Source organism: Benincasa hispida, chromosome 7 (genome assembly GCF_009727055.1).
Source record: "Benincasa hispida cultivar B227 chromosome 7, ASM972705v1, whole genome shotgun sequence".
Classification (NCBI taxonomy): domain Eukaryota; kingdom Viridiplantae; phylum Streptophyta; class Magnoliopsida; order Cucurbitales; family Cucurbitaceae; genus Benincasa; species Benincasa hispida.
In genome coordinates, this window is record NC_052355.1 from 32,784,984 (window position 1) to 32,857,072 (window position 72,089).

Sequence of the window (72,089 nt, forward strand, 5' to 3'; positions counted from 1 at the left end):
GCGTACGCCTTTTTGTGCAAGTGAGTGTAGCACTAGCGTCACAACGCTGCAACTTGCACTATAAAAATTAATTTTTCCAGGATTTTTTTAAAGAGGGAGAGACCATTTTTTCATACGATTTTGAGAGCGTTCTTCTATATTTTTCATCATTCTCTCTATAAATTTCTTCAATCCTTGTATAAACTCTTGCAAGAATTAATGGATTTGTTCAAGATCCTACCACTTCATGGCTAGATAATCTTCTTTCTTGGGGAAATTGTTAAGTTAGTAAATTCTTGAGGTTTTTTCTTGTATTTTCATTTTATGTAGATGATTGTTCTTGAATGTTCTTGGTTTTAATTACAATAAAATCTGATGGAAATGAGTTGACACCTTAAATTTGAAGCTTTTGTATGCAAAATTTATAAGGCACTATTGTATAATTGTAAATAAGTTGCAAGAACTAGAGATCTTGAATGAAAATTTGGACTTTCTTTCCTATTTTCTTGAAAGCATGACTAGTTTAGAACATTCAAATAAATCATTCTTGAAAATGACTCTATAGTATTTCAAGCATGTCATAACCTAGAAAACCTTAATATTTGTGCAATTTAGGAATTTGATATGGAATGTCTTAAGGAAGCATCTTAGAACTAAATTAGGGTTAATTGACAATTTTAGGTTAATTAACTAATTGATACATTAGGGCATGTCTTTAATGGTTTATGGAATGAATTGCATAAGTACAATTAAGCCAATGATTGAATTAGGCTAACCAGCATATTTTTCAAGATCTTTTACATTGAAATCTTAGCAAGAATTCTTTTATGCTCTTTATTATTAGTTTCTTACAAAATTCATATCACTTCTCGTTTTAGTTTTACTTTGTTTTTGAAAATCTAACAACTCCCCCCCCCCTCCACCCACATTTTGGAATTCAAGAGTCAAGTTTACTAGTTAAAAGAGGTTCCCTGATGATCGATCTCGTGATTCCACTATTACTGCGTGTTAGTATTGGTAGATGTGCATGTTTTACAAATTTTATTTGTTTTAGGTTAAGCTTGAAATTAACAACATCATTTTGGCTCGATCACCTATACAAATTAAAGGACAATCCCTCGTAAATAAGAGTTTATAATAGACTCAGGATTAAGACTAAGTTGTCTAGGCCATCCCATTAAAATAGAAACCTAACTAGTAAACATAGTAACATTTAGTGGTTACTATTTCACGATCCAATCTTATACAAACTCATTGCATAGGATACCCCTACTCGCATGTCGCCTACACGAACGCGTTGGATTATTGCGTTTGTATCAAATTAAAAGTGGGTCGTATCCATAGTGTCACCAGGATAAGGTAAAGGAATTCGAAAAAGACAACAGAAAAGGTTGTCCCATCTCTCATCAACAAGCCTATTGTGCCGATGTCTGCCCTTTAGAGAAAGACGAAGGGGCTGTCATCCGATTGTTCCAGAAGAGTCTTACGGGCCCTGCACTGAAATGGTTTATGTCACTAGATCATTTTAAGTTAGCCTCGTTTGAGCAATTATCTCAAATGTTCATCGATCAGTACTTCTACAACTTAGATGTCAAACCAAAAAGATCTGATCTCGAGGCTCTAAGTCAGAAAGGTGATGAAAGTTTCAGTGCCGTAGGCAGGTGGAGGGCTGTCGCTGCCCAAATGCGAAAAAAACTCTTTGAAGAAGATTCCATCAACTAGTTAGAAGAAGGCTCTTTGGTTCATTCTTCGATTGCTGGCTATCTGATGTCACAAACCCAGACCACATTCCACCAACCTTATCCCTATACTATATACCTTTTAAGTTGTATCTTGAACATTAATCCCTGTATATCTCCGCATACAATTCAAGACTCATAAGACAACCTAAGATATTAGTGAAGAAAATCGGACACGAGGATTTCCATGAGCAGCGGAATGATCGTTCCAAATTTCAATCGTATATGAACATTATAATTACAATCAAGAAATAGAAAGAACCGGCTATGTGCAAAATCGAAATTACAACATGCTCTACTAAACGATCAAGGGAAAGAACATATATACCTTTGAAGACTCATCTTCAAGACCTTTGATCACAAACGCTCGAACAATCAACAACACTGCAACACTCGAACACTCGTACACCACGACTGCTACATTGCACGATCACAGCGAACTCGAACAAAACGATCACCAAGGTCACGAACACTCCGAACACGATGAACGACATCCACAGAACCTCGACTATTGTCAAGTTGAGTATGACACCACCACAATGGCTACCTTGGTATTCTCAGTGTGAGAATCCAAAGTGTGGGTTTTGGGTGGACTTGGTTAGAGGCAGAGACCGGAGGAAGAACAATCGTGTAAATGATTAAGCAAGAGGGAGATGACAGTGTCTATCGTATAGACGATGCTCAATCGTTTAACATATGTTATGCGATCGTTTAGCTAAAGCTGCACGATCGTTTAGCTCATCGGCCAGCTGTGTGTCTATCGTGTAGAAACACTCCACGATCGTCTAGTCTCTCTAAGCTGTCCTTTAGTAAATCTTATTTACTTGACAACCTTTCTGTGAGTAATTTCCGAGAATGGAATTCTCAATTCAACAACTACTAAAATTAGGAAAACATTTTTCCTTTTATCTCACGGTTACCATGAAACCACCAATAACCTCCCACTCAATTGGTTGTTAGAGAAAAGAGATAATTATCCAATAATTAATATTATTATAAATATAAATGATAACCAACTTCCCATACTATATTTATAACCTATAATTTTAATATCTCATCTCATGAAACATACAAACCATAGCTCTTTTTCTATTCCATGGTACTTAATGTAAATCTCATTTACATTAACCATCTACTTGATGTATCTCATACATCATACTGATTATATTATATATAATCGAATTACCTCTTGTCAATTTGAACATTTCAAATCAACACCAAGAACTGATCCTCAACTTGAATCCATTGAGTTATCAAGGGGACCTTATGAACCTATAGCTTGAAACTCCAACGGTACGTGAATAACTGACTAAACTCTTTAGTCACGGGATCCACCATTCGTTAACAGCCAGACACTCCACTAAAGACCGACAACTGAACTCTCCTTACTATAGATATATGTCCATCTAAACCAATCGACAGTGCGATAACCCTTCACATATCGCTCGTAAGTACAGCTCGGCCAATAACCATTATGCCCCTGTAGTTATATCTAATTCCTTAAGTACCACTGATTCCTCTAATGAACATAAGTCATAGTCCTACTATGACTGAGTCCTCTCTTCCAAAGAGAAGTTGTGGCTACTATGTTCAAGCCCTGGAATCAACCCTTAAGGGAGCAATCTATCTACTTATCCCTGCTTCGAAGAAAAATGAATTCCATCTTGTGTAACTGAGTTTCCAACTCCCAAATCAGACAAGTCCCTAAAAAGGTAGGCATGTTGAGTTGGAAATTTGGCCACTCTCACCCGTACGAATCAAAGGATCGCCCTCAAAGGCAGGAGTTCCTAAAACACTCAAAATTGAGGTCATGTCACCTATGGTCGTTTAGGTGAGATGTAAGTCTCCAGTATCTACGCCATTATACACAGAGATGAATCATCTCGTGTTCCGGTCTTATACAAACTCTTTGTATAGGACACCCTCGCTCGCATGTCTCCACATGAATGGTCAGGATCTACCATCTATAGTAGTTTACAACAATTGCAAACCTCTACAAAACGGGCCGTATCCGTAATGTCACCAGAATCAGGTATCCCTCCTTAATCCTTATACTACAAATCTATTTAGGTTATCACTTAAGGCATGATCCTCTTGTATATCTCACATACATGCTTAAGTTTACATACAATAACCATGAACTTTATTTATTGGATATGAGTAAATGCTAGAATGAAATAACTCTTATTTTATTCATAATAATGTATATATTAAAAAAACCGAGACTCCGGGAGAATTAGGACATCAATCCCAACAATCTTCCACTTGTCCTAATACCTCGGGATACTAATGTGATTCTTCTTAGTGAACAAGGAGAGGATTAGGAAATGTGATTCTTCTCTGAGAAAACCTCACACACAAAACCTTTCTGTCTCACTTAGTGAACATGGAGAGTTTCTCCTTTCAAAAAGCCAAATCTCATAAACTACCCACTCATGTGGGTGGAGGAAAAAAAAAAGAGAGGAGGGTATTGTAATTCCCTCCCCAATTCAAACAAATTAATTTTAATAAAAAATAATAAAATTAATTTATCTAAAAACATTTAATATATATGATAACTAACTTATCATAATATATATATATATTAAACTACATGTTATATCAAATATAACTTATAGCCTATAGTTTTAATATTATATCATATACAATATAACATATAGTTTCTTTTCTCTCTCATATGACATTTAATATAAATCACATTTATATTAAATTTTACAATTATGAACCTAAGTCATATAATTAATATTTGAATATTATTCAAATATTTATTGCCTCTCACAAATGCTATAATGTATCAAATATATTATAATAATTATATTATATGTAATTAAAATAACTTAATTCTATCATATATAATTAAATCCCTCGATTAATTTGAATAATTCAAATTAATCCAAAAACTGATTCTCATTTAATCCTATTGAGCTACCAAGGGGACCTTATTGACCTATAGTTTGTAGCTCCAACAATACATAAATAATTAATCAAACTCTTTAATTAAATTATTCACCATCCGTTAACTGTCAGTCACTCCACTAAAGACTGACAGTTGCACTCTTCGCACTACAGATATATTTCTGTGTCCATTGGATATAACCATCAATAGTTCGATGACTCTTCACAAATTGTTCGTAAGTACAACTAGGCCAAAATTACCGTTTTGCCTCTTTAGTTACATCTAGCTCCTTAAGTACCACTGATCCCTCTAATGAACAATAGATCATAGTTCAACTATGACTAAACCTCTCACGGGCCAGAAGAGAGTGTGGCGCTACATTGTTCAAGCCTTGGAATCAGCCCTCAAGTGAGCAATTTTTCTACTTACCTCGACCTTGGGGAAAGAGTAAATTTCTTCTTATGTAGTTGTGTTCCTAGCTTCCCAATAAGATAAATCCCTAAAATGATAGGCTTATTAAGTCGACGATCTGACAACTTTCACCCATACAAATCAAACGACCGCCTTCATAGGCAGGAATTCACAACTCACTCAGGATTCAGGTCATGTTACCTATGGTCATCCTGGTGAAATGTAAGTCTCTATTATGAATGACGTTATATAATGAGACTTAAACATTTCGTGTTTCGGTCTTATACAAACTTCTTTGTATAGAATATCTTTGCTCACATGTCTATATATGAATGATCATGATCAGATCATTTGTAGCACTTTACGACAATTGTAACACCTACAAAGCAGGCCATACTCGTAGTGTCACTAGGATAAGGTACCCAGCCTTATCCATCTATTACAGTCCATTTAGGTTATCACTTAAACATGATCCACCTGTATGTCTCTACATACATATTTAAGCTACAAGATAACATTGGATGTTAGTTTATTAGTTTGTGGTTAATGCAACTAAAAAATGGAATAAAATATCATATATTTTATTAAATAAACAATGAGTTTGTTCAAAACATTTACAAACTATAGAACCCTATGCATAATCTAAGAGTATCGTCTTTCTTCTTAACAAACAAGACTGGCGCTCCCCAAGGCGACACACTAGGTCTAATGTACCCCTTATCTACAAGTTCCTGTAACTGAACTTTTAACTCCTTCAGTTCCGTTGGTGCCATCCTATATGGTGCCTGGGATATAGATGTTGTGCCCGGAACGAATTCAATAGTGAACTCTATTTCCCTATCAAGTGGTAAGCCTGATAACTCTTCAGGGAACACATCTAAAAATTCTTGTACCACAGGTACATCCTCAGGTTTCAGGTTCTTATCCTGTGAAACTACTACATAGGCTAAAGAGGATTCACATCCTTTACTCAACAACTTCCTAGCCTTCACTGTTGATATTAAACTTCCTGGAAGTATTCTTTTACTTCCCACCAGGGTTATTTCTTTTTCACCTGGTTTCCTAAACAATATTTCTCTCTTAAAACAATCCATAGTGGCATAGTGTTTACTTAGGAAATCCATACCTAGAATAACATCAAACTCTAGTAATTCTAATGGAATCAAGTCAACCCAAAAACTTTGATTTCCAAGAGTTACTTCACAATTCCTGTAATACTCATGTACAACTAGAGTATCTCCTACAGACGTAGAGATAAACAAATCCTCATTCATACGTTCAGGCACTCTATCTATATGTAATGCACACATGCTAGATATGTATGAGTGCATAGCACCAGGATCAAATAATGCATAAGCGGATTGATTACATAAAGTTATCATACCAGTTACGACATCTGGAGCCTCTTCCGCTTCCTGGTGTGTCATAGCGTATACTCTACCCTGCTGCTACTGCGATTACTGTTGGGGTCATCCAGCTACCCCTTTCTGCTTAGTACACCGAATCTCTCACCTCTAGTTCCGGTCGTTCTAGGTTGATTTACAGTCTGGAGCCTCTTCCGCTTCCTGGTCTTTGCTCATTTTGTGCTCTATGACCTAGCTGAGGACAATCTCTCCTGAAATGCCCAGCTTGTCCGCACTGGAAACACACATTCCTATTACCATAACATACTTCTGTATGAGGCCTACCACAGTTTACACAAAGTGATTTCCTCCCCGTACTAGCTACTGACTCGCTAGCGTGACCTAATACCAATCTACCACTCGATCCAGCTGCAGGTCTTGAAGTCTTACGACTTGAACTTTGTTGGCTCATGCCTCCAAAGCTCCTTATACTCGACTGTCCAGAGAACGGAGGTCTAAATCTCTTACTTCTCGTTTCTCCAGGCATTCTAAACTATCCTTCACCTGACTGAAGTACATCTACCCTCGCTACACTGTGTTCTACTCGGATAACGGTCTCAACTAACTGAGTGAAATTCACTCAATTGGATGTAGAGGTAACAGGTGTACGTATTTTCTTCTTAGGCCACTCTCAAATCTCCTACACCTCTTCTTCTCTTCCGCGATGATCGGGAGGGCATACTGAGATAACTCTGTAAATCTTTGTTCATACTCAGCAACCGTCATTACTCCTTGAGTTAGCCTAAGGTATTCCTCCCTCTTCGCTTCTTTAAAAGAACTAGGGTAGTATTTATCTTTGAATACTTGTCGAACTCATACCAAGTCATAGTTTCTGAACTATCCCTTCTAGCCTCTATTACCTTCCACCATTTCTCAGCCCTTTTTTGCAGTAAGAATGCTGCTAACTCGACCTTACGGTCCTCAGAGCACCTCATAACCTTAAAAGACTTCTCAATCAAGTCCAACCAGATCTCTACATCTACTGGATCTGTGGCTCCATCGAACGTCGTGGCTCATAAAGCTTTCAGCCTCTCGACGCCAAATTTCTTTTCTGGATCGTTTTGAATCGATCCTACACTCGCCGCCAATCTTTGAGTGATTCTATCAAATACTCAATCCTCCATCTGGGGTTCTACACCTACCCTTGGTGTACTTGACTCGTTTGCAGAAGTTGCTTCCTGCTCTACTGAGTCTCTAACTCTTTTCCCCTTTGGATCTGGGTCTCATCTGACCTCAGGATCTCAGCTGGTAGGGTCAATATTCCTCTCTTCAATCTGCTTGCTCCGCTTTCCACTTCTTCTCAGCATATTTGCCTAATTATTAGGTAAACATATTAGGGTCTTATCTATGGGACTTAATCTAATGCATGAATTCTCTCTTTCACCCAAAACCTTGTGCTTTAATACTAAGCTAGTTCGAAATTTTCCCAATTTTACGTATACCTTTGCTCTGATACCAAGCTGGTATCAGCTAACTCTTTAACCTTCCCAAAAACTTATACGGGATACTAAGCTGGTATAAACTAATTCCTCAATTGTCCCAAAAACTTATGCTCTGATACCAAGCTATCACACCCCACCCCAGACCACCCTCTTAGCCTAGAGAAGGGCATGACTACAGCAGTTATCAACACTTGGGCTGACACTTACTGCCTAAAAACTCTTGCGAAATAACTCTGATACCAAATATAAATTATATGCAACGGGACGTCTTTAGGCATTGACTTAGAACATAAGATGTTTAGAGTCATTACAACACTAGATTTACAAGTCCCAAAACCCACAAACCCTAGTCCCTATATGAACAACAGTAACATGTGTACAATATTAACCGTAACCACCTAGCAAACGGTTACAAGTCTTTTAGTCCTTTAGTGGCAGAGCAGACGCAGAGCTATTTTCAGAGGATTTGACCGCTACCTGTGGGGGGGAAATAAAACATTTGAAAATGGGGTGAGCTTACGCCCAGTGAGTGACCCAGAAAACATAGTTGATTCTCATGCAAAATCTCAATAAAGAGTTTAACTGAAACATAAGCTTCAACAGTATGTGTACTGCAGCATAAACATTTTCCAAGCATAAAACATATAAAGTTGTTTTAATCATAAAACAGTAAAATCATTTCTCAATTCAAAGTACCCCACTGTGGGTAAAATAATCTCAACACCAACTACTAGTCCAGAGGGAACCCTTTTACTCAATCTCTGACTCTATTTACCTGTGGCCACACTAAGTACCGTCACACATTAGGTACTTCTGCTCAGATACCTTCTCAATGTCCTTTAGTATCGAGCTATTAGGATACCTTCTCAAACGTCCTTTATTATCCTGTTGGCTTGATACATTCTCTTATATCCTTCAGTACCAATAGATACCTTTTCAAATGTCCTTCACTATCTAGTTGGGCGGATACCTTCTCAAATGTCCTTCGGTATCGCGTTTTAGTAAAACTAATCATAAATGACTTTCTCTTTAAAGAATGTAAAGTATAACACATATAAAAACATGGCTTTAAAGATGCTAACGCATGCTAAACATATTTAACACATATAAATCGTTTTTTAACAACTTCTTATACATGCATGCGTTTAAAACATAATTCATAACTTGCTTGGAAATCACTTTATAAAACTAGTAGGCATGAGAATATTCTTTAAAACATGCTTTCTATAACACGTTGTAATCAAACATGTTAAGCAAAATATTTTAGTCAAAACATTTTAGCCACTAAGCTCGATTTCTTAGGAGCTTTTCACTCTAGTAGCTCCTCGGGCTCCTTTTCACCCCTAGAATCCAGATTCAACTTACAGCTTAGATTACTCATAGTTCCGTACTTTATTTAGAAATACTTTATTCTACAAACTTATTTTAAAATGTCTCAGGAATCTTACCCTAAAATTTCAGCTCATAATTCCTCGTGGTTTGGCCGTAATCTCAGAATCTTCAAGACTGACTCAGACTAATCTGATAGTCTGAACCTTCTACCTTCTTCTCAATCTTCAGCCCGGTTCCTTTGAGATTTTTCTCCAGCCCTACTCTGAAGACTAGACTTCCAGAGCTTTCAGATGGCTTTGGAATCACTCCAAACGCACGAGTAGATTGGGAGATCTCATCGTCCAAAGTTGATGCGTTTTCCTGAACCCTCACTGTCCAATGCACTCTACTCTCCCTCTCTTTTTACGTAATTTCTGATTTTGTGATTTGAGAATGAAGTCCCAAAGGCTCTATTTATAGGCGTCCAAACTTCCCCTGGTATTGACACCACCTACTTGGCTGCATGGCCAAAGTGTCTTCTTCATATGCGTCCACCACAATTCCTTAGCCCTTAAGAATTACTTGGATAAATTTTTTTGCCTTTTTTGTTTGAGTATTAGCAGTTTTAAACATCTCATGATTTAAAAGTGTTTTTGCTTCAATTAGCCTTAACACATACAAGTAGTTTTCTAATTTAGATGAACAAATAGAGGTTTTTCATAATGAACGCTTCATTAAAGAAAAAGAAACTGAATACATTTGTACACGAAGGAATCGAATCCCGAGCAGAAGCATGAGGACACTTTGCATTCGGTTTTTCCATTTTAAATAAACAAAAGACAACATACTAAAAAGGAGTAAAATAGGATAAACATCATACTAAACATGCTTTATAAATGAGAAACAAAGGGATGAAAGATTCTTACCTTTGTAGGTTTTCAAGCTTCTCGAAATTCCTCTTGTTCTTCACACGAGTGTCTTATCAACGATCACCAACACTACCACAAGAATAACCTTATTATTCTCTAGGATTTCAGGAGTTGGATGAATGGTCTCTTGTGGAACTTTTATCAAAGAGTACCTCTGAGCGGAAGCAAGATCGTTCAACTTATTGTGACAAAATTACCACATTCACAATCAAACAGACTAGTTATGCAATAACAACAAATTACAGGCATGCTTTGTAACTTTAAGCAACAAAGAGAACGAAATACATACCAGTTAAAAAACCCTTCTTTGCCTCAAAACTCGTTATCGTCCAAGGACTGCACCTCTCGCTCTTGCTGAGATCGTCCAAGCAATCATCCACTAAATCACTGTTGTCTACCCACGAACTCGGCAGGAAGGAAGACACCATCAGTTGGAACCCTCGGTATTCCCGGTGTGAGAATCCAAGAGGTGTGAGTTCTGTTGGATTTAGTAAAGGGAAGGAGGAAAGCACAATTTTTTACCACGACCAAGCAAGTGAGAGATATTGGGTGTCTATCGTATAGACGATGCTTAATCGTTTAGGTAGAGGTAGACGATCATTTAGTAAAAAAGGCGTGATTGTATATACGATCGTTTAGTAAACGCTTGGGCGCCAATTACATAGGAAAAAGCTAAACGATCGTTTAGCAAATCCTAAGCGATCGTTTAGTAAACTGTGCGCATGTATACGATCGTCTAGAAATGTTGAGCTGTCATGTATACTCTCGGTTTGCTATGCATAGATAGTATACACAATTCGATGAGTGAATGTCTGATCCTTACAAAATGAAAACAATTTTCATTTTATTCTTCAGTTACGTAAACTGAAAGCAACCTCCCACTATCTCATACGGTTACGGAGAAAAAGCCGACACAATTATCTTATAATTTTTAATTTGAAAAATAAATATAATCTTATTATCTTTATAACCTATGGTTTAATATCACATCATATGCAATACATTAACCATAGTCCTTTTCTCCTCCACTAGATATAAATCATATTTATATCATTTTCCTCCAATGAATATATCTCATACATCATGTCAACTATAACATATATAATCAAATTCTCTCTTGTCAATTTAAACACTTCAAACTGACCCAAAAACTGATTCTCAACTTAAATTCATTGAGCTACCAAGGGGACCTTATGGACCTATGGCTCGAAACTCCAACGGTACGTGAATAGCTGACTAAACTCTTTAGCCACGAGATCCACCATCCGTTAACTGCCAGGTATTCCTCTAAAGACTAATAGCTACACTTTTGTCACCACAGATATATTTCTGTGTCCATCGGATATAATCAATCAACATTACGATAATCTTTCACAAATGCTCGTAAGTACGGTTAGGCCAATTTATTGTTTTGCCCCTGTAGTAACATCTAACTGCTTAAGTACCATTGATCCCTCTCATGAACAATACAACATAGTCCTCTATGTGTGGACACCTCTGGGGTCATGAAAATGTGTGTGGCACCACATCGTTCAAGCCCCGGGATCAACCCTTAAGGGACCAATCTATCTACTTACCCCTACTTCGGGGAATGAGTAAATTTCATCTTGTGTAGCTGAGTTCCCAGCTCCCAAATCAGAGAAATCCTCAAAGTAGTAGGTTTGAGTCGGTGATCTGACCACTCGCACCCATGCAAATCAAAGGACCACCCTCAAAGGTAGGATTTCCCAACTCACTCAGGATTGAGGTCATGTTACCTATGGTCATCCTAGTGAAGTGAAGTTTTTGTCATGAACGACGTTATATAATGAGACTATAACACTTCGTGGTCCGGTCTTATACAAACTCCTTTGTATAGGATGCCCCCGCTCGCATGTCTCTACATGAATGATCAGGATCAGACCATATGTAGTAAGTCACAACACTTGTAACTATTCTACAAAGTGGGCCACATCCGTAGCGTTACCAGGATAAGGTTTCCCTCCTATATCCATATACTACAGATCATTTTCGTCATCACTTAAGGCATGATCCACATGTATGTCTCCACATACATGCTTAAGTTACAAACAAAAACCATGGATCTTAGTTTATTGGTTTGTGGTAAAGCAAATAAAACATCCAATGTTCCATAGACAAAAGTGAAGAAAATATCATATATTATTACATCACAAGCGTTTGTTCAAAACTATGTTTACAAACTACAGAAATCAACGAGAGTTTAGGGCATCATCCCCAACATCTCCAACCCTTGAAAGAGGAAGGGGTAGAGAGATTGTAGAGAGAATGTAGAGAGGAATTCATTTTTTGGAGGCTAAAGTATGATTTTTACAAAATCAATTCTTGCCCTAAATGAGCTTATAAGATGAATTTATATGGAGAAGGGTTACCCTTCTCCAAGTATTTCTCTTTTCACCTTTGATGTCAATTAATTAAATAACCCTTATTTAATTAATTAGCACGTTAATTAAATAATCATATATTAAATCTAATTTAATATATAGTTAATTAATTAAAATATAAACATCACATATTTATATGCTTCTACCTCTCTAACAAAATAATTAATTAAATCTTCATGAATCTAATTCAGATGAATTAAATATTTGAATCTCATTCAAATATTTCTCTCTAGCATAATTTGAATTATAGAACACATCTATAATTAATTATATATTAATTACATTAATATACAATTTCTTCAATTGATTTGAACAATTCAAATCATTCCTTATTAATATTCTTTAGTGAGCTAACAAGGGGACCTGGTGGACTTACAGATCAGAAGCTCTAACGATGTGAGATTAATTAACTAAACTCATTAACCAAATTAATCGATATTCATTAATTGTGGGTAGACTCCATTAAAGACTCACAACTACACCTTTCTCATTATAAATATATTTTTATATCCACGGATATAGACCAGTAACAGCAAGTTAGTTATTCAAAAGTGTTCGTAATACCTACTGGATAAAATTATCGTTTTATCCCTAGGTTACCTTTGTATCCTTAAGTATCAGTGCTCCTCTAATGAACAATCTGTTTATGGTCAAACCATTAAACAAAAATTCTTCTCGAGCTAGTGAGAGGGTAGAGCCTTTTGTTCACGTTCCAGAGATACCACTTAAGGGAATACTCATCTACTATCCTAAAGTCGGGAAGGAGTGAATTCCATCTTGTATTATTATATTTCCAGCTCCCCACTCGGTCTTGTCCCCAAAATGATAGGTTTATTGTATTGGCAAACTGGTCACTCTCACCCATACAAATCAAAGGACAATCCCTCATAAATAGAAGTTCGTAATACACTCAAGATAAAAACTAAGTTGTCTAGGTCTTCCTATTAAGATAGGAATCTAACTAGTCAACAGTGTTACATCTAGTGGTTATTATTTCGCAGTCCGGTCTTGTACAAACTCATTGCATAGGATACCTCTACTCGTATGTCATCTACACGAACACGTTGAATCATTGCGTTTGTATCAAATACAAAGGTGGTTATATCCATAGTGCACCAGGATAAGGTACCCAACTTTATCCCTATACTATAAATTCTTTAGGATGTATCTTGAACGTTGATCCTTTATGTCTCCACATATTGTTCAAGACTCATAAGACAGTCTTGGATGTTAGTTTATTGGATTTAGGGTTATTAGGACAAAATAGAATACAACACAATCAATAATATTGATTGAAATAACATCGATAACTCTTTATTGATGACGGTCAATTATTTACTATCTACGAGATTTATAGCATAAAATCCAACAGTTCAATTAAGCAAGAAATAGATACAAAGTTCCTTTTAATACAAGTTTTCTAAAAACAAGTATCTATTTCCAAAAAATAACTTTACAGCTCCCACTGTACGAGCTGAAATGGTGTCTCCCATTCCAACCTTGAGCGTCATTTCACCCTCTTCGAGCTACTGGAAGGAACTAAGTCTCTGTAAAGAAGAACAAATATAATTAGTGGCTCTTGAATCAAGTATCCAGACATTCTGGTCATTTTCCACTAAACAAGTTTCTAGAACCAGTATTATTTACCTTCCTTTTCTTTCTTCTTCTTAGTGAGGTACTTGGGGTAATTGTATTTCCAGTGACCATCTATATTGTAGTTGAAGTACTTACCTTTATCGGCCACCTTGGTCTTGTCCTTTCCTTTTTCGATAGCGGGAACCTTTCCCTTCTCTCTTTTCTTCTTCTGGATCTCTTTAGAACTAGATGATGAGGGAACAGACTTAATTCCAAAGGATGAACCCTTATGGGACTTTTTGGAATAGGCAATATTTGCCTCTCCTTCTATTGGTCCCTTACTTTTCATAAAAGACTGTAACTCATTTCGGATGGTAGTTATTTGTCGCAAAATTGGAGGGAACTATTGGGTTTTATGCCCTAAAACTCGTAGATAATAAATGTAATCAATTGACTGCCATCAATAAAGAGTTATTGATTGTGTTGTATTCTATTTTGTCTTAATAATCCTAAATCCAATAAACTAACATCCAAGACTATCTTATGAGTCTTAAACAGTATGTGGAGACATACAAGGATCAATGTTCAAGATACAACCTAAAAGGTCTATAATATAGAGATAAGGTTGGGTACCTTATCCTGGTGATATTATGGATACAATCCACTTTGTATTTGATACAAACGCAATGATCTAACGTGTTCTTGTAAGTGACATGCAAGAGGGGGTATCTTATGCAATGAGTTTGCATATGGCCGAACCACAAAATAGTAAGCGCTAGATGTAACACCGTTGACTAGTTAGGTTTCTATTTCAATAGGATGATCTAGGCAACTTAGTCTTAATCCTGAGTGTATTATGAACTTCTATTCATGAGGGATTGTCATTTGATTTGCATAGGTGAGAGTGCCCAGTTTGTTGACTCAATAAACCTACCATTTTGGGATAAGACGGAGTGGGGAGCTAGGAACATAATAATACAAGATGGAATTTACTTTTTCCCGCCTTAAGGGTAACTAGATGAGTGTTCTCTTAAGTGGTATCTCTGGGACTTGAACAAATGGCCCTACCTTTTGACTGGCTCGAGAGGAGTTTCTATTTAATGGTTGAACCATAAATAGGTTGTTCATTAGAAGAGCACTGATACTTAAGGATACATCACTAATGTGAGTAAATTTTAATTAAATAATTAACTCTATCACTAAATTGTTTAATATGGTTAGTTTTACATAACAATTTAAATTTAAAGATAAATTACTCAAATTTTGGTCTTAAAAAACTAATAACTTTTTTAGTAGAAAAAAATATGTATAAATCACATTATTCACATATATAATCTAAATTTAAATATTCAATTTAAATATATTAATTATCTTGACCAATGAATAATCAAACTTGAAATCTGAATGTAATATTTATATAATAATAATAATAATAACAACAAGATAACATTAAATAATTATACTAAAAAAATAAACAGAGTCTAATGGGACGAGGGCGATGGTGGGGACAAGGACGGGAAATTAGCTCACGATGAATTTTTTCCCCCCATTTTCCGCCTAATTGGGGAATCCTCGCCTCGTTCACATGGGAAAGAGGGCGTGGGGCTCCGTTTACATGGGAAAATTGGACATCTCTAGTGATAACTCGTAAATAATTATGATATATAGTGCAATTAATGATTATTAAAAAAAATAAAATCTTGAAATAATTAATATTAAATACAGTTTGAATTTGTTAAATTTTTTAATTATAAAATAATACAAAAATTTAATCTGAGAGAGAATGTAACACAAGTTTAAAATTGTCCAAAAAATATGCAAAATTCTAGTGATGAAATATAATTAAAGTTTAGGATATTTGTGAAATATTTCTTGTGAATTAGGTTATTCCTTTTAGTTTTCTAATTGTGTTGCTCATGTTTTGATTTCTCATGCTTGTAATCTTCGACATTTGGGTGTATGGCTTGAGGATCACCCTTCATCGTCAGCCTTTGCGCTTCACCATGATTCCCTGTATCTTTAATTTTCTATTCCTTTGAATTGATTGTACTAAAAAAAATTAAAATTTTAGGAATCTTAATACACCTTTATTAATTTAGAGAAAATTATAATACTTTCTCTATTTTTAATATTAATTTTATGATTAATGTTAGAAGTTTAGTCTTCATGGGTTGGGCTAGTTTGGTTTTGATGAACCCAACCCAACATGAGTTATTTAGGTTACTTAATCATAGAGATAACTACATATATAGCCTTTAGAGGATACCTACTTTTATACATATTTATAGTCACCATTTTTTCAGGGATTTTCACAAAAATTTAAGCACAATTACAATTTGACACTTCTATCAAATTTATCATTTAAACAAATAAAAAAATTTAATTAGGAAAATTTCCATTTCTTCTCTCCATTTGCAAGATTTTCAACCAAATATTTGGGGAAAACTCCATTTGAACAATTTGGGAGCAAAAATGGTTCACCATGATTTTTTAAACTCAGATAAAACACTTTTTTTTAGAGATAAAATAACCTAATTCAACTAATATCTTATATATATTAAGGATAAGAAGTACGTAGTTTGAATTCTCTTAGATGTGTTTGGGACAAAATTTATCCTAAGACTATAATAATCACCTCTTACTACATTAAATACTATTTTGTATTCCTCAATTAGCTCCAATCAACACTATTTCAAAACTCTCATTTGCTATAGTATTTATTATTGCTACAGGTTTGGTATGTTTTGGTGTAAATAAATGAGTTAGTAGTTGCAAGTTTGTTTTACTTGGGGATTTTCATTAGTTGGCTGAAGAAGACACTTTGACTAGCATTTATGTATATGATTGTGCATATATACAGTAATAAGCACGTAACCTATATGAGCAATTAGACTCATTTGATATGTAACAAGTTTTTAAAAACTATATATATATTTTTTCAGTTTTTTGAAACTTAACTTAAAGTTTAAAAGCATTTGTCAATAGTTCATTTATAAGGACAACAACCCTCAAACTATCTCCACAATGATATGATATTATCAACTTCGGACATAAATCCTCATAGCTTTGTTTTTTGTTTCACCCCAAAAAGTTTCATATCAATGGAGATAGTCATTCTCACTTATATACCCATGATTCTCCTTTTATCTAACCAATATGGGACTTTGGTCACAATCCCAACATTCATAATTGGAAAAACAACATATATAAAGTAGTGTTTATAAGTCATAGTTTTTAAAAGTAAAAACTAAAAATCAAGATCTCGTTTCGTAACTTTTTTTTATAGCTAATTTTTGAATACTAGAGGGCATTTGGAGCAAAGATTTGGTTATCATAGTCCTAGGTTATAATAGTTTGTATTTAGGGTTTAGATTATTTTAGTTTGGGTTATAACAATTTATGTGTTTGATGTAAACTATTTTAATTTGAAAAGAAAATAGTAAACATTGTAACAAGGAATAAAAAAAATGATGAATGTTGTAACACCTTGGAAGTTTTCTTGTAAATATTTATTATTTATGTTGGATTTGTTTGGAAGAATTCGAATTTGGGATTTAAATAATTGGCTAAATTAATTTTTAATTTATTTATTTTGAATTAATTGGGATTCGATTTAGCTTATGTTAAATTGAAATATTTTATAAAGATTATTCGATTTGTTTGTGAGGATGAAAGATTTAAATTTAGCTTGGAAGAGAATTTTGGAAAGGATTTAAAAGATTGGATTTCAATTTATTTGGATTGAATTTAAGTAGAGATTTTGGATTTAAAGGAAATTTGGAAATTTAAGGGTGAGATATAAATTTAAAATTTAGATTTTGGATCTAATAAAAGAAATTGGAAAATTTTGGAAATTGTAGGAGGGAAAAGGAAAATAAGGACTTAGAATTTATATATATATATATATATATATATATAATATATATATATATATATATATTATATAATATATATATATATATATATATATATTTTCTCCGTTATTTTTCCTTCTTTTTTAAAAAAAATATAATTTTAAATCACTAATATGAGTAAACTTTAATTAAATAATTAACTTTATCGCTAAAATGTTTATATTATAATTAGTTTTATATGACATTTGAATTTAAAGATAAATTATTCAAATTTTGCCTAAAAAAATAATTATTTGTTTTAATAAGAAATAAATATATAAATCAAATTATTATATATATAATCTAAATTTAAATATTCAATTTAAACATATTCATTATCTTTACCAATAATAATCAAATTTGAAATTTAATGTAATATTTATAAATAATAATAATAACATAACATTAGATAACTATACTAAATAAATAAGTAAAAGTTAATCGGGACGGAGATGGGTAACGGGGCGGGTCGGGGTCGGGGAATACATTCCCCGTCCCTATCCCCGTTTAGCTCACATAATTTTTTTCCCCCACTCCCTCCCTCATTTCCCACCTAATCGGGGAATCTCCGCCCCATTCGGGGCGGAGCCTCGTGAGGGTCCCGTCCCCATGGAGAAATTGGACATCTCTACGGTTCACCATTGGGGTGCCCTCGTTGTTGCATGGGTTGCCACCACTCAGATCGACGTCGTTCGCATCCTCAAGCCGCCAATGCCAGATCTGGTCTAGTCTCCGTCTAGCAACCAAATCTACGCCCAGTCGTTTGGATTTGTATTACTCGACGCTACCACACATTGATTAGGACCCTGTCGATCAGTCCAAGGCCACTAACCTTGTTCCATTGCTGGATTTGGTCAGATTTGTTGGTTCAAGATAAGTGTTTGGGTAAGATCTAATTGATTTTGACGGGTATCTTGAGGATTTTTTTTATGCCCACTAACTATTGGTCCCAATCTATCGATGCCCATATTTTTTTTTGATGTTAGGTTGCTATTTTAGGACGTTTTTGAGCCGCTGACCAGCCACGTTGAGGATCAAATTTTGGGAATTTGGGGGAGTTATTGGGTAAGTTTTAGGTGTTTCAATAAAATTTTTGGGATTCTTGGTACAAATCTTGAATACCCACAAAGTTGTGGGTTGAGTGTTAGTTTTAATTTTTTATTGGGAGGTTTAAAGTGTTGTCTATTGGAATTAAAAACTTATGGGGTCAATTCGTGTTTGGGTTGATAACTTTGGAAGTGGATCCTAAGTTTGGAATTTAATTCGATTGTGGTTTTGATAGGGACTTGAAAGGAAGATTATTTCGCTTGTTTTTTTTATTTATTTAAATTGAGGTAAGTGACTTTCTACTGATTTGCCTTCGAACCAGTCGTCCCTATCATTTAGACTATTTACTTAAGACTACTTGGACTGTTTCTTGAGACTGTTAAGACTGATTTGAAAGATTACTCTAGACTGTTTGGACTAATAAATTATGACTTATTAAACTGCATGATTTAATGGCATTAACTGATTGGATTGGACTGTTTTGACCATGTTGAATGTCAACATTTACCCCTAAGATAAACGACTGTAAAATATAATACAGGAATTATATGAAAACTGATTCATGCTAAGTTATAGGGTTTTTGTTAGTTTTTCTTATCTAAGCAGGTGTACACATTTGACTATATATGTGCACATTTATGACTGAATGTGGACCTTTGGGTTACATACTATGATGATGCATGTTTCTTTGGGTTCATGTTTATAACTAACTCGTGTAACTTCACGTTACATACTACGACTGATGCATGTTTCTTCGAGTTTATGTTTACGATCAATTTGTATACCTTCAGGTTATACATTATGATTGATGCGCGTTCCTTCGGGTTCACGTTTATGACTGATAGGTTACCCCTTTGGGATTATTACGACTGAAGTGATATGGGTGAACACCGGTGCCTAGATAAACTAGCTAACATGTAACCTAGAGGACCTAGTAGCGGGTCACTTACTATAGTTGTACTCATCTTTTTTTTTTTCATGTTTTTCAAGCAACAACAAGAACGGACTGGCAAGGAACAAAAGGGACCCGAGACAGAGCCATACGGGGACGATAGAAAACGCCTCCGCATAGTTCATGTTTTGTTTCATATACTTTAGTCAGATGTCTTATCTTTATTTTATCAGAGTTTGACATTTTTTTTTTTATGAACTGGTTTTTTTATTATTATTACTATTTTGATTTTTCTTTATAAACGTTTTATTTGGGATTCCAACTAAATGTTTTGGTTATCAGATTTATTATTAAATTAATATTTCAGTTTAGAATGGTTGTTTATGATTTTGTGTTGGGTTTTATGTCCTAAAACTTGTGGTTTGTAAACAATAAACTTATTATGTTAATCAATATAGATGTTATTGAAGTTAGATTCAATAAAATTATTATTGAATGCATGAATTGCTCGTTTCGTTTTAGAAATAACCTAAATCCAATAAACTAAGATCCATGACTATTACATGAGTACTTGTCCTTTATGTAGAGACATAAGAGTGGATCAAGTTCGAGTAAATAGCCAAAATGGTCTATAGTATACAGATAAGGTTGGATACCTTATTCTGGGGACACTATCGGATGCGGCCCACTTTGTAGATTTACAATTATTGTAAAGTGCTACAACAAAGTGATCCTGATTCGTTTATGTGGAGATATGCAAGTGGGGGCGTTTTATGCAAAGAGTTTGTATAAGGTTGGACCAAGAAATAAGTCACTTTTACTTTATGACGTTGTTTACTGTTTAAGATTGACTATTTCAAAGCGATGACCTAGGTAACTTGACCTTAATCCTGAGCTAACTATAAACTCCTATTTATTTGGGATTATCCTTAGATTTTCATAGGTGAGGGTGGCTCAATAGCACCAACTCAATAAGCCTCCCATTTCAGGGGTAAATAGTTGGGGACATAGGGTGCAAGATGGAATTCACTCCTACCCACTTTTAGGGACAGTAGAAAGGTTGTTCCCTTAAGTCTTGACTTCGGGTCTTGAACAAGGGGACCCACTCTCTCATTGGTCCGAGAGGGACTCAGTTTAGTGATTGGATCACAAACCAATTGTTCATTAGAGGATCAATAGGAGTTATATTTTAGTTTTTAAATTACAAAAAGTAAAAAAAAAAAAAAAATTGTTGTAAAATTAAGTGGAAAAACTAGGCAAAAGGAGAACAAGGACATCTAAGGAACAAAATGTAATCTCGGGGGTAAAACAACTTATGACCCAGCCGTTATTACGAATAACCTGTGAAGGGTTGACTTACTGATTATGATTATATTAAGTGGACACAAATATATCTACAATGAAAGGAGTGCAACTACTGGGGTTTTAGTGGAGTTACCTGATAGTTAACGAATGTTGGTTAATTCGGGCTAAAGATCATAGCTGGTTAATATCAGATTGTTGGAACCCAAGATTTGTAGGTCCATTAGGTCCCCTACTTGTTCACAAACAGATTAAACCTTATAATAGCGTGATGAGATAATTTGAAATGTTCAAATTCAAATTGAGGAAATTATTAATTATATACAATATAATTACACGTTTAATTGATGAAATTAAACGAAATTGGATAATTTGATAATATTTAAATTTGATTTCAATATTAATTGCATGAATAGAGATTGATCATGGAATTGGTGCTTTAATAATTTAATATTGGATATTAAACTATTTTAATTAATTAATTAAATTTTATTTAAAATTAATTATTTGAATGAGTTTTGTTTAAAATTGAAAATTGAATTTTATGAAAATTAAAAAAATAATATCAGTTTTGTTTTAATTCAAATTTTAGAAATTTAATTTTAAAAATTGAAATTTTGATTTTGAAATAAAAATGATTCAATTTCATCGTAGTGTGATTTTCCATCTTTAAACACTCATTTTCCATTCAAATTGAGTGGTATTGGTGTCACCTCTTCATGCAATATAGTTGCATGAACGTGTTGAATAAATACAAGGATTATTCAGCTGAGATGGGTGGGAGAGGCAATGTAATTTTTTGCTTAAAAATTCAATTGAAGAAGGGTTATTCAATTTCGGCAGAAAATAAACTCTCCCCACCAAAATTCCCTTGAGGACAACTCATTTTAGGTTCCATCACCTAACTTAAGGTCCAAGAGAATAGTTTAGAAGATCAAATGGTGGTCTACTACACTTTTGGAATCAAGATTGAAGCTGAATTTGTGGATTGGAGAAGGTCTTCATCAAATCTTAATTTTTTTCTTATGAACATGCTTTCTTAATTGCTAAAATTGATGAATTAGAGTGTCTAATAATTTTGTTTGCTTCCGCTAATTGCATGCTAACTCCAATATTTCACTAAATTTACGTTATGATGGTCAAAATGTTTGAATGAGAATGTGCAATGCCTTTGTCTGAGTACTCGAAAATTTAGGTCGTTACAAATTTAAGACAATAAAAACTATAGTAAATGAGAGTTTTAAAATAGCGTTGACGGTACCCAATTGGGGTATAAAATAGTATTTACTGTAGCAAGATGTGGTTATTATAATTTTATGATAATCTTTGTCCCAAACACACCCTAAGTTTATAAACACTCATTATACATCTAAATTTTTTGCATGTTATCTACTTTTTACCAAGATTTTCAAAGACTAAGCCAAATTTTGAAAACTAAAAAAAAAATTATTTCCAAAAACTTGGAATTTGGCTAAGAATTCATCTTTTGTACTTACGAAATATGAAACCATTGTAAGGACATATTTGGGAGTGATGCTAAACTGGTTAAAATTATTTTTGTCGTTTTCAAAATCACTATGAAACGTATTTTTAATCTTTTAAAATCGATTTTGATAATATGAAATTGCATTTAAAAGTATAAAATTTAATTATTTTTTTTTTTAAAGTGTGTTTTTTATTGATTTTTAAAAAGTGAATTTGACCATTTTAAAACTACTTCCAAACATCTACTAAAAAATCGAGAGGAAATAAGTTTAATTTTTAAAAATTAAAAAAAAATGAAATGGTTACTAAACGGATTCGAAATGATTATCAAATCATGGTTAAACTTTTAATTTGTACTATTAAAGTATTCATTTTATTAATTACTTAAATGATAGATAAAATATACTAATTGAATATTTGATTCATTAAGCACGGCAACACGACTCAATGCCATGAGGGTAAACCCAGCATGTCTATCTTTTTATTATTTCATTTGCTTTCATTTATCTGTCTGATCTACTTTTTTGGTTTGATCATAACTCTGTAGTTCTATCAATTCTTTTCATCGATATTTATAATTGTTGTTACCAAATTTTAGAGAGAAGATTGACAACGTGATCTAAAAAATCTACACATTAGTGTGACGTTACAGGCTCCAATATTTTAATCATAAAATTGTGTAATTGTGTAGCAAGTAGAGAGTTTGAGTATTAAATAGACTTACTTCCTTTATAGTCATCGTAATGTATTTATAGTAAAATTCTAGTCTAAGATGTCCATCTATGAATTTATGAGTCATATTAAGTTAAGTCCTAAGCTAAATAGGTTATGGCATGCATTTAGTATGTCCTGTTTATCAAATTTTGAAGCTTAGCCTCAACCTCATCCTTAGCCGAGGCCGAGGAGGATAGTTTAGACTCTTTGTCCAAACTATCCTCTTCCTAAGACCCAAGTAGCTAGGTCGTGTACTATGCTCCATTCACCAAACGAGGTCAAGGCCTACTGGGCTACTTTGGCTCAAAGCCAAATTAGTCCTTTTCTTTAAGTCTATCTAATTTTCTTGACCCAGTTGTTTGTATGTTTACTATCATTTTTTGCTCCGGTAACTTCTTCTTCGTTATATAAGCTTCTATTTTTTAGTCCAAAAAATCACCTAGGACAATAATAATTAATAATATTAGCGATTTATTAAATTTAAAGTTCCCATGGGAAATTGAATAACATAATGTAATCATAAAAATTCAATATCTTAATTCATAATTTAGCCTTACATATATAAAAGGTGGAACTATCCTTTTTTTAATAATAAAAAAAATCAACCTCGTGTGAGGCACGAGACAAATTGACATTTGACTTTTGGTTGAAAGCTACAAATTGGCTATTATTATCATAATTTATCTAATTGAGTTTAGCAAACAAACAGCTATCTTTTTCCTGCCTTTCACGATCATTTTCAATCTTAATTTAAAATATCAGTTGTGTTGTTAAGACTTTCGTCACTAATTTGACCACTAGCACATAATTATACATATAACTTTTGTTTTATTATATCTCTTCTATTATTTATATACATTAGTATTAAATAAAATTGTATGTGTCATGTGAAAATTTAAATGATAAATTTGATAACTAATCTATCATAGTATTCATAATTTTATAATAATTAACATAATTTTGATAAATTAGCTTGGTTTTGATTTTACATTTGGAACTAACACCAACATAGTTTTCTTTTAGTATAATTGGAATAGAGAAATTTGAACTATAAATCTTTTGGTCGCTAACACATTTGTATACTAGTTGAACTATGTTCGCGGCCTTAACAACATGAACATTGTTCAACGGCTATAATAATTTATGCAATAATCTTTTATTCCAAAATAATAATAAATTTTTATTGTAATTGAAATCTTGGTTATCTAACATATGAAGAACTTGTTACACAAGATATTACAGCATTTCCAGAAACATCATAAATAAATGAAGAAAATTAAAGAACCACAACAAAACACAAAGTTTAGTAACCCAGTTCGATATAATACCACCTACATCTGGGGAGCCTGTGTGCCTGTGGAAAGATATTTTCACTAATAGAAAGTTAAACAACTACAACGATGTACTTATCTGTAAATAGACCGCAATTACAGTGATACTTGAATAACCCAACTTAGAGAACGATCACTCAGACTTCCCCTAAGTGTGAGACTCCCTCTCAATGAAATATAGGCTCCCCCTAAGTGTGAGATCCTCTCATCTTCGATATACTTAAGAGTATGTTGGATTATATTTTCAAGTGTTTAATTTAAAAAATAAGTCATTTTAGAAAAAAATTGAGTGTTTGACAACCACTCAAAATAGTTTTTCAAGTGTATTTTAATCAATTTTTGTCAAAAATGTTTAAATAAAAATGAGTTTTTTGAAAAACACTTTTTTCTTAAGTCAATCCAAACGGGCCCTTAGGCTCCCCCTAATTATAAGAATATTAGTTAATGACTACTTAAGTTCTCCCTGAGTGTGAGACTCCTTCTCAAACCTAATCTTTCCACCTTCTTGTGAATGCACCTTCACTTGAAGAACTTAGGCTCTCCTTAAATTTGAAAACTCATTCACGAGTAATGATGTCTTAGGCTCCCCCTAAGGTAGACAATCCTTGCTCGAATGTTGAAGTCTTAGACTCTCCCTAAGACCGAGACAATCTTCTTTTAGCAAAAGCTTCAATGATGAATTACAACAACTACTTCAAGATCAATAATAATTCAGAATCGAAGTTATAACATTCAACCACCACAAAATCAAAAGGTCTCCACATAACGATGTAAAAGTGACAACCCTAAAAAGAACACAACTTGCTCTTAAATATGCACAACGGAAAATAGGAAAATAACCCAATTTAAATTTTGCAAAGCTTAAACAAGGAAAGCATCTAGAAAAAATAACTTTACAGACTTTTTCAAATTAGAAAAATATAAATTATAGAGTGTGACATCTTCTGTGACAACTTCTGTGACATCATTTAAGCAATCCAAGAAACAAACTCCAGCAACCTTAAACAAATATATAGCCAATTCCAAAGATCTAATAAACTCCCGCCGTTGTTATTATTATTTTAAATCAGAACAACCACGATAGAAACTCAACAAATTAAACACTAAAGAGACAACCAAGAAAACAACTCAAAGGACAAAAGCCAAACAATCCACCAAATATCTAACAGTAACTGATTCAACCCTCGTAAAAACAAGCTCATTTTTCTATTGCTTCATTTTATTGTCATTGTAAATAAATTAGTTTGGGATGTGGCTTTCTGATCGATTGAGTTTATTGTTTTCTACCACATTGTCAATCAAATAGGTCCATGAGTAAATTTTTAAATAGTGTAAACTAAAGCGTTTTTTCCCTTTTCTTTTATTAAGACCGACTGTTGGAATGAGTATTGAATCTTTGATTTTAAGGAGAGAGTGCATATCAATTATTATTGAGTTAAGTTCACCTTGCCAATATAAAATGTTATAAACTAACCAAAAATACTTTAATTAAAAAAAATGATATTTAAAGACTATTTTCAAATAGTAAAATGAGCTAACTTGTTTATAAATATAACAAAATTTCATTGCAGTGATAGCAATACAATTTTACTATATTGAAAAATATTTCAGTTTTGTTAATTTAGAATTATTACCCTATTTAAAATGGTATTATCAAAATTATTTTTAATTCATACTTTTTTTTACCACAAATATTCCTCTATAAACTGATTTCTATTGTTACATTTTTAATATTTGTATCTATTATATAACTTTTAAATGAGAGAGTTAGAAAGATGGTTTTCATTCTTGGAAAAGAAAATGAGAGAAATATAAGAAAAATATGAGAAAGTAGAGAGGAGAAGATTAAATATCTTATTTTTGTTGTTGTATATTTGAGAGTCACGAGAAGGGTATCTATACTTGAATTTTAGCCGTAGAAATTTAATATATAATTAATGAAATGTGTTTAAACCTTTTTTCAAATAAACAAACTAAGAATATTTTCATTTCTTTTTAATATTAAGAAAAACAAAAAGATGAGCGTTTTTTTGCATTGCAAAGCTTTGAATTCAATTCAATATTCTAGATGAGTTGTTGTATCTTAAACAGGACAAATCTAAGTATATTTGGTGGATCAACATTTGATATAAAGAAATACAATACACATTTGTAAAAAAAATTTAAATCTCTTAAAAATGGTGAGATATTAATATCTTAACCTAATTGTTTTCGTGTTCGTTTCTCAATATTTATTATTTTTATTTTTATTTTTTGGTTATCTGTAACTCCCAACCAATTTGATATTATGACATTGAAATTATATACTCAATTCTACATGAGTAAAAAGATACATGAAGTCAACTAAGTTTTATTTCAAGTGGCCCCGATATTAACACATTTTTCCAATTAAAGTAAATGCACACTTAACTCATGTGTGATTTTGACATTACCATGAGAAAATTCTCATTCATGCAAACAAAGACCACAAATTTAAAACAAAAAACAAAAAACAAAAAACAAAATAAATAAAATAAAATAAACTGGTTTTTGTGAAATGTGAGCTGCCGTCGGACTGGGAACGTTGAAAGCATTTTGGTCTTCATTCTGCCTTCGATGCCATATTATAATCAAACCCTATCGTTGAAAAATCATGTATTTGTTTAATTTTCAAGTGTATCGTTTAGATTATATAGTAATTTATTTTGAAAAGTTCTAAATATTTTCTAAATTAATAATGAATATAATTAAATTTATGTTACGTTACGAATCTAATCTCTAATCTTTTATATCTGTGTCAAATAGTTCTATGAACTTAAAAAATTTCGAAAACGGTTTTCGAGCTTTTAATTGTGTATTTAATTAATATATATTTAAAAATTAATGATTTTAAATATCTTTCAACTTTTAATTTTGTGTCTACGTAATTTCTAATATATTTAAAATTATTCTAAAATGAAAGATGAATTTTGGATCTAATTGGATATTGAATTTTTTTTTTTTTTGTCCAATTGGCTCGTGATTTTTTTAAGGTTAAAACTACTCTTTCGGTCGTTATACTTTGAAATTTGTTTAATTTTAGTTCATGTACTTTTAGTTGTTCAATTTTAGTCTATGTATTTTCAATAAATGTTAAATCTAGTCTCTCAAAGTTAACTTTTAACGAAATTGGATAAATAGTAATACAAATTTTCACACAAATAAATACAATATGGGAATATGTTTTCAAATTTTATAATTAAAATACTAAAGGATAACAAAAAAAAAAAATCAATAATAAACTAGCATTGAGGACTAAATTTATAATTTATCGAAAGTATATGGACTGAAATTGGACAATTGAAAATATAAGATTAAAATTGAACCAACTTCAAAATATATGAATCAAAGTGGTATTTTAATTTTTTTTTTTTAAATAAAAAAGACTAAATATGTCACGACCTATTAGATAGAAACTAAAAATAAAGGAAATTATTAGATACAAAGTTAATTTATTGGATAAAATGACGTATTAGACATAAAATTGAATGTGGAAGCTTTATTTGAAATAGGCGACACCTTTTATAACGTGTATAATCTTTGAGGGTTAGTGATGTCTACAATTTTTTTATTGTTAAAATTCTAAAATTATCCATAAACTTTTAGGGGCGTCTATTTTGGTATTTAAGTGTTTTCAAAATTACCATTTCGCTTCTTTGAATTTTCTTAACAAATAATTAATATGACTTATAAGTATGTGATATATACGTATTAGAGTCTCATAAGTTAGATTGAGAAAAATATTGAATAAACAAATGTTAGGTAAAAAAAACAAAATTGATTATCAAAATAGTTTTTTTTTTCAAAGTTTAAAAACTAAAATAAAATATAATGCGAGTATAGAATTCAAAATGTTACACTTTTACCTTTGAATTTTGAGTTCAGTTTCTATTTAATCATTAGATTTCTAAATGTTATATTTTTATCATTGAGTTTTGAGTATATCATTCCTTCGATCTTTAGCTAAGCTTCAATATTTTATACTTTAATTCTCAAGTTTTTGCTAATGCTTGCTTTTAGTCTTTAACATAAACATCTAGTTAATTAATTTAAATAATTATGGTGTGAAATTTTTTGATTGATTTTATCAATGATAAAAAAAAAAGCAAAAAATAATTAAGAAACATTGATATGAATGATAGAAAGTGAGCATTTAATGAAAAATCAATGATAAAGTGTAAATATAAAAGCATAGAGACTAAATGGAAACATTATTCAAAACTCAATAATAAAATTATGATAAAAACATAAAGATTAAATTAAAACTAGACTCAAAATTTAGATACCATAATACTTTTTTCGTATTATTAAAAATAAGTATTTTTAGAGTTTGAAAGCAAAATAAAAATAATTTAAATAATAAAAAGGATATTTAAACATTAATGGGGTGTTTGGGGCCCAACTTGAGGCGGGTTGAACGAGCTATAATAGCCCACTAAGGGTTTGTGGTGCGTGTGTAAAATAATAGGGAGTAAGGGTAACTTTAACCCTCGATTTGTTAAAAATAAAACTATTTATAACTCAACGGTAAAAATATAAACTTTCCTTGTCTCTAATGTTTTCAGTGACTCCACCCACTGACTACTGACTCCGATGATCAAACTCTTAAAAGACCAACTCCAATTACTACTTTTGATAACCAATTTCGACGATCACTTTACCGACCAACTCATCAAAGATCACCTCCAACCACTCGGGTGGCAAACTCCAATGACTACCTCTGATGGCCAATTCAACAATCTTCTCTCACCGATCACCTATGCGACCAACTTTGGTAGCGGCCAACTCTAGACCTCTTCCGACCCCAATTTCAACGATAACCACCTTCAAGGACTAGCTCCAACGACTCCTGTTCAGGACCAACTCTAACGATTGTTGGGGAAATGATATATAATTGAATACACAAGTAAACTAATTACACCTTAACTACAAATAGTTCATTCAATGTATACTATTCAACCTCAAACGTGAGTCAGATGATATAATAAGGCTTAGATATGGAATAATCAAATATTTAAAAAACCTCAAAACCTTTGAAGTTTCAAAACATAGTCGAGGCACGCTTCTGATAGGCGTTGTCCTAAAGACAATTATTTACTTTGGATGGGCTGCAAGTAGACTACGATGATTGACTTAGCGTGATACAAAAATTAACTCCAATAGAACTGCAATCTCGAACTACTCGGATCTGGCAGAACTCTTGGACACTTGCTCTCAACTCAACTCAAGTCAAATAAAGAAATAAAGAAATGAGAGAACTCTTCAATTTGAAGTACGATGCTATAAATGAATAACTAAGTTGCTATTTATAGACCAGTAACTTAGTAACTCTCCAAAATACAAAATAAAACCAAATAAATATTAAATTGAAACATTTTTCAAATTTAACTCAGTTTAGTTGTTACTTGATCAGAATCAAATATAAACTCGTTCAAATTGAAGAAACTACAAATTTAACTTTCATACATGTTAAACTTATACATGAAACATCATCTTAATTTAAAGTTTCAATCCAATATGAAAGTTTCTAAACAATTAATTTAATCTATACAATTAAATCAATTTATATGTTTCGATTATTTCCAAAAGTTTCACTTTCTTTCACTATAAATATCCAACAATGAGCACCTCTGACGAACGTCTATGCGACCAACTACAACGATCACTCTGGCGACGAGTTCATAGTGTCCAATAATCTTCTTTTTTTTTTTTTAGTAATTTGACATCAATAAAAACACTTTGAGTATAGCAAATCAAATAAACTTGGTGGACCCAAAAAACCTAAGGACCATTTTGAAACATTTGGCGACGAGTTTATATTGTGTAACGTTTTGAAGCATAGGACCAAATGGAAACTATACCCAAAATATATTTATTTCCTTTCTCTTTCATACTTTTTTTTTTTTTTTTTTTTTTTTTTGGCAATTTAGTTCTTTAAAAAATGAAATTAAATAAATTATAGGAAAAATTACAAAAATCACTCTAAGTATACCGAAAATTGCGGTTATGCTTTCAAACTTTCAATTATAGAAATTGAGTCCTTAAACTTATATAATTGTAATATTTTGACCATCAAACTTATGTATTGATAGAAATTGGACTTCCAAACATTCAGTGGTAAAAATTAAATCATCAAACGTATATATTATAACTGTTAAAACTGGGTGCCAAAACGAATATAACTAAGTGACATATAAGTGTGTGAGGACGTATAAAAAATGAAGCGAAATGATTATTTTTAGTTTTGGGGTTCAATTTCAATAATTGAATAAGTTTGAGTGTCCTAAAATTTTTTTATCTCTTGATCACGGATATATACTTTAATTAGTTTATATATGCACATATGAATAAATAAGTTCAATTAATTTATGTGATTGACAAAATATGATATGTCACATACAATTACTTGTATAATAAAAAAAACAGTAGAAAAAATCAAAACTCATACTAAAATAATTTGCACATCAAACATGGGCTATTATAATCCATGCTAAAATAATCTAGATTTCAAACACATATTATTATAATTGATACTAAAATATTTTATACGTCAAACATTAACTACTATAATCCACAAACTATTATAACTCAGATGTAATAACAGCAAATTGCAACAAATTCATGGCCCAAACAACCCTTATACGAAAATTGTAACTTAATTAAAATGCAATTAAAACAATCCTAGTACAAAAATTGTAACTTGATTAAAACGCAATTAAAATGGGGAATAAGTAAGAAAAAAAAAAAAAAACAATGACATTGTGATAGGTGACACTTGGAAAGGTGTATGTTGGAATATTTTCATTTGAAAATAAACAAATAATAAATTACAAAGTTTTAAAAAATAAATAATAAATAAATTTGAAAAAATCTTCCTTCCGTATCAAACCATCAATCAAGCACAATGCCGCGGCCAGTGGCTTTAGCAAAAACGCGCTATTTCGCAATTCTGACACTGACAACTTCTCTTACTTTTTTAATAATTAATAATAACAATAATATCTGTTATTTCTTTTTTCTTTTCTTTTCTTTTAAAAAAAATTCAATAATATTTATATAAACTTTTAGACCTATGAGTTACAATTTAAAAATTGAATTAAGATAATGTTTACGCACCCACAAGGATAATTTAGTCTAATCGTAATAAAAACAAATAGTAATTGAATCAATTACTTTGATGATGTTTAATACAAATAGGTTGTCGTAATTAAAAGAATAGAGTATTATCAAGATATCTTTATTATATTTCGAATTAATTAAAGGGATTTCAAAAAAAAAATAATAAGGAAAATGATTTACACAAAATAATAAAATTTAATATTCTTTGATATATACGCTGATAGAAGTCTATCAATTATAGAAGTTGATAAAAGTCTATCATGAAAATATGTGATGACACTGTTAGAAGTCTATATGTGTTTTTTTATTCTTTTTTTAAATAGTTTGACATTTTTTCTATCTATGAAATTTTTCCTTAATTAAAACATAGTAGTTATATGTACATGTACTATCAACTTCAGAGTTTGGGGTTGGATTTCTCCATCTCACATATGGTAAAACAAAAAAAAAAAAACTTTTTTTTGTTATTATTTACTTATTCAAAATTTTATATTTAAATTAAAAGTAAATGTATAATTTTAAAAACTGAATGGGTAAAAGGAACAAAATGTTAACTTTTAATTATGAATATTGATATCGATTTAGATCATTGATGGATTTGAATCTCTAAAAAAAAATAATAATAATAAAATAAAAGTGGAAAAATCTGCTACTTTTTTTTATCGTGGATATTAATATCGATATAGATTATGGATATAAATTATTGACATTTGTATGAGTACGAATCTAGAGATAAATGTTAGATAATGGATAGTCGACGAGATTTTGTAGGTCTTACGTAATAATCATTGAGAATGAGATGATTGAATTTTTTGGGTGTATAAGATTATCTTGTATATGATTATAAACTTTGTAGAGCGAGGCACACAATTGATTCTCACGGTAAAGTGCAGTAAACGTAACTAATGCCCACATTTTTTATTATCACTGACTAATTACATTTATCAATGCGTAAATATGATCTAAAATAATACTTTTTTTTGTTAATTATCATTCAAATAAAAATTAATCTATAATATAGAAGTACATGTAACATAAGATGTAGATTTAAATTATACATTTGAGTTTTTTAAATGCTTCAATCATACATTTAAAATGTAAAAGGTGAGTTTAACTCATATGACATAGAGTGTGTTAATAACCAAGAGAGTTATAGTTCCAATTAGGGGTGTTCAAAAAATCTGATGACAAAAAAAAAAAACCGATCAATCCAACCCAATCCATGCGATTTGGGTTGGGTTATCAAGTCATTTGGGTTGGGTTGGGTTGGGTTCGAATAAATGAAAATTTTATGGGTTGGGTTGGTTCATCGGTTCATCTAATATAACCCAAACCAATATGAATTTATTATTAACTTTAAAATATATTTTTTTATTACTTATAACACAATTATTTATACATATATTGATTTTAATTTTATTTAATTCCAAATTTTTTTGAATAATTTGTCCTTCAACAATTTTAAAAAGTATTTTCTTTACACTTTAGAAAAAAAAATCACTATATAAATTAAAATTGAGTTGTTAATCTTAATTCAATATATGAAAATAATTAAATTAGATTTTTACATATTTACATTGTACTTAGTTTTAAAACAAAATTTTAAATAAATGACCCGATTAACGTGAACCAATCCAACCCAAATATTTCATGGTTGAGTTGAGTTGGATTCATTTTTTTAATAAGGATTATTTAGGTTGAAAAAATCTACAACTTTAGTCTAAAAAGTCTTTCAACCAAACCCAATCCAACCCATGAACACTTCCTATCATTTTATTCCACATTGTACTAAAAAAAACTTATGCATTTAAAATAACATAATATAATTTGAAACTTGAGTAGAATAATGTTTCCCCCCTTACAATCAAAAGATTTGGAGGAATCAAAATCCTTGGGAGTAGATTGTAGATCAAATAAAAAAAAAAAAAAAACGAGAACGAAAAAATAAACAAACAAATAAATAGATGGAGCATATATTTCAAAATCAATTAATAATAGTTTTAAAAGAAAAACACTTTGTATCACTAAATTTTTATGAAAGTAACCTTTTAGTTTAGATTATAATATTATGTGTTTGAGGGATAAACTATTTTAGTTTGAGAAAAAAAATAGTAAACAATGTAATAAATAATAAAAAAATTAGTTCTTTTTAAATATAAAAAAGTATTTAAAAAAATTTATACTTTATGGCAAAAAGTTTCAAAAGTACAAACACTTTTTGAATTTTTTGCTATCAAATGTAAATATTTTTTAGATTTTTTCTAAAAAATGATGAATGTAAAATAGTAAAAATTGTAACAAATAGAATTTTTTTATTATATTTTTGCAGAGGTATTGTAATTAAAGTGTGTAATGGGAAATCGAACCTCTAATCTCAAGGTCGATAGTATAAACATTATGCGAATTGAGCTATATTCTTGTTGGCATCAATTTTATTTTTTATAAACTATAAAAACTAGATCATTAAATAATAAAAATTGACACTTAATTTTGAAGAGATTTTTTATGAAATTAGATAATTAAGAATAACCAAGTATTCAAACTAAATTGTTACGTATTAAAGTTTAGAGACCAAATGGTTATAAATTAAAATTACAAGAACTAAATTATTATCAACTCAGATTTATGACGCTTGATTGATAAGTTTTTTTTTAATCAAAATTAATGCTGGAACATGATGGGAGAATAGAAAGAGACAAATTAATCAAATAGGTCACAGATATAATGGAACCTAAGACCATTTTTATTTTATTTCTTATATTTGAGGATGAAAACTATTTCATTTAGAGGTCTATTATTTTCTTTTGTTATTCTCCTTAATTTCCCAATCTTGATTCTTTTCTACTCCAACTTTTTCAATGTTTGCTTTTCATAGTAAAAAAATGAACACTGCTGTACTTTCATTTTTTACTTTAGTTAGTTTTGATTCATATATTTTTAAAAAACGATTTTTTTTTTTTTAAAAAAAACCTTTACATTTAATAAACTAAAAAAATATATAAAGTCGAAGATTTGAACCTATGACTTCCATACTTATCTTAATAAATTGAGTTATGCATATATTGACAACCATTTTAGTTCATTCATATTAATTATCATATTTTTTTTTCTCTTGTCACAACTTTAGTACAACTCAATATTATACAAATATAAACTTCTTATAATGTAGTCACAATTATCCGTTGCGTATAAAATTTATATTAAAATCTTATAAACATATAAAACGAAAACTCACATCTTAAAGGTACAATGTCCATATGAATTTATTGTTAAAATGAGCATAAGTGAACTAGCATAGTGCTTGTATCATCAACTTTGAAGTCGGAAGTTTGATCCTTCTATCTTATACGTTGTAAAAAAAAAAAAGAAAACTACAAAAACTTTGTAGAGATATGTAGTCGATAATTAACAACATTTAACATTTAAAAGTAGTAGGATTAAAAGAAAAAATTTTAAGTGATAGACCTAAATATTGTGAAGGGATAAAATAATATTCAAACAAAAGAAAAAGAAAATGAATATAGACATTGATTATTTATTTATTTTGAGATAGATTATAGACGTTGATTGATTCTAAACAAAAGAAGAAAAGTAAAACCAAAATAGAAGTAATTATTATTATTATTTAAAAATAGAATTTCTTTAATTGTTTTGGCGGACAAAAATATTCCTTCATATCCTTTCCACTGTTCGCACCAACACGAAGCTTCTCCGCCATTTTCATACCTAACAATGGCAGTTCCACCAACTGTGGGCCTTCGAGTCCCTTCTCTTCGAGTCACAGATCGCCATAGCTGTCCTCCTCTTTCTATTCCATCGCGTTCTTCGTTCAAATTTCTTTGACCCCACTCTTGCTTATCCAATTCCAATCCTTCCATTTCCTTTTTGGCTTTTTCAGTCGTATTCTGTGAATTTGTCAAAACATAACGTGATGGGTTGTTTATTGTTTCGCTTTTTGCTGCTTTGAAATTGAATCAAACCAACTTTAATCTGTCTTTATCGCTCTGGCTTCTATGATTGCCTTCATTGACTTGAGTTTTTGGAGTTCTTGATTTGTATTAAGAGTGAGATGCTTCTGGGTTGCTTCTTAGTACTTGCTTTAGTGGCGCATGGTAACGGATTCCTTTTTGTGAACTGAGGTGATTCTTTTGCTTGTTCACTTCGTTTTTGTTTTTCTTCTGAGAATTGGCTTCTGGGATCTTGTTATATTTGGTAATTGGATTCGTTTCGTTTGGAGTTTTCTTGTTCCAATCTGATTTTTCGACTTCCATCTCTGAATTTGTTCGATCGAATTGAGTTTTATTCAGTGTTGATTGGTAATAAGAGTGAAATTGCTTCTGGGTTGTTTCTCGTTCTTGCTTTAATGGCGGACAATAACGGCTTCCTTCTGAGATGATTGATTCTTTCGCTCATTGATCACTTATTTTTCTTGGAATTTCCTTCTGTCTTCTCGGATTTGTTTGGTTTCAATCTGATTCTTTCAACTTCTTTTCTGTAGTCTGATCATCTTCTTTGTAAATCTCGAATTATTTTGTCTCTGAAAGCTGCCGCCATGAGAGCTTCAAATGCCAATTTTCTCATCTGGATTCTTTGTACTCTGTGTTTATCATCTTCTCTCTCATCAGAATTCACTCCTGATGATAATTATCTGTTTGATTGTGGATCATCCTCCAATAATACAGTGGGAGATCGTCTATTTCTGTCTGATGATTCCAACCCACATGGGAAATCTCTTTCCACTACAAGCAAAGTATCTAGTTCATCTGAATTAGACTTATTCTCACCTCTATTTAGAACTGCAAAAGTATTTGAATCAACTTCCCAATACAACTTCAAAATAAAGAAACAGGGTAGGCACTGGATCCGCCTCTACTTTTACCCTTTTGTCTCTGGGACCTTCAACTTAAGTTTAGCCAGATTCTCAGTTTCTGCTCAAAATATCACCCTTCTCAAAGAGTTTCAAATCAACATCGGTTGGGTAATCAAGGAGTATTCTCTGAATGTCACGTCCAGTAATCTTGGTCTTACATTTACTCCCATGGTGAATTCATTTGCCTTCATCAATGCCTTAGAAGTTGTTTCTGTTCCTAATGAACTGATTCCCTTTACTGTCTCCAGTGTTGAGAATGTTGAAAATAGTTTGGGGAACAGGGCATTGGAGACAGTTGCTAGAGTGAATATGGGCAATGAAACCGTGTCTCCAAAAGTGGATACTCTCTCACGCCTTTGGGTTGCAGATGGTCAATTTTTGGTGCATAATGATCAGGTGGTTGTTGGAAAGTTTGTGTCAAATCTCACAAAGGTGAATATGACAAAAGGTTCTGAAATTAAGGCTCCTCGTGCCGTGTATGGAACAGCAACTCTGTTAGGAGCTGATGCGGATGTGAATTCTAATGCCAATGTATCGTGGTCATTCAACGTCGATCCAGGATATGACTATCTGATTCGTTATCATTTCTGTGATATTATTGATCTTCCTCCTGGATCAATGGTCTTCAATGTTTATGTTAACTCATGGAAGGTTAAAGTTCATCTTGATCTTGATAATCTCACTTCATATATCCCAGGTGCACCCTATGTCCTGGACACCATAGCCAGTCCAATCGACAGCTCTAAGTTCAAAATAAGTGTTGGCCCTACCAGTTTTCATGATTATTCGACTGCCATTCTTAACGGGCTCGAGATCATGAAAATAAGTGATTCTCGGAGGAGCCTCGATGAACCCTCGTTTGGTTTAAACTCGAAGAAAGGTTCCAGTGTGAAAGTTGGTCTCATAGCAGGCTTGGTTGCTGGATTGCTTCTTATTGCTGTTTTGGCCACTCTTGTCATTGTGTTGTGCAGAAGAAGGAGATCAGCGCTTGTTCGTCACTTGAAGGAAGAGGAAAATTTTGGTCTGAATGGTAGAGAAAGCAACTATATCACTGGATCTGTTGCCTTTTCGAACTCAAAAATCGGTTATCGATATCCTCTTGCAGCTATTCAGGAAGCTACAGATCATTTTAGTGAAAGTTTAGCCATTGGCCTTGGTGGGTTTGGGAAAGTTTACAAAGGAATGTTGAGGGACAACACAGAAGTGGCAGTGAAAAGAGGGACTTCTAAATCCCAGCAAGGTCTTGTGGAGTTTCGAACGGAAATTGAGATGTTATCCCAGTTTCGCCACCGTCATTTAGTTTCTCTGATTGGGTACTGCGACGAGCAAAACGAGATGATCATAATTTATGAGTATATGGAAAAAGGGACGCTTAAGGACCATTTGTATGGATCAGAACTTCCAAGTTTAAGCTGGAAACAAAGACTTGATATTTGCATTGGCTCAGCTAGAGGACTTCACTATCTTCACACTGGCTCCACAAAGGCAATCATTCACAGAGATGTAAAAACTGCAAACATTCTTCTTGATCAAAACTACATGGCCAAAGTTGCAGACTTCGGACTCTCGAAGACTGGCCCCGAATTCGACAAGACTCATGTAAGTACAGCAGTGAAAGGAAGCTTTGGCTATCTCGATCCTGAGTATTTAACTACACAGCAACTGACCGAGAAATCAGACGTGTACTCTTTTGGGGTAGTTATGTTTGAAGTCCTTTGCGGTAGGCCTGTCATTGATCCATCTCTTCCAAGGGAAAAAGTGAATTTAATTGAATGGGTAATGAGGAGGAAGGACAAAGATCAACTGGAGGCGATTGTAGACGCTCGCATTATCGAGCAAATCAAGCTAGAATCTCTGAAAAAATATGTAGAGACAGCCGAGAAATGCTTGGCAGAATGTGGCATGGATCGCCCAACGATGGGAAACGTTCTATGGAATTTGGAGTGTGCACTCCAACTCCAAGGGGATGAAAAGTCTCCTCGTGGAAAGGAATCATCATCACAACCTGATCTTTCCAACCACTGGGAGGTGAGCGTATCGACGACTCAATTCAGCACAGGAAGCGCGGTCGATATCGCTGGTATTTCGATGAGTAAGGTATTTGCTCAAATGGTGAAGGAAGATATGAGATAGGCTACTCTCTTATTCTGGTATTCGAGAACACACGAATCATCAGTATATTTTGTATAAAAGTGAAAGAGTTCAATCCTGTTATCGTGCATCTCATATTGTTAGAGGTGTGCCTGTTGATTTATACATACTTTATATAAACATTGAAAAGATTGATTGTCCAAATTTCCTTATTAATGTTATGTAATTCTTTTGAAAAACAAAACAGTTGAAGAAATTCTATACCTGTTCGATAGCAAATAAGTTTATTTACTACTAATAACCTTTGTTTTCTTTATATGTGTTTGGTTTTTCTTTTCTAGACAAACCACACACAAGAAGAATTACAACTTAACCTCCTCATTATTTTAAGAGAAAGTCAAAATCACAATAGTATGAGTTACTTTGTTCTCCTCTCGAGGGATATGACAAAAAAGATAGATATTAAGAACCTTGTCCACAAAAAAGAAAAAAAAAAAAGTCAAGTAAGATACCTATTTATTTTGTCCAATTGTCTATTCTTTTTTTAAATATATTAAATCAAAACGATATTAATCTAATGCGTATACCATGTTATTATTTAGTTAATATAGCTCTATATCTAGAAATGTACTATGGTACTATAATTTATAGTTTGTTATTATTAAAGAACAATATGTCTAAACTTGAATAGAACGAGTGTATTTTTCCCTACTATAATTTTTTGGCAAATTGCAAAAAAATAAAAAAAAGTAACTTTGTAACAGTGTCATTTGTTTGAAAAATACTCACAATCTTTCAGGAGTGGTAATATTACCATTAAGCTTCCATAAATGTTTTAAAACTTTCATTAAAATATAAATCTTTTAGAATTTTGAATGAGAAAACAGGCATATGAAGGTGACCTAAAATGTTGTGGTTTGTGGTTGTTGGAGTCTTTATGAAAGGTTAAAAATAATATTACAATATGTATTTTTTAGGGACGAAGTTCAAGAGTTTTTTTTTGGGGGGGGGGGGAAATTTAGCAAAAAAAAAAAAATCATTAAACTCTACTTCATAATCTAGGAATGTTATAATTTTCTTAAAGAAGTTAGAAACTAATATAATTGTCAAAGGTTTACGTTTTAAAAAAAGAAAAAAGACTATCAAAGTTTTGGAGTTAATTTCAACATAAATTTAGTAGTTAGAGTATTAATAATCTGTTAAAAGGGGGGTTTTCTTTAAGAAATAGTTTGTTATAGGTTTAGATCTTCCTTCACAATTTTGTGAACAATTGTTATTAAACCTTGAACCCTAGTAGTTTAGCATAGAAGATTTAACAATACATCTTTGAAGTGGTGGCAAGTAAATTGTTCACTAAATTATGCTCATCCAAATTCACAATCTTCTTTCAAAAGAGAAAAAAAAACAAAATTCAAAATTTGTAATAAATTTATTATAATTTTAAATTTTGATTGAAAGAGACCAATTTTGCCTTGAGGAATTTGTTTTTTAGTACTCACATGGTACTGCTTGTGTTTTATAAGATTTCTCATTCTTAAATAATTATGATGAGGCAATTGAGAGTAGTATCTCTATTGTTATAATATAATAATTTTTCTATAGTGTTATAATATAATAATTTTTTCATATTTTTTTATTATGAATGATCTAAAAAAATTATCCCAAATTTCAAATGAGATTCGGTCCACTCTAAAAACTATGGTTATATGAATTTTCCTCAATATTATTATTGTAGTAACTTACCATATTCACCCGATAACATTTTGGGCTCATGCTCTTACTCTCGCTTCTTTTTTTCTTCTCTTTGTCAGTTTTCATTCTTGATCTTTTATTCTACATCTCATTTCTCGTTATTGCTTTAATTTTTCACTTTTACTCTCTTGTCTTGTAACATTTGATCATCACGAAATAGAAAATAAAAAAGTAAAAAATAACGAGAGTAAGATCGTAATCTACATGTATGATAATTCATTTTGATAATTTCTCGATGATATGACCTAAGTAAAAAGGTTAAAAAAATGTTTTAAAATACAAATTTCATTTTGGGCCAAAAAATTGGATAGCTTGCAATTATCACAAAATTTTCCAACGCGTGGAGTGGCGGTGGGCAAAGAACATGAATGTCACGGTTCAAGAGTCACAAATAAACCAATTGAACCGGTTCATAAGAACCGCTAAAACCTCTCATCATAAACGTGAGCCGCAATGGCGTTGCCCATCCGGCCCGGACGAGCTCTCTCACTCATCAGGAGTAGATAGAGCGAAACCCTAGAGAGAGGAAGAGGAAGAAGAAGAAGAAGAAGAAGAAGAAGGAGAAGGACGTTCAGGTTCAGAGGCTGTGGAGCCCTGGAAATGGATAGGCTTTCCGAGAAGGAGAAATCAAGCAAGCGTTCTCGAGAAGAACGCGATCGAGACCACAAGCATCGAAGTCGAGATACCGAGGAAAAGCATTTCTCCAAGGATGAAAAGCATCGTGAATCCGATCACCACCATCGCCGGCGGCACCATCGATCGGACCGTGATTCGAAGCGTGAGCGTTCGCATGAGCCGCGCGAACACAAACATCGGCGTGATAGGTCTCCCGATGAGCGCGGAAGCTCCCAAGACCGCGATTTTAAGCGGGAAAGGTCTCATGATCTTAGGGAGGAGAGAGAAAGAAGTAGAGATAGGGATTCGTCTAAGCGAGAGCGGTCGAATGAGCCGAGAGGGTTGAGAGCGGGCAGCGAAGAGCGGGGCAAGCTGCGCGAGGTGAGGCGCGAGCAATCAGAAGATGAGCGTGAACGGGAAGGATCGTTGGAGCCAATTCACAATTCTGTAGGTTCAAACAAGAGGAAGAAGAGGGGAGGAAGTGAGGACAGGTTTGATGGCGGTGAGAAGAGGGCTAGGGCTTCGGAAGGTGGAAATGAAGTGAATGGAGCTGAGATGGATGAGAAAAAGGAGCGGAGGAGATTTGCTGACAGTGAGAAAGATGAGGAAGCAAATTTGAGTGGTAGGGGAAGGAGGGAGAGGAAACGATTCGAGGATCGGGTAAAGGAAGAAGATAATGGTGGAAATGTTGATGAGAGGCATGCGAAAGTGAATGAATTAAAGTCCAAGGGGGACGTCGGGGATGTGAAAGTTCAGTTTGGAGGCACCACTGATGAAAAAGGGTCATTGGGGAATGTAAGTTCCATACTGCAAATGCTACATTTTATCTTAATGAATTACACTAGTATAATTTCTTCATACAGCATTGGCATCGATATTTAAAACCGACAATTGTTCACCAGCATTCACTAGGAGCTGTTTGATAACTATTTTGTTTTTGCTTTTCGAAAATTAAGCCTATAAGTACCATTTTTCTCCATTAGTTTCTTTCTATGTTGTCTAAATCTTAGGAGGCTTTTCAAAATCTCAAGATGATGAAAACCTTGATTAAGAATTTGCGAGAAGAATAAAATTTTAAAAAATCAAATGGTTATCAAATAGGTCTTAGCAATCAAGTTCTGTCATATATGATTGCATTGTGTTTTACTTTACATTTCATTTGGCAATTCAATCTAGTTTCACGTTGTTTTCAATCATCAATGGCGGGGAAAGTGTTCTTGTTTATGAAATGGAACAAAGTACATTTGAGGAGACTTCCAGAGTTCCTTTATCTGTTCGGAACACATCAAGGTTCTTTCTGTTGCTGACGAGTGACTTCACTCTTCTCTGCCACTTTCGGTTGTTCCTCCCCCTTAGGCTTAGGTCACTAAATGGGCTTGGGCTCACACTAATATTCCTTCTAACTAATTCCCCTGCTTGGCATTCCTTTCTTTCCTCCCTTTTAGAGATTCACGTGTAAATGTATTGTATCTGAAGGGATATCCTTCAGAGCCAAATGGCAGAGAGTAACTAAACCCTTATCTTCTAGAACTGACAGAATACACACACACACATATAATGTGATTGTGTTGGCCCGTTATGGTGTTCTCATTTGTTCTTTGTTTCTTCAATGAAGCAGTTTGTCTCTTATGATGTATTTATTTGTGTTATTGTCATTGTGTGACCTTTTGGCTTGAATTTTTCTTTCTGAGAGTTGGTTTTCGTGTGGGAAGACTCATCTCTCTATAGACATTATGAAGCCTAAGAATTGTAATTGCCAGGATGTGTACTATTCATAGGATCTTGAATTGTTTAGTTGCGAACAAATTATGTTCTCAAGTCTTATTGTAATATGGTGCTGTTGATAGATGGTATAAGCTCAAGAATTTTATTTGATTAAATTATGCTAATTAAAGTTACACCATAATGGATTTTCTAAGTTCAAGCTTTGAGGTGATTGTATTCTGTTTCAAGCAGTTTATGTCCAAGTCAGGATGTTTTTTCATTCTTTGGTATATTAAGCATCTTGGCAATCTTCTAGCCATTATTTTGAAGCGGGAGTGAGACTGAGCATTAGTTGACGTTTCTTGGATGTAAGAGCTGACATATTTTGTAACTATGCTAGTTGTTTGGTTTACAACGCACACACAGGTTCCCCATAGTGATTTGTACCTTGTTTACATCTGTATTTTTAATATGTATACATGGATTAATTCTATAATATTGAGGAAATTCTTCCATGATTATGATGCCTTTGGGTAGTGCTAGGCTAGTAGTGAACTTAAGGAACTAACATCATAATCTTGCAGGGATCTATGGTGGAACCTACTGATATGTCATCAACAAGTGTGCCACAGAATTTGATACACCCTAGTCATTCCCTTCCTATCAAGGTATCTTCAATTTCTACCACAAATGAAAATAAGGGAGTTAGTATTACCAGATCTCATGAGGTTCATGGAAAATCTAGTACAGATGGGACTTCTGCAACTGCTGGGAAAAGTGGAAATCTCTCTCTTGATGCTTTAGCAAAAGCTAAGAAAGCTTTACAGATGCAGAAAGAATTGGCTGAGAAGTTGAAGAAAATTCCCCTGGTAAGTTAGGCAACAGTGGTACTTTGATCCATGTTAGCTATTATCCCCCACACTCAGATGTTTGTTTTACATATATATGGATGCATACGTGCATGTGTGTATTGGGTGTTTCCTCTGTGTATCACGTGTTACTATTTGATCTTGTAGATGAAGAAGGTTGGGGGTTCAAGTTCTGCAAGTAGCTCAGTTATGAAATTGGAGGAGAAACCTAAACCACCAGCTGGTGTATTGGGGCAATTGCCAACTACAAATGATGCTACGAGTCTTTCGACTGGGGTAGCATCAAGTTCATCGACATTACCTTCTGCTGCCAATGCACTTGATGGTGGGATTAATGTTCCAGCTGGCCTTACCTCTATACCCCATTTTGAAGCTGTCAAACGTGCACAAGAGCTCGCTGCCAGGATGGGATTTCGCCAGGATCCAGAGTTTGCTCCTCTCATAAATTTGTTTCCAGGGAACATAGCAACAGACGTTGCTGTTCCACAGAAGCCAACCAAGGCCCCTGTTCTTCGTCTTGATGCACTTGGCAGGGAAATTGACGAACAAGGAAATGTGGTCAATATAACCAAACCCAGCAACCTTAGCACTCTTAAGGTTTGGAATGAACTTACATCTCTTTTGGAGATTTTGTTCTTTTATTAACATTGAACTTTGAATGGATTGACCTTGTATATATTTTTAAATCCGCAGGTTAATATCAACAAGCAAAAAAAGGATGCATTTCAGATTCTTAAACCTGAACTTGATGTGGATCCAGATTCAAACCCTCATTTTGATGAGAGAATGGGTATAAATAAAACTAAACTGCTGAGGCCAAAGAGAATGAGTTTCCAGTTTGTTGAGGAAGGGAAATGGTCTAAGGAGGCTGAAACCATAAAATTGAAGGTACTTATTGTTGTTTCTTTCATAGTTGTTTTTGGTAAAAGACTGTTTACGTACTTTTTAAGATTCCCTATATTTTCGTTATAGAGTAAATTTGGAGAGGCACAAGCCAAAGAACGAAAAGAAAAACAGGCACAATTGGCCAAGGCAAAGGCTGCACCTGATATAAATCCGAATCTGATCGAGGTATCAGAGAGAGTGATGAAGGAAAAAACAAAAGAACCAATTCCTGAAATTGAGTGGTGGTAAGCTGATATTTTCTATTATGGTATTTCTTGAACTTGTGTATTCTATTTTATTAGTTAAACGACTGTAAGCTAAGAGTTGAGAAAACTGCATACATCCTTTTCCCATTCTCCTCTTGCCATAGTCATTTTAATTTTCTAGCATTTTGTTAATTTGTAGCTTATATTGGGTTGTCTTCGGATATTCAATTCTAATATACAATTTTTTTTAAAAAAAAATACCTAGGGATGTCCCGCTTTTGCATTCCGGCACGTACGAGGATGTGGGAGATGGTTTTGTGGCTGATGACAAATTAAGGAAGGATAAGATTACCATTTATGTGGAGCATCCTCGTCCTATTGAACCTCCTGCAGAGCCAGCTCCCCCGCCTCCTCAACCCCTAAAGCTAACAAAGAAGGAGCAGAAAAAACTCCGTACACAGCGTCGTCTAGCAAAGGAGAAAGATAGACAGGAGATGATCAGACAAGGACTGATAGAACCACCTAAACCAAAAGTTAAAATGAGCAATTTAATGAAAGTTCTTGGCTCAGAAGCAACCCAAGATCCTACTAAACTTGAGAAAGAGATTCGTGCTGCAGCTGCTGAGAGGGAACAAGCTCACATAGATAGAAATATTGCACGAAAACTTACCCCTGCAGAGCGCCGCGAGAAGAAAGAACGTAAACTTTTTGACGATTCAAATTCACTTGAGACATTTGTGTCTGTTTACAAGATCAACGATTTATCACACCCACAGGCCCGGTTTAAAGTCGATGTTAATGCTAGAGAGAACCGTTTGACTGGATGTGCTGTGATATGTGATGGCATCAGTGTTCTGGTCGTTGAAGGGGGAAGCAAGTCCATCAAGAGGTATGGCAAGCTTATGCTCAGGCGTATAAATTGGGCCGCTTCTGTGAAAGAGGAGGAAGAGGAGGAAAATGATGACAGGCCCGTTAACAAATGTTCATTGGTATGGCAAGGAAGTGTTGCCAAATCTAGCTTCAATAGATTCTCTATCCAGGAATGCATGACTGAGGCAGCTGCTCGAAAGATTTTTGCCGATGCCGGTGTTGGTCATTATTGGGATTTTGCTGTTAACTATTCCGACGATCAAATATAATCTAACTTCTGCACTGGTAGTTGATGCAATTCGCTGATGATTTGCTTCAGTGTCTTGTATGTTTGAGAAGCAGAAATGCAGAAACATTCGAAGCGAATATATCATCACAGTATTGCTAGTCTTACCTGTTTCTATTCATAGGTTAGGTGGGAAGATTTCATTATGTTCCGACTCACCTATCGGATGAGTTCTCGGGAATTTTGCGGATTTCTTGAATCACAACTGACTTCTGTATGAGAAATACGTTGTAATCGATGGTGATCAGTTGGGGTAGCGAGCAGAACTTTGAAATCTTATCGGTGAAGACTGTCTCGAGAAACGGGTATTATGTCCAGTATTTGTCTTATAGTCTTCATTTCTTGTACTTCTATAGAATCTAGAGTTGTGACTCTTTTCTCCACCCTTCATAACTGAGGAATGATTGACAATCCATTCCATTGGGTTAGTTAGATGAAGGGGGGGTGGCTATAAATAATTTTCTTCTCAAACAAAAAGGTACTTAGTACTTTTTTTAAAAACTACTATTGCCCTACGGTTATTGTAAACTTTCTGGTTGATCCTCTTCTTCCTTGTTTTATCTTGTTTCTTTTTAATTGTAGGTTCGTAGGAGATTTGAATCCATGGCGAAAAAGCTCTGACCAATTGAATTTCATCAGTTGAGTTATGATTAAGGGTGAGTGAGTTTGATACATCTTGGTATTTTTTTACCATCATAATAGTTTCCGTATACATTCAACGTCGACAGAATAAGTTCGTCTCAGTTATATACGTTCATTTTTGGTAAATACTTTAAAAGTAAAATTTAAATTTGATAAACTTCCAACACTTGAAACAAATTGATTATAAGCACATATAAGTCGAAAGTGTTTTCTAGTGTATCATTTTCCAGGTTTGGTTCTATACTTCCCATAATGCTTTTAAAGTTGTTTTAGATCAGAACTCGTAGGCCAAAAAAACTTTACAAGTGTTCTGAAGCCGTCTTTTTGCATGATGCATTTCTAAGCGTCCGAGTCACTTCGAATTATTCTGCTTTCAGACGTCATATTAAGGCTTTGGTTTTTTTTTTTTTTTTTTTTTTTTTTTTAAGTCCTCAAAAATTTTAACATTAATTATAATTATTTATCCACGAGACACCTAAATATTAAAAGGAATATGTAATCACATTAATTCTTTTACCAAGTTACTTTTGTAAATTATGTTAAATGTTTATTGGAAAATTTAAAATTTTTCTTGCTTTATTAAATAGCTTGCCTCAAGAGACTACCTTGTAATGTCGCTAAGGGCGGTTTGGAATACTGAGTTGAGATAAGATACTTGGAGTTTATATGTTTGTAGAGTTCACATGTCTGTGTTTGGAATATAAAATTTATTTGGTCTGAGTTTCTGTGTTTGATGTGCATGGTTGAATTCATATATCTGGGTATTTGATATATATATATCTGGGTATTTGATATAGTTTTTTGAACTCAATAATATGTCTTTATAATTACTATTTTTGTTTTGAAACTTTTTTATTTAATAATTTTACTCATCTTTGTTTGAATAAAATATGGATTGTAATTTTTTTTCTTTTAATCTTTAAAACTTTTTTTTTCTTTTTTGGGCAATGAACAATAATGAACTCATTACATTTCTTGTAAAAATATGATTAAATAAAATGAGAAACTAAAGCGAAATCAAAACTTTTGATTCTAGTTATTTTTTCTCCATGAATTTCATTATCATCTTTTTTTTCTTCTTCTTATTGTTCTATATTTTTACTATGTTGTGAATTTTTTTAATTAAATCTCTACCATCGTCATAACAACCAATGGAATGTCACAACATTTCTTTTAATAGTTTCACTTTCATTTCTTTTAAATTTGAAGGATCATCAAAGAACAAATATTTATTTTTCACTGATTCTTGTTGAAAAATGTTTTAGGAATTTTTTTTTTTTCATTTAATGGTTTTTTTTGTTATATATTACATACTTTTGAACTACATACATATTTTTCATCTAAATATTCTTAACACTCATTTGATATGTGAATTTACTACATATAAATATTGTAACTAATGTAGTCAAAATAATATATTTTTATATATAATCAACAACCCTACAACATATTTTAACCATCATTAGTCTTATAGTAGTCAGAAGTGGTTGTTGAAGTTGATTATTGAAAATGATTTTTGTTGGAGTTTGTAGTCGGATGTGGTTGTCGAAGCTTAAAGTTGGTCACATGAAGGTGTACTAGAGTTGATTGTCGAAATTTGTCATCGGAGGTGGTTTTTTAATCCCGGAGTTGGTCGGGCGAAAGTAGTCGTCGAAGTTGACCATCGAAGATGTTTTTTACTGGAGATTGTAGTGGAGGTGACTGTCGAGTCCGAAGTTAGTCGCATGAAGGTGGTATTAAGGTTGGTTGTCAGAGTTTTTCGTCGAAGGTGGTTGTTGAAGCCTCGAGTTGGTCGTCAGAGTTGTTCCCTCAAATGTTATCATTGAAGGTGATTTTAATAGGAGTTTATAGTCGGAGGTAGTTGTCGGAGCCTACGAAGGTGGTTGGCGGAGTTGGTCATTGGAGTTTGTTGTCAAAGCCAATTGGTCGTCAGAGTTGGTAGTGGGAAGGTGGTTGTCGGAGTTGGGTCACTGGAGGTGGTTGTCAGAGTTTAGATTTCGTCGTCGAAATTGTCATCAGAGGTGGTTGTTGGAGTCTAGAGTTAGTCGACAGAGTTGTCATTGGAGGTGNATTTCGTCGTCGAAATTGTCATCAGAGGTGGTTGTTGGAGTCTAGAGTTAGTCGACAGAGTTGTCATTGGAGGTGGTTGTTGGAGTCCAAAGTTAGTTCTTTGAGTGTGACAGTGATTGATAGATAGAGCCATTGAAAACATAGAAAGAAGGGAGAATTGAGGTGAGTTGATAAAATATACTAACTCAAGTCTGCCAACATTTAAAGTTGGTGAGTGAAACAATGAGTTGGTATACTATATCAACTCAATTCAACTCATGTTTGTGAGCCAAACACCTCCTAATTCGTATCTCTTCTCAACGGTTTGTCCTTTGTTATAGCAATTCTCTTCAGATTTGTTATGGCAATTGTATATATTCTTGCATTCATTAGTTGGAAAATTTGTACGGATGATCTTATTAGGGGTTTAAATTTGGCATCGTCTTTACAAATAAATGAAATTTAGTCTTTTGCCCATGTCATCATACTGTGAATTTACCAAATTTAACCCTTCTTTCTTCTACGTTCCTCCTCTCATTTGCAGTCTTTATTTTTTTTTTTTTCGTTTTTCCTTTGTTTTTTCCTTTTTTCGTTTTCAGCAATTTCTTTCATTTACGACGTCCTATGAGCAATTTTCCTTTTTTCTTCTCTGGCGATTTCTATTTTTGTCGCCCTTTTTTTTTTCTCTCATTTTATTCTTCGTTTTGCAGTTTTTTTTCAACGAAAAAAGTTTCATGTGTGTTTGATGAAGAACAAGATGAAGGGGAGAGGAGCGAGAGCGGGGAGCGGGGAGTGGGAGCAAGAAAATGAGAAGAATCTGAAATGAAAAGAAAATTTGAAGAAAAATATTGCAGTTGTCTTATGAGGATCAATACGAAGGAGCGGGAGCTAAGAGTGAGAAGCTAGAAATAGGCCTGAGGTCAAATGGATACTTTTACATGTGGATGACGTAAGATTAAATAGGCACCTTCACATATGGATGACATTAGTAGAAGGCTAAATTTTGGACTTTTTAAAATGAGACCAAATTTCGAGTTGATCTCCTAAATGAGGGTCATCAAATACAAATTCCTCATTTTAGTTCGTGAATGCCCAAGTCTAGAATCAACTATATATAAATTAAGCGTGTTAAGTCGGATGGAAACTTGAAAAATTGAGACAATGTTAATTGCCGGATTAATCAGTAAAATCCATCAGCTATAAATTCTTACTCCATTTTATCTATAACATATAATTTGCCTATTGAAATTACCATCTTGATTCACATTTAAAACTTTACTTTTCCATCAATTTGATAGGGAAAAAGATGAAAATTAATCTCGATTAAATTGATTAAAAAATGTGTTTATAATTTATCTATTTATTATGTTTTTTTTTCTTGAAGGACGATAGAATTTGTACTCTTAATTGAAGTTGTAGCCATTTCAATCTAAGCAAGCTGTAAACTCCGGCAAACCAGCTCCTATATCAAACAATTAAAAGTCACGTCTTGTCTAAATTTTTAATTACTAAGATCATGCTTGATAACATTTCATATTTACTTCAATTTGATATTTTAAAAAAAGAACAAAAACAAAAACAAAATTCTAATCACATAGAATTATAATTCTAATTTCAAAACACTCGACAAACCTTCCCGAGGGGAAAAAAAGTAAAAGCAAAAATTCTAATCACATAAGATTCTAATACAAATGTTAAAATACAATTTACTTTTATTTCTATCCATCTTTGCTAAGTAATACCAATAAATAATGAACAGTTATGATTTCCTGAACAGAATGCTATTCTCTGCTACAATGTGTTCTTAGCTCCTCTCTTTCCATTTAAGCCATCTATTGATTGATAGTTTCACTCAAATCTTAACACTGTACCTGTTCATCTTCTACATTGTTACAGACCGGAGACGGGAATAGTGTAATCTTCCTCCGAAAGTTCGGTCAATATGAAGCATCCGTTGTTTTGTACATCAGCTTGTTTGAGGACAGAATTGGCCAGTTTCTCTTACAAGCTAGGAACAACTAGATGAAAATACTTTCTTTTCTTTTATGAGGATGTTCGTGTAAAAAAGTCGTTCACAGCAAGATTTGCATCTCCATGAGCTACCGCATCATCGGGCTCTGGCATATAGAGAGTTGTAGATGAAGCCTGCAAACAGGAAATCAATTCATCACATTCAAACACAAGACAGTCATTTTCAGATTTACGTTGTAAACCACTTCTGGAAAGTTCTAGATATTCAACAAGTTTCAGATTGCGAAGTCGTGAATATATGTGTGTGTGACATTTGATTCATTTTGCAAATTATGTGTCCTGTTCATTTCTTCTAAGACACTCCATCTGGTTGCCAAGCTAACTTGTAGGCTATTAAACCCCCCACATAAACCTTATCTTCCCCCAGCTCTTTACTAACAAGGAAATTTAAAGTGGCACAACCTTGGAGATTTCTGGACTTCAACAAGACTCCATGCTTTTTCCAGTGGGATATTTTATCAAACCGAGATATATATGGTATCTCTTCCAGTTGGCTGTTTTTTGTTATTGGGCGCTTAGTTTTTCATAGTTTTTCATTACATAAAAATAAATGTAAACAAGAACTCCAGGGTCATCAATCATAAAGGTGAGAATGAACTTACTTTTGCATCAAGCTGCATCTCTCCATTATTATCTGCTATGAGGCAAGCTCCATGCCCTTTCAACCATTCCGTGCATTCTTCCACTCCATCTACGTCCTTGTCCCTAACTTCATCTCCCGATGAAGAAGAAAAGCCCAAGACTTGAGCAATGTAAGGAACAGGTAGAGAAGGGCGATAAGACCGGGACATGCAATTTACAGCCTTGTAACGCATCTTTTCTGCATAGAGATCTACAATGAGGCAAAAGGGAAATTAACAGCTCGTCTTTTAAATCAATTGCCATCTACCAGCATAACATTTCTCAATTAAGTAACTTTCATATACAAGGGACCCACCCATCAGACATGCATTTAGGTTGGGAGCTGCTTTATACAGTCTGAAGAACTTGACATAATTCCCAGAGGTGACAGCAGCACTAACTGCGAGAGCATGATTCACAGCTACATCCTTTTTGGCTTGATCTGACAACCTTTTTTCAGGACAAGAAAATTCAACAACAAAATCAACTTTGGTCTTAAAGGTTTGGAGCAAGTGGAATACAACTTAAATTCTATAAGTGCTGTCATGTGGAATACAACTATAACCATCAGTCACATGCTAACTAAATTTTGGAAAAATTTAAAATTAAAAAAATTTAAAAAAAAGGGTCTTGGCATATATATGCTTTCAATCATTCTAGAGACATTAATTCATCATTGGTTCTTAAAGAGTATCTTGACCTCGGATATACCTAGATTCACGAGAAATTGTTTTGAAGGATACTTCAACAATGTAGCAGCTAGTATGAGGAAGGAATTAAAAACCCTATTTTGGCCCACCTCCTGGGTTAGAAGGAATTAAAAACCCTATTTTGGCCTACCTTGAATCATTTTTCCATGATCACATAGTATTTTCATGGTTCGATTTGGGGAACTTAAATCCAAAGAAACTAAAAGTAAATATTCAAATATTACAAGACAAGGGAATAGTCTTTCATAATGCTAGGCGCACCAATTAACAAAATAAAGAAATGTACAAAAACAAGAGATGACTCTCCACCAACCTTGACATCAATGATAAAAGATCTCTTTTGTTGTTAGAGTGCAAGATCGCACAGAGTAAGTTATAAGCAGCAAATTCCATGTGACATCCCTCTATTCCTTCAGCATACAGAGTCTTTAGCTGTGATTGACACTGAAAGAACAGAAAACAGAGACTTGAAAGTTGAATCTTCTTAGACAATTCCTTTTTTGGATTCATAAAATGTAAAAGATTTCCAAAATCGTTGAAGTAATAAAACTGAAATACTAGACTTTGAAATTAAACAGTAGCCTGAAGTTGTCTTTTTTAAAATATAATTATAATTATAATAAAAATAAATAAGAAAGAAAAGTCAAGAAGCTGGTGTCAATGTATTCAAATTGAAACTCTAGCAATTATATTTCCACACGAACCTGATTATACTCGGGCAGGTCACCAACTTCTAAGGCTAATCGACCATGAGTCTCGTATACCTAAGAGGTTTCACCAAATATTAATGGTTCCACACAGAAGTTGGGTTTGAACATGGAATTGCACATGACCAATATAATGCCGATAAGAACAATATCCTTTATAACCAGATAAGAGAGATGACAGATATACCTTGGCTGTTAGTTGATTGCGAATTCTCTGTACAGTTAAATCCTGACGGATGGATTTTAATTGATCACATTTATATAGATAGTTCTTTTGAGACATTTGAACCATATTGAGAGCTTTTTCCAGAACTTCTTCAGGTCTTACCTGTAAAGTAAAGATCCAAAATGAACACGATAAATTTCATAGAAAAAATTACTAGCTACTATTTTCATTCAATCTCAATTATGATTGTCCTGAAAAGAACATCATATAAATTTATTAATACTCACACTGCTTGGGTCAGGAGCAGAAGTAAGGCGGAGATAACGTTTCTCAATTTCCTGGCAAGTCCCTTTAATGGTAAGAGCATCCCAGTCAATGTCTTCAACAGCTCTGCAGCCACCGTCTTCTAAACTTTTTCCAATAACTAAGGCGCTGGCCCTTCGAGTATACAAGCTTCCAATTCCAGCATTTTTAGGTTTGAAGAGATTATTTTCTCCCCGATGGCCATGCCCTTTTTCAAAACGCTTGGATCGGTTTTCCCGTTTCTTTTTCTCTTCAGGCGAATTTGCGAGTGCCATGGCCCCAGAGTAGTATGCAGTCAAACTTTGCTCCTTATCACTATCACTTGATGCCCCACCGTTATCTGGTGCACTCCCATCAGCAACTCGCTGCTTCTTTGCTGGTCCTTGGGAAATTTTGCCCACAGTTCTCTGATCCCAGAGAGGAAATCTCGAATTGCTCACATCCTTTGTCTCAGAATTTCCAGATAAAGTCTGCATGTGATTTCTCAAATCAAGCAGCTTAAACTATAATTTAAGAAACAAAATTATAAACCAAACATTGATAAATTACAAACATTCCATATTTGGAAAATGGGGCAAGAAACAGAAAATGTATCATATCCAGTGTATAGCAACATGAATTATATAACACCAATCAAGATTGACTATTACCACGTCATACAAATAAAGAGAGAGAAACTGTCAATAGAATGGCAGGGTAATAGCCATAGGCAAGTAAGGAATGAACCTTTACCTTTTTGTCCCTTTCGCTAACATTGGCCCAGCCACCATATTTTTCAGCAGCACCATTACTATAAGGAGGAGGTGCTTCAGCTGGTTTTTCCACTGGTAAAGGCTCCCATCTACTCTTGGATCTTCTGCTTGGGCTTCTCTTGGACTTTGACGATGAAGAAAGAGGAGTTGAAACCTGTAAATTGCTGCAGAAAATTAAACCTCAGATTCTGTTTCCATATTGCAGAATATGAATGATATATGGAAACTCCAATGTTTTCCATAATTTCAAAGATAAAAATTGTTACTAATATCAGCACTGAAATTAAATTTTAGACCACTTGTACTTGAGAATTTCATTCAAAACCAACCCAAAGTATATAACGCCCATGCTAATAAGAATATATGGGTTAAATAATAATTTTCTATATCCACTGATTGAAGAATGTAAAAACTCTCGTGTTCTCCAAATGTACTCATCCATATAAGGGACATTTTTGGCTTAAAAGCTTCCTGTTGAGAGAGAGAGAGATAACCCATGGTCCTTCATATTTTTATTTTTTTGGGTTATAAGAAATCTAGAAGAGCCACTTCCTTAGATGAAAAAAGAAAAAAGGAACCATGATTATCGACCCAAGATTTTTCATGCGAATTGAAAGTAATACAACTTTCATAATATGATGGTATAATACCATATAAAAAAATAAAAACAGTTAAAGTCTCATATAACAAATATTCAATAGGGAGGGTAAAGGGAAGAGCCAAGAATTCATTAGGTAAAAACATCAGGTAAGACTGCATACATCAATTCAAATAGACAACAATATAAGCATAAAGAGATAAATATATACTCTGTATTAACTGCATCCGCACTTGGCAACGGAAACAGAGGTTCAACATCCCAGTCTTTTGTATAAAGCGTGCCATCAGCAGTTGCTTTCGTGATCATCTGAAATGAAAAGAAAGAGCTATTCAGCCAAATGAAGAACAATACAGGAAATAAAAAGCGAAGGCAATATGCACAAATATTTAGATGCTCTACAAAGAAAGAAAAGATAGCTAACTGTGTAGCTTATACAATAAATAGTTTACAGGAAGCCACCAAAAAATGAACCTTAAAGTAACATAATTATTTTCAAAATTAATGGATAAAGGACTAAATTTTTTTAAATAAGGGGGGAATTAGCCAACGTATATTTGGTTGAAAAAATTAACAAAAACAGATCAACTGAAAGATTAAGATAATGACACACTTCATCAAAATTGAAGCTTGAAGATAATTTATAAAAGCTCAAATAGTTATAATGCTTTCTGCAATAACTCCAATCATAGGACAGTACCTCCTTTAGAACTGATTGACAAGATGTCATCAGCTTCTCATCTTTACATCGTGCCAAAGCCCTCTCAACATAACCACGCAATGATTTAGGGAACATTCCAGGCTGCAAGTTAAAAATATATATAAATACACATCTTATAATATAATAAAAGCAAAATATTGTGGCAGGGATCTAGGAACTCCAGGGCTCAAAAAAATAAAAAATTCATATAGCCCTCTCGACTTTGAAAAGGGACACCAAGTTCATAATGCTCTCAAGTCTCGAAGACTTCCCACCTTTTTCTTTTATCATACTCATAAGTATGAGTGAAATCCTAGCTAAAACTCAGATATGAAGCATTAGGCTCTTGTAGTTTCGCTCTCTACTGTTAAAAAAAATAATGATAAAATAAAAAATAATAAAATAAAATCTGTCTTCTATTTCGCACATTCAACATCAAACAGATGAAAGAACACAAAGAATGGTCATTGCTACCTTTCTTTGGTTATGGATATCAATCCTTCAGACTAATTAGAAACAACGTGAGGGCTACTGAGTTTTGGATTAATACATTGTTGGCCCATAAATATATAAAATAGTGCATTTATTTTCAGAAAGAAATTAGTAAACGGGAAAAGAACCTTCAGGACAGACTCTGCAGTATCATTGGACAATTCTTTTTCATTTGGCTTCGGCAATGAAACACTGACGTAAGCAGGTTGTACAGCAGCATCAGCTGTGGAGCTATCCTTACTGGCTTTTAGTATGCTCAAATTGGAAGCAATCCTAGGGTTTGTTGGAATCTGCAGCTTGGTCCTTCTCGCTTCTACAGGTGGAACAGATTGTGAGGGCAATTGATAGCTCTGGGGAGCCAAATGTGCTGGATATTGTAAATTGGGCCCCTGGGGACCTGCACTATTCTGTTGATCCTGAAAGCTATTATAAGAATTTTTTAAATCTAGAGGCTTTTCAAAGTGAGGTTGAGTAGCATTAGTAAGGTGCACTTGAGAATTTGGAGCCCCATGCTTCCAGTAACCATCATGATTATCACTACTTACAGCACCAGGCTGGAAAAAAAGGGCAAAAGAATAATGGTTCAACTGACCAAATAACCGTTGCAAATTTTATAAATATAAATAACCACCAAGTATAAGCATTGTCTGCAATAAATTACAATGATTTAAGGATGTCTAGAAAGTAATCAACATCAATGTAAATCCATCTAACTACTAAGAGCAGAATTTCGAGTATCCAGGGGAAAAAATCAAAGATTATAAAAATAACATGGACCATTGGCCAATTTTTTTTTATCAAACCATCAAAATTCAATATTTAAATACAAGGGTCTACAGGAGACAACATGCATCAAGGTCCAAACAACTAAAGAGAGGCATAAAAATAAGAGTGAAAATAAAAAAGGGAGCAGAAAAATAATATAGATTCTCATGGTTAAACTAACAGCATTAAGTGCTGACAGCATCACCCATTTGGCCATCCTATCGTGGCTCACAGAAGCATGAAATATACATTTAAGATGGAACAAATAAACGTTGTATCAATTATACCACAAATACACTAAGCAAAATTAAACAATGTATATGCCCTTCCACAAGAAGTAATTCCAATCATGTACATGGTAGAAATGAAATTCAAACCTGAGCAGAAACCAGTTCAGATGAACCAGATTCTGGTCTCCATGAGGGAGTATATGAAGGTGGAGGTTGGCTGTTTGGTGCAGGATAATTGGCTGAACCATGGACCGGATACCCAGCATTAGCAGTAACCGGAGTGGACAGTTTTTCAGTCCCAGGGGCACAGCTAACTTCTGTTTGACTGTAGTAATCGGCCCACTGTTTGCAGTGCTGTTGATACTGTAGAGAATTTGCATTTGTAGAACTGGAACTGTAAGCTCCACTTGAATCAGATGTGTACTGAGCATATTGATTAGGAACATAATTTCCATAATTGCCACCATTCCATGAGGTAGTTTGATTGCTATAGCTGCTAGTTGGGTAACCTCCAGCTGTCTGATAATCACCAGGATTGTAGTAAGTGGTTGAATAACTTGTAGACCCAGCATAAAACCCTGTATTTTGATATGAGGAAAGGGGCTGATAAGGAGCACCTGTGTTTTGATATGCTCCTACAGGCTGTGAATAAGAATGGTTGGGTTGCTGCTGATAGCTGTTATAGTAACCTTGGTAACCGGCATTTGCATAACCATAAGGATCGGTAGAATTGGAATATTGTGCATAGGCATTGTAATCTTGCGGTGCATTTGATGTCACAAAACTTGATGAACTACAAGCAACAGAAGACACGTTTAGACCATCTTGCACATTTCTTGCAGGTGGGAGCACTTGTTGATTATATTGGTAAGTGGAATTTGGGAGCAACCCATTCTCATTGGAACTGCCATCCACCTTGTGATTAGCCCATGTTATGGCTTCTGGAGCAGATGTCATAGGAAGATATGTTGATGTCGCCACCGATTGATTTCCATCACCAACGTGTTGGTTCTGAAAAACAATATATATGGAAATATATTTGGTCAGCATTGTCATCATGCATGCAAATCCATGAACTTGTACACATTGAAAATCTAAATAACCATGGAAGTGGCAAAAATATTGATTTCATGTCCCTAATTAACAAAACCAGCAATAAAATAAACACAATATGCATACACGCATGAAATAAAATAACAGTCGTCTATGAGCATAAGCTAGAATCGCCGCTTGGTATGGTGAAATTTTTGTATGCACTACAAGTAAATAGAATCTTAATCATTCTAAGGCCCCAATATTCTTCTATAATCCCTTAATCGTCTGTGATTGTACTAGTACTAGAATATAATTATATTCACACAACTTGGTTAGGGTGTTATACTAATGCAGTCAAGATTTCCCAAAATCATGCCAAAGAAAGAAGAAACAATATACTCAGTCACATTTATCCCCCCTCGTTCCGAATTGCATTTACAACTATTTCAAATATTTCTTCGCAAAAAGCAAAGCAAACATTTTATGTACTTAGGTTCAAGTTCAACGGATCTCAAGGTAGAAATAACACAAGAATCAATATAGAGCTAGAGAACTAAAAGAACAGATGACAGGTCACGCTTCCATTACTCGTACGGGCATAACAATAGACCTCGTTAAGTATCAAAACAGAGAGCGGTTCCAATTCCAACTTAATGAATGAGCCAAGCACGTTTTTGTTTCAAGTTTCATATCCAGTTTAACTTCTAAGTAAACCACTAAATTCAATATAAATAACACACAGTGTACAACATTGATCACCTATGCAATGAAATACATATATTACCTCGAGCGAACTGGGTTGCCCTGGAACTAAGGTTTCAGTATTGCCGCCTTGATTCATCGTCAAATTAGCATCCCGGAGGAGCGCAACATAAGCTTATAAGCAACGATTAAGGTTTGTAATATAGTCTAACCAATTCTCTCTACGGCAAAGATGCAAAACCCTAACGGACTCGCAAAAATAATACCAAAATCAAGTCCCCAATCTATCCTTAAGTGTCTAACAATGAATAATCGACCACTAAACGCAGTAACTTTCTCGCTCCGGATTCAGTCGATCAGAAATCGATTGAAGAAACCCGGGAACAAAATTTCGAGGAGATCAGAACGAAAAAAAGAATAAAGAAAAACTAAAACAGCACAAAAACAAAACAAACTATTTTTCTAATTGCAAAGCGATAAGAAAGTACGAGAATCTTGACGAATTCCAATGCAATCAGTCGCGAAGAACACAAAAAAGAGGATGGATTCGAACTGAAGTTTTATCGAGAGGGAGGGAGATTCAGGGAAGGGACTGAAACCGAGAGGGAAATTTTTGGGATTGGAAGAGGATGATTATTTTTAGTTTACACTTGTTTTGCCCTTTTCTGTTTTCTCCTACAAAATTTCCTTTTCCGTCTTTAATAATTTCTTAAAACGCTTTGACTATTTTATTTAAACAAACAGTTGTATCAGTCAAATTGCATTTTCGCCCTTTTTATCTTTTTATTTTTTTATTTATTATTATTTTTTTTTAAGTTCTACAAATTTTTTTAGTACAAACAATGGTGGAATCTGCGATCGAACCTCTTACCTCTATGATGGAATATCATGTCAATTATTGTTGAGTTAAATTCGCTATTTTTTAAATAGGAATACAACACGAGCACCTCTCAAGTGGTTACTTAACTTAATACTATTCCCGCTCAAACATGTTTAATTGTGGAGTTCTGATGGAATTTGATAGATTAGAACTAGTTTGATTGCACCCTTTTATTATTGTTTTTGTAATTTGCATAAGTTCTATAAATTAAAAATAGGGTTATTTGCCAACATAACTCAACTGACATAATACTCGTACTATCAGCCTTGAGGTTAGAGGTTTGATTCCCCACCAACACTTTAATTATGATACCTTCGCATAAATAATTAATAAAATAAGATTGTTTTCAAATATAGGAAATGAATCAAAATATTTATAAATATAGCAAAATCTCACTATGACTGTGATAAACTATTATTTGTGATTTTTTTGTCATTTAAAATAATATTCCTTAAAAATATTTTTTTTCATTTTTTTTTACAAAGTTATTTGTGCTTGTTTGTACATAGAGATGACAATGGGGCAGGGTAGGGTTAGAATGCACTCCTCATCCCCATCACCCATCACCGTGAGGATTTTTCATTCTCATCTCCACCTATTCTCCATTTTGAGGAGTTCAGGTCGGGGGTGGGGAATCCCAAGGGATCGGATCCCATGAAGAAAATTTTTCTATTTTTATTTTATTTTAAAATAATTAAAAATTGTATTTAAATTAAAATGGTAAATATTCAAGTAACGAAATAGTATTACTATTATTTTATTTATTTAAATTAACAATTAAAAAACGTTTCAGCATTTTTTATTGTAAATTTAATAAAAATTAAAGTTAATTATATTATAAAATGAATTTAAATTTTTTTTAAAATAAAAATACAGTATCTTGTTTTATAGTATTCTGTTTGGCTTTTAAAAATGGATGTTCTTTTTTCTTAAACTTTTCTTTTATAATATTCTGTTTGTTTTAAAGAAAACTAACGTTGTGTGTGGATATATCCGGGGTGGGATGCTCTCCCCGTTCCCCATTTTGCATTCCAGTTAGACTCCATCATCCGTTAAACAAGGAATTTCTTGCTCCAACTAGGGCAAGTATCCACTGAATTTTTTGTTAACTTTATTTGAGTGATTTTGAAATAGTTAAAATCATTTTTGTCATATTTAAGGTCACTCTTAATTATACTTTTAATAACTCAAAATGGACTCAATCTTTAATTTTACACCTTAAACACATTTTTCATACTACTAAAATTGATTTTGAATGATATTAGAAATGACAAAATGATTTTAACATTTTAAAATCGCTCTCAAACATGACATGAATTGCAATAAAGGGAATGAGGTCTCATTTAGTGGTGGATCCATAATTTTTCTTCTATAAGTTTGTTGACGGAAGATTTTATAATTCAATAAAAATAATTTATAAGTGAGTAGCTCTAAAAATTCATAAATTGACCGACTTTCGTTCATCACAATATCTCCATTTAGATTTCAAACTAAATTTACAATAACATTGTAACGATAATAAATCAAGAATAGATTGAAAACATGACAACAATAAGCATAGTTTGAAATGTTTACTTAAGATCCATAAATTATTTCATAAGCAACAAAATAAATATAAAACAAAGAAATTAAAACAAAAAATAAGAATGATTTGAAATATGAAAACCAAATACATATGAATAAAACTGTTTAAAAAAAAACTTAAAAACAATAAGAAAAATAAATTACAAAACTTACCTCACAAACTAGGAGAGGAAGTTGAAGAAGAAGCCAATAAAAAGTTGAAGAAAAAATTTTAAAAACTAAAACAAAAAATAAAAATGATAGAAATATTAAAACCAAATGCATATAAATCTTAGATAGAAGAAGAAAATAAATTAAAAAAAAAAAAAAGCACTCACCTCACAAACTAGGAGAATAAGTTGGAGAAGAAGCCAATGAGAAGTTCAAGAAAAAAATTAAAAAGCTAAAGATCGATTGAATTTGAAGTTAAATAGTTGATGACTTCTTTCTTAATTTTCATATGTATTTGATGAAAATTAGTGTGTAATTATTGTTTGGTTTTTTCGAAGATTGAAGGTTGTTGAATGAAAATATGAAAAGACAAATATAAGGAGTGGAGCTTGAATCTGGGTTTGGAGGGGACTGGAAGACAAATTTACCACTGGGTTAGCTAATGGTAACTATGTTAGCTTAGATATATATATAAACATAAAGTTGAGTGGGGATTTGGGTCTCCCTTAAGCCTATACTAAATCCATTAATGGTCTCGTTAGAGGTCAAGGCAGGAAAACATCATAGCCAAAAATCCCAACAAAAGAACATCGACAAAAACCAACTAAACCCACATTGAGGGGAAAAACCAAAAACCAAAACACACACACACGAAAAAAAAAATGTCCCAAACATAAAAGTTCTCTTGAGTCCTCTTAATATAAGTCACGAATTACATATAACTGTTGGGATTGGTGTCTTAAATCTCTTGTATTCTCGTAGTTTACAAACCTTTGTAAACAATTTTTTATCAATAAAACAATTGTGATTTCGTGTGTATTTACGCAATCTAGTAAACTAGGATCATATGTTATTTTATGTAACTTAAACATGTATATGAAGACATACGGATGGATGATATTTAAGTAGTAACCTAAACAGTATGTAGTAGATGGATAAGGTAGGGTACCTTATCCTATTAACATTATGGATACGACCCATTTCATAGTTGTAACAAGTGTTGTAAGGTGCTACAAATGATCTGACCATGATCATTCATATGAAGACATGTGAGCAGTGGTATCCTATACAAAGAGTTTGTATAAGACCGGACCACAAAATGAATAGCCTCTCTTTATAACACTGTTGCTAAAATAGGCTTACATTTCACCAAGATGACCATGAGTGACTTGACTTGAATCTTGAGTGAGTTGTGAACTCTTGTTTATGAAGGTGGCCCTTTGATTTGCATGGGTGAGAGTGGCCAATTTCGCCGACTCAATATGCCTACCATTTTGAGGATTCTTCTAATTGGGGAGTTGGGAACGCAACTACAGACGAAGGAATTAATTGATTCTCTATTGTTAGGGTAAGTAGAGAAATTTCTCCTTTGAGAGCTGATTCTGGGGCTTTAACAATGTGACGTCATACCCTTTCCTGATCAAAGGTGGGTTCAGTTATAGTTGGACTACAACTAAGTGTTCATTAGAAGGATCAATGGTACTTAGAGAGTTAAATGTAACTACAGAGATAAAACGGTAATTTTGGCCTAGTTGTACTTACGAACAATTTATGAAGGGTCAACATATTGTTGATTGATTATATTAAATTGACGTATAAATATATCTATAGTGGGAAGCTGCCAGTCTCTAGTGGAGTGATCGGTAGTTAATAGAAGCTGATTAATTTAATTGAAAAGTTGAATTAATTAATCAAGTACCGTTTGAGCTTTAATCTATAGGTTCATAAGGTCCTCTCATTAGCTCAATTAGGAATAATGAGAATCGAATTTTAGATTAATTTGACTTGTTAAAATTAATTGAAGGGAATCGATTACATAAGATATAACTAACATAATGTATATGATACATTATAATATAAAGTTTGAATGAGAGAAATAAATATTTGAAATTATTCAAATATTAATTATACAAATATGATTCATATAAGACAATTAATATAATGTATATGTTAAGTTTTAATAGGGGAAGAAATACTTGAATATGATTCAAATATTAATTATATGAATATGATTTATATAAAAACTATAGATTAAAATTAATATGAATGTGATTCATATTAATTCTATAGGTTATATGATTGATTAATAAACTATAGGTTATGTTATATATGATATAATATAAACTATAAGTTATATGTTATATGTGATATAATATAGTTTTATTAAATATAATACAATTAGTTATTATATTTTTTTATTTAAATTTCAAAATATTTTTTATTTACAATTCACACCATACGTGAAAAGGTTCCATGTTTTTTACAGATAGTGGATTCAATCATCTTCTCCAATGCTTCACTCTCTAGGTCCTTATAAAAATTCTCTCTGTAATTTTCTCTCTAAAAATCTCTACTCCCCTCTCCCAAAATTGATCATAGAGTGAGCCCACAACTCCATTTTTGACTTTCATCCTAGAGAATAACGAGAAAGCTTTAATGATGGTGTATGATTTGTTGATGTGATTTTTACGCTTGAGGAGGTGACGCCGGAAACGTGGCCATTCGTGATCTTACAATGACCAACGGAGAGGAGTACGTGAAGTTTGCGAATTCGACATGGATAAGTAGATCTTTCTTCCTTTTCTTCTCTCAAGCATATTGTGTTTATTATTATTACTATTGTTGTTTATCCTATAAACTTGTTTTTCTCTATATTTTTTATATTGATTTCAAATTGGTATTGAATCATACGACATTCACACGCTTCCGCTTGTGATTTAATCCCTTTAATAACAACGAAGAAAAACCTCAAATAACATAATCTAACTAATTAAGTGAGAAGGACAAAGGTAGCTTCATAGACACAAAGATTGTACATGCCAAATATGATAGATAATAACACAACAAGCGACTCTCTAGATTTTGTGCTTCAATTGATGACATGCATGTGGTAACAAAATCAATTGAGCTCAATATCATAATGTGAGACTACTCTATGGGAACACCCTTCCCTAATAGCATGTTGCACCAAAATAATCGAGCAATAAAAAAATAAAGGCTCCTAGACTCAACTCCACTAGTGCACATACACTAAGGATATCGAAACACGATTGCCTAGTACAACCACACATTTGTAACTGATTCCGAGTAGTGAGTCAGACAATGAAAGAGAATTTAAAAAATATATATATTGCTTCCAAACTGAGAAAGGCTAGACTGAAGCACACAGGATGATTATGGCACAAATACCATCAGGCACTAGCTATAAAAAAAACGCTCGATAATGACAATGGAGTCAAGTCACTAGATCATCCCCTCCAACCTCAACCACAATCTATTGTACTTGCTCGAATAGGTCAACTAGCTCTATAAAGTTAGAAGGCTCGCCCGAAGTCTCATTAAGGTGGAGTAAATCACCAACCTTAACATGAAGAGTGAAGGAATCAAATTCTCGCAGAAGCGTGTGAACACCTTGCATTTAGACATTCGATTTTTTTGGAAACAAAAATAGTAAAATAAAATATGCATTTGTAGGATAAACATTCAAACAAGACTATAAGCATGCCAGAAAAAAATGAAGAAGAAAATAAATAAAAACTCATATTTGTTGATTCTTCTAGATTTCCTATTCTAGTGTTATCAATGATCTCGAATTTCTCCAATAAAGAAGTATACCACCAACAAAGTTACCTTGCTATTCTCTAAGATTTCAAAAAAACTTGGAAGAGTGATCTCCAATAACTTTTGAGGAGGAAAAGGGTAGAGAATTTTCTAAAAGTTAGAGAGAAGATGGAGGTTTGGAGTTTTTTTTTTTTTTTTTTTTGGTAATAAAAACCCTTGTCCTAAATGGACTATAAGGATATATTGGAGAAGGGTTAACCCCTTCTCCAAGTATTTCACTTTATACCATTAGTGCTAATTAATTAAATAACTCTTATTTAATTAATTGACACATTATTTGATTAATTAGCACATTAATTAAATAAACATATATTAAATCACATTTAATATACAGTTAATTCATTATCATAAATATCATATATTTATTACCTCCAATTTACATTATTTATTGATCAATTAACTATATAACATCATTGCTAAAAGAGACTTACATTACACTATGATGACCATAGGTGACTTGACCTTAATCTTAAGTGAGTTGTAAACTCTTATCTACGAGGGCAATCCTTTTATTTGTATGGGTGAGAGTGACCTTGTCAGTTGACTCGACAAGCCTACCATTTTGGGACTTGTCTAAAAAGGGAGTTGGAAACACAACTACACAAGATGAAAATCATTCCTTTCTCGACCTTAGGGAAAGTAGATAAATTCCGCTCTTAATAGTTGATTTCGGGTCTTGAACATCGAGACCTGACTTCTCATTGACCTAAGAGGTGTTAGTTTATAGTTGGACTATAAATTGTTTGTTCATTAAAGAGATCAGTGGTATATAAGAAGTTAAATGTAACTACAGGGGTAAAACGGTATTTTGACCCAACTATAGTTATGAGCAATTTGTGAAGGGTCGACTCACTGTTGATTAGTTATATCTGTGGACCCATAAAAAATTTACAATGCGAATAGTGCAGCCATCAGTCTTTAGTGAAATGACCGGTAGTTAATTAAAATCAATTGATTTAATTAAAGAGTTAATTAATTAATCTTATATCATCGAAGCTCCCACTAAATGATATATAAGATGAATGGTTTGAATTGTTTAAATCAATTACATGTTAATGAGATTAATATAATATGTTTAATTATAGATGTGATCTATAATTTGAAGGAACTTTGATCAAATAGTACCTCTAAGCGGAAGTAAGATCGTTTCAAACTCATTGTGACCGAAATACCGCATTCACAACAAATTACGGCATGTTTTGAAACTTTAAACAACAAAAGAGCAATATACATACTAGTTGAAGAACTCTTCTTCGCCTTTCAAATCTCGCTCTCGTCAAGGAAACAAATCTTGTTGTCGTTGAAATCGTCCAGGCAATCGTCCACAAAATCTCGTTGTTGTGTACCCACGAATGGACTCATCACGAACAAGGTAATAAGGGAAGACACTACCACTCGAAAACCCCAGTATTATCGGAGTGAGAATCCAGAAGGTGTAGGCTCTGTTGCATTTGGTAGAGGGAAGGAGGAAGGAACGATCGTTTGCCACGACCAAGTAAGTAGGAGATATCGGAAGTCTATCGTATAGACGAATGCTTGATTGTTTAGATAAAGGTACACGATCATATAGTAAACTAGAGCTGATCGTATAGACGATCATTTAGTAAAACACTTAGGCGTGCGATCGCTTAGAATAAGCTAGACGATCGTTTAGGAAAAGCGCGCATGTACACAATCGTTTAGTAACTTTAAGCTGTCGTGTATGCTCTCAGTTTACTAGGCTATGAGCAGTGTACTAATTCGGTGAGCGAATATCTGATCTCTTGCAAAATGAAAACCATTTTCATTTTATCCTTCAGTTACGAAAACTTAATGTAACCTCCCACTATCTCATTCGGTTACAGAGAAAAATCGTTACAATTATCTTATAATTGTTTAATAAAAAAATAAATATAAAATTATCATATTACATTTATAACTTATGGTTTAATATCACATCATATGCAACATATGAACCATAGTCATTTTCTCCTCCACTAGATGTAAAATCATATTTATATCATTTTCCTCCAATTAATGTATCTTATACATCATGTCAACTATATCATATATAATTGACCAGTTTAATCATATCATAAATAATCGAACTCCCTCTTATCAATTTGAACATTTCAAACTGACCCAAAAATTGATTATCAACTTGAATCCATTGAGCTACCAAGAGGTAGCTGGCTAAACTCTTTAGCCACGAGATCCACCATCCATTAATTGCCAGACATTCCACTAAAGACCGACAGCTATACTCTTCTCACCACATATATATTTATGTGTCCATTGGATATAACCAATAAACCCTTCACCGATGCTCGTAAGTACAGCTGGGCCAATTTATCATTTTGCCCCTGTAGTTACATCTAACTTCTTAAGTACCATTGATCCATCTAACAAACAATACAACATAGTCCTACTATGTGTGGACATCTCTTGGGCCATGAGAAAGTGTATGGCACCATATCGTTCAAGCTCCGGAATCAGCCTTTAAGGGAGCAATCTATCTACTTACCCTTGCTTCGGGGAAGGAGTGAATTCCATCTTGTGTAGCTGAGTTCCCAGCTCCCAAAGTGGTAGCTTTGAACCGGCGATCTAGCCACTCGTACCCATGTAAATCAAAGGACCGCCCTCAAAGGCAAGAGTTCCCAACTCACTCAGGATTGAGGTCATGTTACCCATGATCATCCTAGTGAAGTGAAGTCTTTATCATGAACAACATTATATAAGGAGACTATAATACTTCGTGGTCCGGTCTTATACAAACTTCTTTATATAGGACGCCCCCGCTCGCATGTCTCCATATGAATGATCAGGATCAGACCATCTATAGCAAGTCACAACATTTGTAACTATTATACAAAGTGGACCGCATCCATAGTACCAGGATAAGGTTTCCCTCTTATATCCGTATACTATAAACTATTTTGGTTATCACTTAATACATGATCCACTTGTATGTCTCCACATACATGTTTAAGTTACAACGACAACTATGGATCTTAGTTTATTGGTTTATGGCAAAGCAAATAAAACATCCAATATTCCATAGACAATAGTGAAGAAAATATCATATATTATTACATCACAAATGTTTGTTCAATACATCATTTACAAACTACAAGACCCAACGAGAGTTTAGGGCATCAACCCCAACAATCTCCCGATCGTCCCAAAGTAAGTAGGGTGTACAAACAACTAGTACAAAACAATAAACTAGGGCACTAAGACCCAGTACAAAAATCTCCCACTTGTCCTAATCCAGACGCGGACGGTCCCGTAGACCCATGCTCTGAAGGTGATCCTAATAAACTGTAGTCGTGAGAGCCTTTGTAAACGGATCAGCAACGTTGTGCTCTGAAGTGATCTTGTGACTAGCACGTCCCTCAATGCACTATCTCATGGATGAAATGATATTCCGCTATATATGTTTGTCGCGCTTGTGACTCATGGGCTCCCTGGAGTTCACCACAGCACCACTATTGTCACAATAGAGGATAATAAGTCTAAACATGTCTGGAATAACTTCTAGATCCGTCATGAACTTCCTGATCCAAATGGCCTCCTTAGCAACTTCACAAGCGGCGATGCACCCCTGCTTAGTGCTTCGCCTCCGTTAAGAGTGAAAACTGACCCTGAAGTGGACTTCCGAAAGTCCTTATCAATTTGAAAGTCATAATCCGTGTATCTAGTAAGGATCAAATCCCTAGTTCTATACACAAGCATGTAGTCCCTCATTCTCCGAAGATACTTGAGGATGTTCTTGACTACGATCCAGTGACCTTGTCCTGAGTTAGACTAATACCTTCTAACTATTCCCACATCATAGCAGATGTTTGGTCTAGTACAAAGCATCGCATATATCAAACTGCCAACGACAGATGCATATGGGACCCGTCTCATCTCCTCAACCTCTTGAGGCATCTTAGGGCACATTTCCTTAGACAAATTAACTCCATGCTTGAAAAACAGTAGGCCCATTTTGGACTTCTACATCGAGTATTTGAGCAACATCTTGTTAATGTACAATGCCTGAGACAGTGCTAGTATTTTGTTCTTACGATCCTGAAAGATCTGAATACCAAGAACAAACTGAGCCTCTCCCAAATCTTTCATTTGGAATTGGGTCGCTAGCTAGTTTTTAACTGCAGTCAGTAGTTCTACATTTTTGGAAGCTTAATGTATGCAATGTTGTGTACCAGACCTGACATTTGCTATGCAGTAGAGATTGTCAGTCGTTATCAATCCAATCCAGGATTAGATCACTAGACGGCGGTCAAGACGATCCTTAAGTATCTTCAGAGAACGAGGGACTACATGCTCATGTATGGAGATAAGAATTTGATCCTTACAGAATACACAGACTCTGACTTTTAGACTAATAGAGATTCTCGTAAATCGACATTAGAGACAGTTTCACTCTGAATGGAAGGGTTGTAGTGTGGCGAAGCATCATGTAAGAATGCATCGCAGACTCCACTATGGAAGCCAAATACGTAGCCACTTGTGAAGAAACTAAGAAGGCTGTTTGGCTGAGGAAATTCCTTACAGATCTGGAAGTTGTTCCAAATATGGATTTGCCAATCACTCTTTATTGTGACAATAGTGGGGTTGTGGCAAATTCGAAGGAACCTTAGAGTCATCATAGAGACAAGCATATCGAACAGAAATGCCACTTGATTAGGGAGATTGTGTATCGTGGTGATGTGATAGTCACGAAGATCACATCTGGAGAGTCTAGGTCTACGGGACATGCGACATCTTATCTAAGGCAAGTGGGAGATGATACTGGGGTATTGAGTATGCCTTAGATTATTGTATATTGTACTTGTATTTTTCATGTATTGTACATTAGTCTCCCAAGGCATTAGGACAAGTGGGAGATTGTTGGGATTGGGTCCTAATTCTCCTAGAGTCTCGTAATTTGTGAACTATACACATTGTTATAAATAAAATAATATTTGTTTTATTTTGCATTTACTCATATTCAATAAACAAAGTTCCATGGTTATTGTATGTAAACTTAAGCATGTATATGAGATATACAAGTGGACATGCCTTAAGTGATAACCTAGTTTGTAGTATGAGGATCAATGAGGGATACATGATCCTGGTGACACTACGGATACGACCCGCTTTGAAGAGGTTTTATAAGTGTTATGAACTACTACAGATGGTAGATCCTGACCATTCATGTGGAGACATGTGAGTGGAGATATCCTATACAAAGAGTTTTTATAAGATCGGACCACGAGATGAATAGTCTCTTTATATAATGCCGTTGATACTTGAAACTTACATCTCACCTAAACGACCATAGGTGACATGACCTTAATCCTGAGTGTTTTGAGAATTCCTGCATTTTAGGGCGGTCCTTTGATCAGTATGAGTGAGAGTGGCCAGATTGCCAACTTAACAAGCCTACCTTTCTAGGGATTTGTCTGATTTAGGAGTTGGGAACTCAGTTACACAATATGGAATTCACTTCTTCCCCGAAGTAAGGGTAAGTAAATAGATTGCTCCCTTAAGGGTTGATTCTAGGTTTTGAACATAGTGGCCAAAACTTCTCTTTGGAAGAGAGGACTCAATCATAGTAAGACTATGACTTATGTTCATTAGAGGGATCAATGGTACTTAAGGAGTTAGATGTAACTACATGGGCATAACAATAATTGGTCAAGTTGTACTACGAGCGATCTGTGAAGGGTTATCACACTGTTGATTGATTGATATGGACATAAAATATATCTGTAGTGAGGAGAGCACAGTTGTCAATTTTTAGTAGAGTGTTGACAGTTAACAGATGGTAGATCTCATGACTAAAGAGTTTAGTTAGTTATTCACGTAGGAGCTTCAAACTACAGGTCCATAAGGTCCCCTTGGTAGCTTAATAGATTCAAGTTGAGAATCAGTCATTGGTGTTGATTTGAAGTGTTCAAATTGACGAGAAGAAATTTGATTATATATGATATAATCGGTGTGATGTATGAGATACATTAAATAGGGGATTAATGTAAATGTGATTTACATTAAATACCATAAAATAGAAAAATAGTTATGGTTTATATGTTTCATGAGATAAAATATTAAAATTATAGGTTATAAATATAATATGGTAAGTTAGTTATCATATTTATTTATGATAATATTAATTCTTGGATAATTATCTATTTTTCTCTAATAACTAATTTAATGGGAAGTTATTGGTGCTTTTATGGTACCTGTGACATAAAAGGAAAAATATTTTCTTAAATTTAGAAGAGTTGCTTAATTCGGAAAGGAACTCACGGATTACTGTCAAGTGAAATTGTTTTACTAAACAATAGCTCACAGAGAGACTAAACGATCGTGGAGTGTTGCTATGCGATAGTTCACTTAGTTGGTCATAGCTAAACGATCGTAGGGCATTATTAATAAGATAGGTTGCCTTATTCTACACAATTGAGCATTCGTCTATACGATAGACACTTCTCATCTCCCACTTGCTCAATCGTCTACACGATGGTTGATCCTCCAATCTCTGCCTATAACCAAGTCCACACATAGCCCACACTTATGGATTCTCACACCGAGAATACCAATGTAACTTTTTTGGTGGTGTCCTCACTCAACTCAACTGAGTTCGAGGTTTTGGAGGTCGTTCGTTGTGTGTTTGCAGTGTTCATGTGGTGGTTGCTATTGATCGTGTTGTGTTGCGGTCATTGTGTTCAAGCGTTCATGTACTGCTGTCTTGGAGACTGAACGAGCATTCGTGATCGAGGGAGTTTAGAATGAGTCTTCAAAGGTATGTATTTGTTATCCCTTGATTAACTAAAGCATGGTGTAATTTCATATGTTGCATGACCAGTTAGTTTCTCTTTGTGTACTGTAATTGTGTATGTTCAATTTCGAATGGAATTTGGAACGATCATTCTGCTGCTCATGGAAATCCTCATGTCTGATTTCCTTAAATATAAAAGTTATATATTAGTAATGAATGAACATTGCACAAAGCATGACACTTAGGTTTATTTATAAATGTTATAAACACCTTTTGCATATCTAGCTAGCAATGTGAATGGTTTTAATTGTTTCATTTGTTATAAGAGTTATAATTAATGAAATTAGAATTAAAATCAATAGGAAAAAGTTGCATGCACATCTTAGGCTTTAATCATCTTTTAAAAATGTTTTAAAATTTGATTGAGATATACCTAAGATCTTATTTCTAATGAGATTAGAAAACTAAGTTTAATCTTTTAATTTGGTTTGATAAGATTAAATTGACCAATAAAAGATTAAATATGTAACAAATGTATCTATAAGGTGTTGGGGTTGATGCCCTAAA

The 72,089-nt window shown here is 33.5% G+C and overlaps 3 protein-coding genes across 8 annotated transcripts; 2 read left to right on the forward strand and 1 right to left on the reverse strand.

Annotated features, from left to right (window-relative positions):
- Positions 1–35,556: 35,556 nt before the first annotated feature.
- LOC120081421 (probable receptor-like protein kinase At2g39360) lies at positions 35,557–39,105 on the forward strand. Its single transcript, XM_039036269.1, has one exon. It carries the CDS (start codon positions 36,441–36,443, stop codon positions 38,889–38,891), a length of 2,451 nt encoding a protein of 816 aa, XP_038892197.1. The 5' UTR covers positions 35,557–36,440; the 3' UTR covers positions 38,892–39,105.
- Positions 39,106–41,052: 1,947 nt separating this feature from the next.
- On the forward strand, positions 41,053–49,810 carry LOC120082096 (protein RDM16). 5 transcript variants are annotated; one of them, XR_005483038.1, is made up of 8 exons: positions 41,053–42,011; positions 43,505–43,789; positions 43,937–44,386; positions 44,483–44,677; positions 44,762–44,919; positions 45,146–46,514; positions 46,619–46,692; positions 49,438–49,810. XR_005483038.1 is itself a non-coding variant. In XM_039037322.1 (7 exons), exons 3-7 carry the CDS (start codon positions 43,748–43,750, stop codon positions 46,017–46,019), a joined length of 1,719 nt encoding a protein of 572 aa, XP_038893250.1. In that variant the 5' UTR covers positions 41,954–42,011; positions 43,505–43,588; positions 43,671–43,747; the 3' UTR covers positions 46,020–46,564. The 5 variants fall into 5 exon arrangements, 3 of the variants coding, with proteins under 3 accessions (XP_038893249.1, XP_038893250.1, XP_038893251.1); XR_005483039.1 differs by having other exon boundaries at positions 45,146–46,341; XM_039037322.1 differs by lacking the exons at positions 46,619–46,692; positions 49,438–49,810 and having other exon boundaries at positions 41,954–42,011; positions 43,505–43,588; positions 43,671–43,789; positions 45,146–46,564.
- Positions 49,811–50,371: 561 nt separating this feature from the next.
- On the reverse strand, positions 50,372–59,224 carry LOC120082095 (SAC3 family protein A). Of its 2 annotated transcripts, XM_039037320.1 has the most exons (14): positions 58,622–59,224; positions 57,692–57,813; positions 56,950–57,595; positions 55,936–56,361; positions 55,316–55,417; positions 54,827–54,924; positions 53,998–54,181; positions 53,250–53,735; positions 52,984–53,124; positions 52,794–52,853; positions 52,403–52,533; positions 51,696–51,829; positions 51,361–51,590; positions 50,372–50,872 (listed from the first exon to the last, which is right to left on the reverse strand). In XM_039037320.1, the coding sequence occupies exons 1-14, from the start codon at positions 58,676–58,678 to the stop codon at positions 50,771–50,773; spliced, it is 2,919 nt and encodes a 972-aa protein (XP_038893248.1). In that variant the 5' UTR covers positions 58,679–59,224; the 3' UTR covers positions 50,372–50,770. The 2 variants fall into 2 exon arrangements, with proteins under 2 accessions (XP_038893248.1, XP_038893247.1); XM_039037319.1 differs by having other exon boundaries at positions 56,950–57,813; positions 58,622–59,223.
- Between the last annotated feature and the right edge of the window lie 12,865 nt (positions 59,225–72,089).

What these genes read in the sequence shown, in the direction of transcription:
- LOC120082096 (XM_039037321.1), top strand. Translation starts at nt 41,202, where the DNA reads ATGGATAGGCTTTCCGAGAAGGAGAAATCAAGCAAGCGTTCTCGAGAA. An exon ending in AAAAAGGGTCATTGGGGAAT is followed by an intron (nt 42,012 to 43,504) that starts GTAAGTTCCATA and finishes ATAATCTTGCAG; the next exon opens with GGATCTATGGTGGAACCTAC. An exon ending in CTGAAACCATAAAATTGAAG is followed by an intron (nt 44,678 to 44,761) that starts GTACTTATTGTT and finishes TTTTCGTTATAG; the next exon opens with AGTAAATTTGGAGAGGCACA.
- LOC120081421 (XM_039036269.1), top strand. Translation starts at nt 36,441, where the DNA reads ATGAGAGCTTCAAATGCCAATTTTCTCATCTGGATTCTTTGTACTCTG.
- LOC120082095 (XM_039037319.1), bottom strand. Translation starts at nt 58,678, where the DNA reads ATGAATCAAGGCGGCAATACTGAAACCTTAGTTCCAGGGCAACCCAGT. An exon ending in GGCAACCCAGTTCGCTCGAG is followed by an intron (nt 57,814 to 58,621) that starts GTAATATATGTA and finishes ATTGTTTTTCAG; the next exon opens with AACCAACACGTTGGTGATGG. An exon ending in CTGCAGAGTCTGTCCTGAAG is followed by an intron (nt 55,418 to 55,935) that starts GTTCTTTTCCCG and finishes TTTAACTTGCAG; the next exon opens with CCTGGAATGTTCCCTAAATC.